Here is a 72,089-nt window from a genome sequence, read left to right as displayed (position 1 = left end):
CCCAAGGGTCCAGGAGCGGTTTGATCTCCCCTATCTTCTTCGCCGTGACCCTGCTGACTGGCGCACTGACGACGGAAGCCTCGCCTTGTGCAAGTTGATGCCGCTTGATAATGATACATGTGATGTTAAGATGCCATCGCTTGAGGGTAAGGCTTGGGCAGGCGCAAATGGAGATTGGGTTGTTTATATTGGGTACAACTGCGAGTGGGAACTTGTGAATGTGTACACTTGTCACCGGGTTCCACTTCCAAAAATCTCAGACTGCCCAGAGGTTGAGCACACCAGTATTCTACGTACGTTCAAATACGATCATGGTGACTGTCGTCTACGGAAGATAGAAATTTGTCGAGTTCCCAACCGCTCTTGGGATTACACTAACTATGAAGTTGTTGCTATCTTCGACAAGCTTGTTGCCGTCCTTACTTCCACGCCTTGATGGATATTGCTCAAAAATCAATTTCTATACACGGATGAGTACTGTGATGCAATTCAATACGAGGATCTTGTGTTTGCTGCCACCACTCGTGGCACTATTTTTGCATGGAATCCTTATGCTTTCAGTACGTTTGTCTTCCACCGTAACTATAATTGTTTCATCCACATGCATGCGGGTTAGCTAGTTTCCCTTTACTAATTAACCTTCTTGTGTTTCCAAGGTCCTGTGAACATTCCACCACCTATACTTGAAAACTTTTATAACCAAGGGGGAGATGACGATGGTGATAATCACGAGCATGAGGACGAGCAGGACCCATATACTCAGTGGCGCCTGGCAACTTATTCCGATGGATCACCTCTTCTTGTTTGTATACAGGGCACTACTGATGTTACTAAGGAAGCGGGTGTTATCTCACATGGCTGCACTCTCCGGACCTATTCCAACATCTGTTGCAGGGTATTCGGGATGGATACTAGTGTGCTAGCGCCAACACCTTCTCCCTGGTTCAGTATTATTAGTCTTGGAGGAAACTCGCTCTTCCTTGGACAGAACTATCCAATGATGGTGAAAGGCGATCCAGCTGCTATTGACACAACGTTACTACCATTTATGAGAAGCAACTATATCTATACCTTAGACATTGCTATGCTTCCCTACCGTGGCTATCACAATATGCGTCTTGACATAGGCCGCTTCAGCCTAGATGATCAGTCCTGCTTTGGTCTCGAGATTGACAGTAGCTGGCCCTTCCCAGAGAATCACTTCTGGTTCAAAGCAAATTTTTCCAACGCCGATGAGTGGTTGAGCTGAAGTTCATTTCATTGCTTGTTATTTGTTGTGTGATGAAAACTTTAGTATTTATAATGTATCCTCCTTGTCGTTGTGGGTTGATGACCTGTTGTATGTAATGCTAAATGATATGCCTGTGATAAACTTACTAAATTTATGAATGGCTTTCGAGTTGCTTCTCAGAGTGGGTGCTGCGATGAGGCAAATAATATTTTAATACAACAAGTTTTAAACTTGACACCAGCCATCCACCCTCACAAAGAACACTTTTTAACCTAGCACGGACTCTAGGAAATTTGGCCACAGTGTGAGGTGGGCCATATGTTAATGTGTTCACTGTACATAACCACCACCTCGAATCCTTGATATATAGTAGGGTGGCATGGGCCAGAACAAGCATTCACGTCTAGGAGTATGGCACACGCCACCAGCACGACTTCCATCTGACACCATACTTCTGGGAGTCCGTGCTATAGCTATCTCTTCAACCTCCTCGTTTCTCTAACTCAGCCATCACGCGGCGGGCGAGGAGGGGGTTTGCCGATAGTCGGTTTCCTCAACTGCGGTCCCACTTGTAAGGCCAACTCCAACGCACGACCCCAAACGGACGTCCGTTTTGCCCGGATTCTGTCCATTTGGGTAGGGCAATGGGGTCGTGTCCATGCCATTTCTCGGATGCGGTGGCCGTGCGCCCAACGCGCGGACGCATCCCGGCTGTGTACATTTTTCTTTGCAAACACATATCTTTTTTCATCATTGATTTTTGGTACATGGGAATACATCACCAAATTTTGACTAGAAAAGCAAGACCAAAGAAAACAAGAACCGCAAGAATACATTTTAGAAGATATTCAACTTCCATAACTGCCCCTGTAAGTTGATTAGTGCCTTCTCGATGCAAGCATTGTTGATATGCGGAGGCTCGATCTTGTGTGCTTCTTTCTTCTTCGAGTGTAAAGAAGTATACGTTGCTTCCTCGCACCTAGTCTCATGTCTAGCCTCTATTCTATCAACAAGTGCACTAGTCTCATCTCTAGCCTCTATGCTAACTAAAAGTGCTAGAACATCTACTAAATTGCGCTCTATCAATATATTGATGTACTCTTCTTCCCAATACCAAAAGTTGCATCCATTCTACACAATAAAATTTTAAGTTAGCACAACTAGTCAAATCTGAGAGCACAACCGAAGCTAAAGTAGCACATACCCCATCGGTTGAGCACTTGATGAACACCCATCCGGGATGTTCCGGCGTTGTAGACACGCGGCGCAAGACCTTCTTTGGGCAGTCGTCGCACGTAATGAGTGGCAACGGTGCGCCGACGAGCTCTTGAGCCAGCACCGAGCCCGGCTGACCGCCATTCATGTATCTGTCGGCGGACCACCGACGATGTAGATCCGAGTGGCTAGAGGAGGAGTCAGTACTTGCATGCGGCATTGTGGCCTTGTCAGGGCCTTCTGGCTCGGTGCCCGGTCAGTCCATGGCGCAACGCGGCCTCCCACAGCCGGGCGAGCTCAAGCCCGACCGGATCCGCTCCGAATCCGGCCGCCGGGTGCGCAAAACACGTAGTCGTGGTTGGGTAGCTCGGGGGCGTCAAGGGAAAGGGGGCTGGGCGAGCGCGCGTCTAAGCTGCACGCGCTGGAGTTGGCCTAAGTGAAGATGCAAGACATCACGCGTTTCCCTAGCGGCGTGGCGGACCAACCGTGTGGGGTGCAAAGTGGCTTCGCTCGTGTGGGGGACGGAGGCCATTTGTTGTCTGATGAAAACTTTAGTATTTACTAGAATGTTTTGTTGGAACTAATCTATAAACCAACATGTATCCTCGTTGTCGTTGGGTGTTGATGACTTGTTGTATGTAATGAATGGTACATTTGCATATGCATGTCTAAACTCAATTTATGAATGGTTTTTGACTCACTTCTTGGAGTATGAGTACTGTAGTATTATAGCCAGCATCCGGTTATATGAAGTTGCCACATCACATAGAGCCAACCTAATATTGGAGTATGCTAGCACAATAGTAGTTAGTTCTAGTTAGATCAACTAGAGCTAGGTGTCGCACGGAGGCCGAGAAATATGGTGATATAGCGTGACTGCGTGAGGTGGGCTTGTACGTAGTATGATGTAGGCACAGGGCTTGTCGTGTTTCCTACTCCTCCAGTCTAAATGTGGAGAAGATTTGGTTGAGTTCTTCCTCCTTTTGCCGACACGTGGGACATCCAGCATCCAGGTCGTGTCATGCAAGAAAATGGAGTGCTAGTTGAAGCCACGTGATGTGCATCTTGGGTTAAACTATAAATAGAATCTTACTCTTGAGTAACTCAAAAAGTGGCCACCGAAGATCTTTATTGGATTTTTTTCATCATCAGCACATCAAGGTGAAAGATGTGCAGGTTCAGTGGGTCCTCTTGCGTTTTCAATGACATGTGAGACCGCATGTGAGCAAACAGACGATGGGCTCCGTGCGTCTGCTGGCTGGCTGAGAAGAGAGAGAGATAGGAGGGCTGAGCACAGACTCCAGGAAATTTGTTCTACGTAACCAGCACCTCGATATAGGCTCGATATAGTGGGGTGGCATGGGCCATAACTAGTGTTGGGGAAACGACACCTATGGGATCACTGGAATCCCTTCTATGGTTGGGGGCGCGGGGTTGTGAGAAGAGAAGGTTTAGGAGCTAGCACAAAGATTGTCGTGGAATTGTCACGGCAGATGTCCTCATGCAAGGACTTAGTCGTGGAGCCATCGCAGCTAGGAAGCTTAAAGGGGTTAAATGGGACAAAGGACGCGAAGGTTATACTGGTTCGGCCCCTTACGGTGAAGGTAAAAGCCTACTCCAGTTGAGGTGGAATTACTTCGGGTTTCGATGACCAGGGAGCTAAACCGCTATGCCTGGCTATCGATATGATGTTACTTGTCCTGAACCGCCGCCGGGTCGTCCCTTTATATAGAAAGGTTAACGCCCAGCGGTTCGCAGAGTCCCGGCCGGCTCATAAACTGTGTCCGGCTTGGACTCTTAACTATTCTTGCCTTACACTACAAGTCATGCCACAACGGCGGTTTACCACTACGGGCCTTAAGTCGCCTCTGGGCCTTAGACCCATTACTAAACCGCCATCCTTAACCGGTCCTTGGGCTTCTAAATGAAGAGCTGTCGCAACGTAACCCGGCCCATCTTGGGCGGGTTACACCAGTAGCTATATCCTCAACATTAGGCCCCAGATTGATTTGAACCGGTTCATGTCAATCTTCAATACCTTAAGAAAAAATCTTCCGGCTTCTGTTTGCGCAAAGGTTATAACCCGTCATGACGTCATCTTCTAGATTCTTGGTAACCCGCCGTGACGTCATCCGCCATTAACGCACGTTCTGTCCAACGTATCTCAATGGATCCTTATCTTAATAACTATCCCGAAAACCGAGGCGCCTCTGCAGTTGGATAATCATGTCTTCGGCCTCCTCGTTTCTCGCGCCCACTCATCAGCCGTCCCTTATAAATAGGCTCGACCGGGTCCTCTCTCACTCTTCCCTTTCCATCGTCTACCTCCTCTCAACGCCCCAGAACCCGAGCTCCGCCGCCGCCGCCGCGCCTCTCATCTTCCTCAGCCTCGACCGCTGCATCAACCTGAGCTGGTCCAGAGAACGGCGGCGACTCTCTGCAGTGAACCTGCAACCGTAAGTCTTCTTCTTCTCGAACGTCAGATCCGCATTAGGGTTCCGCGCTTTCTCCGTGTTCTTCGTAGTTCATCTCAGTTCCTTCATAGTTCTTCCACCGCGATTTCTTTTGATTCGAAAAATAGTACAGACCTCCTGCGGTAGTTGTTTCGCACCCATTTTCAACACTAGTAGACCCCTTTTACTTGCAAAAAGACCTCACTGGAGCTTATGAGCTTCTCTATACCAGTTTTTAGGTCTAGGAAATTTTCTTTTCTGGACGACTGTTTGATCCAAAATAATCACTGCAATCTGTGAAACTTGTTTGTGCAACACTTAGCCAAAAATTGCATCTGTTAGCTATGGTGGCTCATATCTCCGGCTTTAAAAAAGGCAATGCTTCATGAATATTCCGGCTCATTCATAATAGATTCAAATAACTTAATTGCTCATGATATCCATAGCGGCTTAAATAATCTGACACAATTAGCCATATATCATTAGGCCCCTTCATAAGCCGCCACCTTAAATACTAAACTGAAACTTTCCTCCGGCTTAAATTTGAACCGGAAATTTTATTTTGCCATAGGCTTCCATCCTTCACAATGCCGCCCAAGGCGCCCATTACATGCAACTGGGTTAGATCTAACGTCGCCGATAGAACCTTAGCTGACTTCGTGAAAACGGGTTACCTGCCCAAGAAAGAGGTCATGTCATATTGTGCTCCTGACCCGTCTGAAGAGAGACCTCAACCCAAGGACGGAGAGGTTGTCATATTTGCTGATCACATGAGCCGGGGCTTTGCTCCTCCCGGCTCAAAATTCTTCAGAGATGTTCTGCACTTTTTCGACCTGCAACCTCAAGACATTGGACCCAATTCCGTGTCAAACATTTGTAACTTCCAAGTGTTCTGTGAGGTGTACCTTGGAGAAGAGCCCAGCTTGCTACTCTTTAGAGAGTTATTCTATCTGAACCGCCAAAATGAATGTGCCAATGGGCCCAGCCTGGAGCTCGGTGGAATCTCAATCCAACGACGGAGAGATTGTCTCTTTCCTTATGCTGAGCCGCCAAGCCACCCGAAAGACTGGAACCAGACATGGTTCTACTACCAAGACACTTCTCCGGCTGATGAGAATCCTCTGCCCGGCTTTCACGCCCTGCGTCTGGAATCAAATCACCCCTTGCCAGATAAACTATCTCAAGCTGAACGTCAGCCACTTACTCCCACCATTAACAAGATCAGAGCTCTTCTGGGGAACAGCCTGAATGGCATTGATCTGGTCCGGGTCTGGATTGCCTGGCGGGTGATTCCTTTAAGCCGCCGCCCCGGCTTAATGTGCGATTATACGGGCCGGAAGGATGATCCTCTTCGGCACAGTCCCAACGACTTACCTGAGGACGTCATTGATGACATGACCAAGTCTCTTCTGAACGAGAGCCTGGCAGATTGTGGGAGAACATGCTTAAGTCCTTTCTGCAAGGCTAACCCGGACCTAGCGGTAAACTATTGACCTGAACACCTCACCTTCCATTTTAACGATTTCGTCTTAACTTCAAAAACCTTTGTTGTATTTTACAGGCTAATGATAAATTCTGGAAGGTCAAGTATGACCATGAAGCTGCCAAGAAAGCCAGAAAGGTTAAGAAAGCCGCCAGGAGAGCCGCTCCCCGTATGAAGGGGAGTAAACCTAGCGCCTCGGACCTGCTTCACCTGGAAGACACCTCCGAGTGAGAGGTAGCCCTTGACTCTTTAAGCTCCTTTCTTAACCATCTTATTGACATGGATTATCAGCAGGAGGACACCGGAGCGAGTCATGAAGCGATTGAAGTGGTAACTATAATTTCCTCCGACTCCGAGCCTTTGCCAAGACAGAAAGTCTGAAGAGTAACCCGGAAAGTAAGATTTTCACATCCTTTAGCTTATCAAGATCCTCAATTTCTTTTGAAGCGACAGATTTATGAGAGTCGGAGGCAGACCCGGACCAGCAAGGATGCAGACCTCTCCTTCGGCTTACCCGAAGCATCAAGGAAGCGCCGGACTGAGGTTATCTCCGACTTATATCCTTTTCATCCTTTGGCGGGCGTCACTCGTCAACCACTCAATTCTTCTGATTCAAACTACCAGGGAACTTCACCTTCCTCCGGCGACTCAATGCAGTCTAGCTTACCGGTTTTCAAAACCGCACCCGGGTAATGATGATCAGCTTATTTTGTGCTTATCTTACTCATGTTTTTGCACTAACCCTTTGACTTTCAGTGTACAAGTAAAGCCCAGCAAGAGGGCGAAGAAAAATAAGCCGGCCGAAGAGCCGGTCCTGACTGAACCTGATGCTTCTGCTCATGAGCCGCCGTCTGCACCAGCTCCTGAAACCGCCACTGCTCCATCTGATGAACAAGTTATGGAAGGTTCTGATAACCCGGAGATCCCCAGCCCGGCTCATCCAGATGATCCGGACGTTGTAATGACCCGGACCGAGTTTGTCGAACCGGGAAGACCCACCGTGTTGGCTAGATGCTCTGCCAAAGAAGAACTTCTGGAACGCCGCAGGGCCAGGCTGGACATCACTGATTATGCTAATCTGAGCATTGGAGATATTGTCTCTGGCTATATTAATCAAGTGCACATCAGCCGAGACCTGGAAATTGATATGGTGAAGCAAATACAGTAAAAGTCTGAGGTATGACTCTCTTGGTTACTCCATAGTTATCCTTACCATGCCAACCCCCAAGTCTATTACTTATGATGAAATATGTTGTAGACTTAATACCGGCTTAGTAATCACTGCAAGAAAACCAGCTTATCTGGTAACACTCGAGGGCCGGTTTAAACAGCATAGTTGAACCGGTCCTTACCTTGTTTTAATCAAGTAGTTGAGCAGCTTTACGCATTAGCCCCCAAGTGCCAAGTACCTTTGCCTGCAAAGTGCTTGGGACTTATTTTTATGAACCGGCACTGTAAATAGAGCTCTTCAGCATACATTAGCCCCCAAGTGCCAAGTGTCTTTGCTTGCAAAGTGCTTGGGACTTAATGTTGCATTATAATCACCCTAACTGTAACCCGGAATTTGTACAGGCCGTCTGTAAGAAATTTGAATCGGAAATCTCTGATCTAAAGAACCGCCTGAAGACTCAGGAAAGTGAAACCCAAAAGGCCAACTCCAAATTTGAATTCAGTGTATCTGCACAAGAGAAACTGAAGAAAAAGTTTGAAGCCGAAAGAAAAGCCTGGGCGGATGAAAAAACTGCTTTGCTCAGCCGGGCCGAACAAGCGGAGGCCACTCTTACTGAAAGAACCGCCGAGCTATCCGGCTTAAAACGCCATGTATCGCAGATGGGCTCCGCAATCTTTGGTAAGTTACTCTGTGACTTTCTAGCTAGTTTACATCGTTCATTTCCCATAAGTATCTCAATTGCCATCAGCTCACCTGACTTTGTAATGCAGGTCCCAGGAGTTCCAATCTCAACCAGAACGTGTTGACCAAACTGAAGGCGGTTTATACCTTGGTAGAGCAACTTTACACCGGGTCACAACGTGCCTTAGCCGTTGTGGCTCTGTCAAACGAAGTTCCCACTCATCTGGCGGATGTACTCAGGCGGCTTGCCGTGCTTCCTCAATGCTTCCAAGAGTTAAGACGTGCTTCTGCAAGAGCCGGAGCCATAGCCGCTCTAAGCCGGGCCAAGGTGTTTCTATCGGAGCTAGACCCGACCGACATCGCCCTTGGGTATCCTAGCTTGAAGGAAGATGGCACTCCCTTTGACCAGAAGGACTTCGCCGCTTGCGTGAAGAGCATACGCCCTGTGGCCACTTTGATTAGTAATGACACAGACCTTACCAAATATCAACCGGGCTATGACGCGGAGAATCAGAGGATCCCAACACCTCGTTATGAAGCAGTCAGCCTGATTCCTCTGACTCGTAAGCATACCTTCGCCCCTGAAGTTGACCCGGCCGGGTTAATTGATGATGAAGCTCAATTTGAAGCCTTGAGTGGCATTGACTGGAAATCATCAACCTTCCAGGACATGGAAACATCCGGAGGAGCGGAGAGGGATGAACCGGAAGCTTCATCCCAACAGCACCTTTGATCTCTTAGGCGGCTCATGGTTATGTCTTTAAAAACAATGCCTCACCTTTTGGACTCGGGGAGTCATGTAATAGAGTAGGATAAGCACTTAATTTTGCCGTGCCATCGTGCACGTGTGTAGCGCTCAATACTGTTTAAGCCGCTCTTTTATATTCTTCCGGGTTATGTTTGATCCTCTCTTTCCTTAAGTTTTAAAGAGCTGTCTTTAATTGTCCTGCATAGAAAACAAATCACAAGTCCCTAGGCGGCTCACCGCATGGAGAGTCATATATCGTACATATAACCCGAAATAGAATCAAACTCATAATAAACCGGTTCTCAATTATATCTTTGAGATAACCATAACAGCATACCTGCGAGCCTTCAAGTATACTTCTGGTTTATGTAACCCGAATAATGAGGTTAAGAACTCAACTCCGGTTCACCAGCACATATAACGCTTATTATGTGCTATCAACGTTATTAATCAAGGTTAAGCCGGTGGAATAAGAACCACCCTTGAACACCTTTGATATGATCAAAAGAACTTGTTTGCAACAAAGAGATCTCAAAAATTTAGAGGCCTCTGATTCGAATACGACCAGAGAACCGTCCCAAAGGGGTCAAGCTAAGATTCGAATGCGATCATATAGCCCCCAGTGGCTTTGGCGTTGCCGATCAAGAGGGTACCGACAGCTATGTTCTCTTTGGTTCGAATACGACCTATGTTTGAACAGGAAGCCCCCAAATGACCTTAAGAGTTGTTTAACGACGCTGATTCGAATACGATCCACGTCGGTTCCCGAAGGGGGTTGAGCTATGATTCAAATATGATCAAGAAACTCCCCAATGAGCTCGGCAATATGCCAATCAAGTGGGTATCGACAGCTATGTTCTCTTTGGTTCGAATACGACCTATGTTTGAACAGGAAGCCCCCAAATGATTATATTTTTAACGGCTAGATTCGAATACGATCATAAGCCGGATCAACCTCCAAGTGACCATGTGATATTACAATGAAAGTAACAATGACACATTTACCTTTGGAGGGGAAAAAAGGACAGAGGTCCTGCTTTATTATTTATCATAATATATACATGGCTATAGAAATATGTACATTATGAGAGCTGGTGGCTCAAGTGTAATAAGGCCGAAGCTGAGCTATATTCCACGGCCGGTGGGTCTCCTCCTCCGACCCTTCCCAAGGTGGGGATAGCTTATGTGCATCTGTTTGATCTTGGATGAGCCGGAGCACCAAGTCACCCTCCTGAAAGGTCCTGGACTTAACCCGACGGCTGTGATAGCGGCACAGGTCTTGTTGGTAAATCGCCGAGCGAGCTGCTGCTACGTCACGTTGTTCGTCCAACAAGTCAAGAGCATCTTGACGCGCCTGCTCATTATCCGCCTCGACATAAGCCGCCACTCGAGGCGAGTCATGACGGATGTCGCTAGGGAGGACCGCCTCAGCTCCGTAAACCATGAAGAAAGGCGTGTAACCCGTAGACCTGTTAGGAGTAGTATTGATGCTCCATAATACAGAAGGTAACTCCTCCACCCAACAACCCGGCGTCCGTTGCGAAGGGACCAAAAGCCGGGGCTTGATGCCCTTCAAGATTTCCTGATTAGCTCTCTCAGCTTGACCATTGGATTGAGGGTGAGCCACTGATGAAACATCAAGCCGAATATGCTCTCGTTGACAAAAATCCGCCATGGCGCCTTTAGATAGATTGGTACCATTGTCAGTTATAATGCTGTGTGGAAAACCAAAGCGAAATATCACCTTTTTCATGAACTGAACCGTCGTGGCTGCGTCACACTTACTAACTGGCTCTGCCTCAACCCACTTTGTGAACTTGTCAACCGCCACCAAGAGGTGGGTCTTCTTATCTTTGGACCTTTTGAAAGGCCCAACCATATCAAGCCCCCAGACTGCAAACGGCCAAGTGATTGGAACCATCCTCAACTCTTGAGCCGGCACATGAGCCCGTTTTGAGAACTTTTGACAACCGTCACATTTACTGACCAAGTCCTCTGCATCAGCATGAGCCGTTAGCCAATAAAAACCATGATGAAAAGCCTTGGCCACAAGGGATTTTGAGCCGGCATGATGGCCACAATCCCCCTCATGAATCTCACGTAAAATTTCGTGACCTTCCTCAGAGGAAACACAACGCTGAAAAGCTCCAGTGACACTGCGATGATGCAGCTCGCCATTGACAATTATCATTGACTTAGACCGCCGGGTTATTTGTCTGGCCAAAGTTTCATCCTCAGGCAATTCTCCCTGGGTCAAGTAAGCCAAGTATGGCACTGCCCAATCTGGCATAACGTGGAGAGCCGCCACCAACTGTGCTTCTGGGTCAGGAACAGCCAAGTCTTCCTCTGTAGGTAACTTGACAGAAGGGTTATGCACAGTATCCAAGAAAGTATTAGGCGGCACCAGCTTTCGCTGAGAGCCTACCCGGCTTAATGCATCAGCCGCCTCATTCTTTCTGCGATCAATGTGCTCTACTTGGTAACCCTGAAAATGTCCAGCAATGGCATCAACTTCGCGGCGATAAGCCGCCATGAGGGGGTCCTTGGAATCCCACTTGCCTGATACTTGTTGGGCCATCAAATCTGAGTCGCCAAAGCACCTTACCCGGCTTAAGCTCATCTCCTTAGCCATCCGAAGACCATGGAGCAAGGCCTCATACTCAGCTGCATTGTTAGTACAGGGAAACATCAACCGTAGTACATAACAAAACTTGTCACCTCGAGGGGAAGCTAACACAACTCTAGCCCCCGAGCCCTCCAATTGCCTGGACCCGTCGAAGTGAATAGTCCAGTATGTATTATCTGGTTTTTCTTCAGGCACCTGCACTCCGTCCAATCGTTGATGAAATCCACCAATGCTTGAGATTTGATAGCAGTGCGTGGCACGTACTTTAGACCATGAGGCCCAAGTTCTATGGCCCACTTAGCAACTCTTCCTGTGGCTTCTCTGTTTTGAATGATATCTCCTAGGGCAGCAGAACTAACCACAGTGATAGGGTGGCCCTGGAAATAATGCTTAAGCTTCTGGCTTGCCATGAACACCCCATAAACGAGCTTCTGCCAATGTGGATACCGTTGCTTGGACTCAATGAGTACTTCGCTGAAGTAGTAAACCGGCCGCTGAACCGGATGTTCCTTACCTGCCTCCTTACGCTCCACCACCACAGCCACACTGACGGCTCGTGTGTTAGCGGCTACATACAAAAGTAAGGGCTCCTTATCGATAGGAGCAGCAAGGACTGGCGGATCAGCTAGCTGTCTTTTCAAATCCTCAAAAGCAGCATTAGCAGCATCATTCCAGACAAAGTCATCTGTTTTCTTCATCATCTGATATAGTGGCATGGCCTTTTTGCCCAACCGGCTTATAAACCGACTCAAAGCAGCGATGCGACCCGCCAGACGCTGGACGTCATTTATGCACGCCGGCTTAGCCAGAGAGGTGATTGCCTTGATCTTCTCCGGGTTAGCTTCAATGCCTCTGTGAGAAACCAGAAAACCCAAGAACTTGCCTGCAGGAACACCAAAAACACACTTGGCCGGATTAAGCATCATCTTGTAGACCCGGAGATTATCAAAGGTCTCTTTCAGATCATCTATCAAGGTTTCCTTCTCTCTGGATTTTACCACAATATCATCCAGATAAGCATGAACGTTGCGCCCAATCTGATTATGGAGACAATTCTGCACGCACCGCTGGTAAGTCGCCTGTGCACTCTTGAGCCCAAAAGGCATGGACACATAACATAAGGCTCCAAAGGGAGTGATGAACGCCATCTTCTCTTGGTCCTTAACTGCCATTTTGATCTGATGGTATCCATAGTAAGCATCCAAAAAACTTAAACGCTCACAACCCGCCGTAGCATCAATAATTTGATCAATACGGGGGAGAGCAAAAGGATCAGCCGGACAAGCCTTGTTTAAATCCGTATAATCCACACACATACGCCAGGTGCCGTTCTTCTTGAGCACGAGCACCGGGTTAGCTAACCATTCTGGATGAAAGACTTCAATGATTAACCCGGCCGCCAAGAGCCGGGCTACTTCCTCACCAATGGCTTTCCGCCTCTCCTCATTAAACCGCCGGAGGAATTGCCTGACTGTCTTAAATTTCGGATCAATATTGAGAGTGTGCTCAGCGAGTTCTCTTGGTACACCCGGCATGTCAGAAGGTTTCCATGCAAAGATGTCCCGGTTCTCACGGATGAACTCGATGAGCGCGCCTTCCTATTTAGGATCCAGATTGGCACTGATGCTGAACTGCTTAGATGAGTCACCTGGAACAAAGTCAACAAGTTTAGTCTCATCGGCCGACTTAAATTTCATTACCGGCTCATGCTCCGTGGTTGGCTTTTTCAAAGACGTCATATCTGTCGGGTCAACATTATCCTTGTAAAACTTCAACTCCTCTGTCTCACAAACAGATTCAGCGTAAGCAGCGTCACCTTCCTCACACTCCAAGGCTATCTTTCGGCTGCCATGAACCATAATGGTCCCATTGTGACGCGGCATCTTGAGCTGCAAATACACGTAACACGGCCGTGCCATGAACTTGGCGTAAGCCGGCCGCCCAAATAAAGCATGGTACGGGCTTCTTATTTTAACCACCTCAAAAGTCAGTTTTTCCGCCCTGTAGTTGTACTCATCTCCAAAGGCTACTTCCAGCTCGATATTACCGACTGGATACGCCGACTAACCGGGCACCACACCATGGAAAACAGTGTTGGACTGGTTGAGGTTTTTATCAGTCAACCCCATACGACAGAAGGTCTCATAATAGAGGATGTTGATGCTACTGCCTCCGTCCATGAGCACTTTAGTGAATTTATACCCCCCGACCTAAGGAGCCACCACCAAGGCCAGGTGACCCGGATTATCAACCCGGGGAGGGTGTTCTTCCCTACTCCATACAATAGGCTGCTCAGACCATCTTAAATAGCGTGGAACCGCCGGCTCAACAGCATTCACAGCCCTCTTATGAAGCTTCTGGTCTCGCTTGCACAGACTGGTAGTAAACACATGATACTGTCCACTATTGAGCTGCTTTGGATTGGTCTGGTATCCCCCTGCTGCTGCTGCTGATTACCCTGGCCAGATTGCTGATTAAAACCTCCTTGATTACCTTGAAAATTCTAAGAATTGGAATTTGAGCCGCCGCCCGGGCCATGAAAGCTGCCGCCGCCTGAGCCGCCGCCCTGCCCATTGTTGCCATTAAAAGCATTGGAATTTTTGAAGGCTTTCATGATTGCGCAATCTTTCCATAGATGAGTGGCCGGCTTCTCCCTAGAGCCATGCCTTGGACAGGGCTCATTCAACAATTGCTCAAGCGTCGGTCCTGACCCGCCGGATCGGGGAGGTGGTCTCCCCTTACATCGGTGGTTGTTACCTTGCGCATTGGTGTTGGCCACAAACTCCATACTGCCATCAGCCTTACGTTTGTTACCTCCCTGGTTCGCCGGGTTATGCTGAGGGCCCTTGCCGTTGCCATTCTTCTTTCCCTTCCCTGTCCTTTCATCATCGGACGCGGGACCCTTGGTACTATCAGAGTCGGCGTACTTGACCAGAGCCGCCATCAGCGTACCCATATCATTGCAATCGCGCTTGAGCCGCCCGAGCTTCTCTTCAGGGGCGCAAAACGACAATTTTGCTCCAACATTAAGACTGCAGAGCTGGCATCCATCTTATCAAACGAATGTATTATATCTTTGACCCGGCGTACCCAATGGGTTGTAGACTCGCCCTCTTGCTACTTGCAGTTAGTCAAGTCCACAATTGACATAGACTGCCTACATGTATCTTTGAAGTTTTGGATGAACCGGGCTTTTAGCTCTGCCCATGACCCGATAGAATTAGGCGGCAGTCCTTTCAACCAAGTGCGGGCAGTCCCATCCAACATCATGGTGAAGTATTTGGCCATTGCCGCTTCGCTGACCTCTAGCAACTCCATAGCCATCTCGTAGCTCTCGATCCATGCTCCGGGTTGTAAATCTGCCGTGTAATTAGGTACCTTCCTAGGTCCTTTGAAATCCTTGGGCAGACGTTCATTACGGAGAGCCGGCACCAGACAAGGGACACCTCCGGTCCTCGTAGGTATGCCTGCCTCGATAGAAGCCGTCGGATAAACCAGGAGGGGCTGGTAAGCTGTCAGCTGAGCCGCCTGCTCCGCCTCTTGTCGTGCTCTGTCTTGGTCTACCGCGTTAAAGGCTCCATTATGTGCCGGGCCGTGGCCAGCTGGCAAGTCACGGCGCCGGACGTTGCTTGAGCCGGTCGCTGAAACCATGTGTCTGCTATAACTTGGGCTCCGGCTTGGACGAGGGGTTGAATGAATCATGTCCCGGCTATATGAATATGCCTCCTGTTGCGCCAGAGCCGTCTGAAGAAGTTCTCTGAACCGGCGGGTTTCGACCGCCGTCGGAGAGTCGCCCTCGACTGGGAGAGCCGCCAGTCACGCCGCTGCAGCGATCATGTTTTCCAACGGGTTGGCATAATGACCCGGTGGTATCGGCACGTATTGAGGCGGGGTAGTGTTCACACGGGGAGGCCCCATCACTTGCGGCTGAACCGGTGTTCCAGCCCCGGGTGCCATGATTTCTGGCGGGTTACTGGGCCCTGCACCAGGCGTGTTGAAGAGGTTTCAAGGATCGTAAACTGGAGGGAGTCGGGATTGAGCCTTCTAATGCCTCCTTCTCATGATCTCATTGGATGCGTTCTGATCCATCGTGAGCCGGAAAGACTGCGCCTGAATCAGCTGCGTCTGGGCATCGAGAGCCGCCCGTTCTGCAGCCATCCTGATCCCTTCCGCTGCTAGATCTTCCTTGGCTCGTGCTATATCCAGCTTTAACTGTGCCACCTCCGCATCATGTTGAGCTTGATCCGCCGGGACGACTGTGGCGGTTAGCAAGGCAGTCATCTTATCCGTAAGATCCATCAGCACCTGAGCCGGCGAGTGCGCAGGGCCTCCTGCCCCAGCGGCGGAGTTTTACACAGGTTGCGTGCCGGCCATGAAGATTCCAACCCGGCTTGGCGGCTCAAAAGGGTCCGGAATACTGTCGCCCTCGGAACACCCCCCGAGCCTGCCGTCTTGAAGTTGATACAATGAGTCCGTCTCACCCATGGATGATTCATCAGAGCAGATGGTCGTCTCATCGCTAGATCTAGATCCTTTAGAGAGTCCTCCATGGATGCATCCCACGAAAGCACGTTTCAAGGCGGGCGGAGTCCAGGCGGGTCTCGCATGCTGAGCCGTCTCGATGAGGTCGGTGCCGATGTCCGGCTCAGGGCCCGGCTCACCGATCTTGCCAATGAACACGTGGATTCCGCCGAAGGGGACCCGGTACCCGTACTCGATTGAGCCGGCGTCGGGGCCCCAGCCTGCGTCGTTGATGTAGAGCTTGCCGCGACGACTCTTGGTCATCCGGCCCACGGCGTATCCCTTGAGCCCTTTGAAGCTGCCCTTCAAGAACTCAAATCCACCGTGCGCTGGCCCCACGGTGGGCGCCAACTGTCGTGGAATTGTCATGGCAGATGTCCTCATGCAAGGACTTAGTCATGGAGCCATCGCAGCTAGGAAGCTTAAAGGGGTTAAACAGGACAAAGGACGCGAAGGTTATACTGGTTCGGCCCCTTACGGTGAAGGTAAAAGCCTACTCCAGTTGAGGTGGAATTACTTGGGGTTTTGATGACCAGGGAGCTAAACCGCTATGCCTGGCTATTAATCTGATGTTACTTGTCCTGAACCGCCGCTGGGTCGTCCCTTTATATAGAAAGGTTAACGCCCAGCGGTTCTCAGAGTCCCGGCCGGCTCATAAACTGTATCCGGCTTGGACTCTTAACTATTCTTGCCTTACACTACAAGTCATGCCACAACGGCGGTTTACCACTGCAGGCCTTAAGTCACCTCTGGGCCTTAGACCCATTACTAAACCGCCATCCTTAACCTGTCCTTGGGCTTCTGAATGAAGAGCTATCGCAACGTAACCCGGCCCATCTTGGGCGGGTTACACCAGTAGCTATATCCTCAACAAAGATCGTTTACCCAGGTTCGGGCCGCGAGCATGCGTAATACCCTAGTCCTGCTTTGGTGTGTATTTTAGAGTGTTCTTGAGCTCTCGAACTAGCTACGGTGGCTGCGTAGTTCCAAAGAGCCGAATCCTTCTCCTGGTCGCCTCGGGCCTCCTTTTGTAGTATAAAGGGGCTGCCACAGTGGCACACAGGAGGTGGAAAGGTATACAGTGCGCGAGCTTATCGCCCGGCATGACGGGACAAAGCGCATTAAATGCGCTACTTAGGTGTCCATTAGCTTTATCGGGGACGGGAACGAGGCCCGTCCCGTCCGTCGCCGCTCCGCCTCGCTTCGACACGCGCCCAGGCCAGCGATGTGTGTAGCGCCACGTAGGCAGGCAGGCTGCTGAGGTGGCGCGGTGGCAGGGCCTTCACGAAGATCTGCATGCCACCACGCAGGTGCTTGCTGAGTCGGTGTAGAGGCCGCTCGTCGCCACGCAGGTGCCCGCCCAGCTGGTTGAGCTAACAGCTGCTTGGGGACGGCGGTGGAGTCTTGGCAGGCACGGGCCTGGCTGTGGCCCTGCTGATGCCCTCAACAAGGGTCTTGCCGGGGGGCCCGGCAAGGGTCTTGCCGTGGTGCTGCGGTCATCCCCGGCAAGGCGCTTGCCGGGGGTCTTGTGGATTTCCTTGGCTAGAATCTCGCCGAGGGTCGTCGTCTTCTGGTTCTCATCTGATCTCATGTATTCATGATCTTGACAAAGATCCGCATGCCACCACAGAGGTGCCTCCCGAGCCCTGGTTCCAATGTAGTTGTTGACGGCGTTTGGAACCCTTGGGCTCAAGGGTGGCTCGCTCTGCTGATGTTGGGCAAGTTGCTCCGGCAAAGCTCTTGCCGGGGCAGCAGAGGACGTCCCGGCAAGGGTCTTGCCGGGGGGTCCACCTTGCCCCTTTGCTCGTTGTGTTTCTGGTCTTGGCGTTGCCTCGGTTGTCTTGTGCTTCGGTTTCCCTCCGGCTTCCCTCCTCTGCTTTATTAAGTGTGGCCGCGGGCGCGGCACTGACTGCCCGTGCACAAGTAAAGGGGTCGAAAGGAGAGCCCCTACTTTTGTACACCGATAGGAGCCCCCGGGCCTGGGCCACACATAAGCGTGACGCGTTGTTGGGCTAGGCCCAGAACGGTGCACGGGCAGGTGGGGCGGATTTTACCGCAGTAACTTTTCGATCGCTGCGCTTCCCCACGACCCGCGTTGAACGCGCGACATGGGGGGTCATGCGTGGGGAGGTTCCCGCATGCATGTGTCACGTCGTGGTAAAGAGGCGGCTCGCGCCTTCCCCAAAAAAGTGGGAGGCGCAGAGGCGGGGATCATTTACTCGGGCAGACTTGGGTCGTGGCCTTCAAGGCGTCCGTGCCCCACGATCACGGGGTGGGGAACAGTCGCCTCACCCATCCCCTCAATTCTGCTTGCTCGCCATGTGTCCCCCATGCAGGTGGCAGGCGGTGGAGGCGGGAAACCGGGTCGTCGCTGATTGGGGCAGCGGGTCGGTCTTGATTCCCTGCGCCCTCGATGGCCGGATTGGCCGAGCGGGGCGGCCGAGCCCCGACCCCGCCCCTTTATAAGAAGGGGGGATGGCATCCCACATCCTTTCATCATCCATCCCCATTCACTTCGGCTCCTTTCTTCCGTCTGCCATGGCGAGAGGAGGTGCCGGCCCTTCAACGGTGGCGGCGAGGGTCGCTGCTCGACAGCGCGTCCCTCCTTCCCAAGAACCTGTGGCGGCGGAGCCGGCCACGAGAGAAAAGGGGAGGGGCGAGGCCGAGGTCGCCGTGGCGCTCGGGGAAGAGGGGGATGGGGCGGCGCTCCGGCCTCGCCCCCGCCATCGATGCCTCCCCCGATGGAGGGCCACGTCGGGGACCAGCCCCGCGAGTTCTTCATCGGGCTGTGCCGGCCACCGCGTCGCCGCCTCCGTCTTCCTACCCCATTTGCTCGGGAGATGGAGCTCGATCCACCCCAAACCCTCAGGTTGCACATGAGGGGCTGCGGGAACGGCGGCACACGGGTCGACGTTGACTTCCCCGCCCCTCACGTCATGTACCTCCATTGCGGATGGAAAACGTTTGCTCGCGTCCACAGCCTGACGGCGGGGCTTGTCCTTTACTTCGAGTTAATGGAGAACGGCCTGCTCTCTGTCAAGGTCTTTGGAGATCTCGAAACTCGCCTGAAGTGTTGCGTGGAGAGCTCCTTCGACGATGAAGATTCCTCCTCGAGCGGGAGTGACGAGGAGGACAACGACAGCGATGATGAGGGCGTCGAGCGGCGGGACGCCGACCCCGACTCCGACTGACCGCGTCGCCCCTCCCTCGGCCACGCGCCCTGCTGATGGCCTTCCTCGTCAAGCTCTCCATCGGTGTGTTCCCCATCGCCTCCTTGGGCGGCTGGCGTAGGAGGGCCGAAGAAGGCGAAGAAGGCGGGCGGCGGCCATCAAGTCGGAGTACGCGGGCACCGACGCCTTCGTCGCGTATTGTCGGGCCACTGCCTCATCTTCAGCTCCTCTCCCGACACCGGGATGCTCTCTTGGTGCCTTCTGCTTCTCGCACCTCCCCTAGGCGCTCCTTTCGCCCTCCTGTTACCTTGTTCCATCATCTGAGGAGAGGGACAAGAAAGGGATTACAAGCATCTTATCTTTTTTTAGTTTGTAAGCCTGCGGGCACTTGTTAGATTTAAAACTTGTAATCCCCTTGCTCATGTTTTTCATCTCGTATGAGCTGTACGTGTATGGGACGTTTTTAAAGAAAAAGGGTGTTTGCCGGGTTTCTTTATGCATGAGCGAGGCCCATGCCAAGGGATGAGTCCTTGTTATTTTTAAGACAAACATTGTCGCCCGGCAACAGGCCTTGCCGCCCCCCACTTCAGTCGACCATTCTCACGCTCTTGGCGGAGGCAGGGCGAAGTAGAGTTAGGCCCTTCATTCATTTTCTTGCCACCGCGACTACGACCAAGTTCCGATCTAGGGGATAGCTCTTGGGTATAGGAAAAAGGGAGCACGGTGGTTTAAGAATATAAACGAGGTTTCACATGTCCCAGTTCCATACGGAAATGCATAACAGGGGATGAAAGACTTATCTGAATCCGCAGCCCTCGGCAACCTTGGCTTGCCGTGGTTGGATCCTTGTGTCTTCAGCCCCCGGCAGTCTTGGCTTGTCGGGGCCGGAGCGCCGATTCGTTCTCTTTCTTCCAAGTGGCTCAGCAAAAGTGTCCACGTGCCCTGCGAACCAAAGAAGACAGAAAGACGCACACTCGACCTCTAGGCTAGGCGTTACTCGCCGCTAAGCACTATCAACCCTAACCGAGGGAGAGACTTAACCTAGCATGCATGCTATAACTTAGGGTGCCAGCGCTTCATTTATTTATGCTCAGGGTCTTCGCCTGGCTTTGTACAGAGGGTTACATGCCTTGCCGGCAAAGCTTGTACAAAAGGTGGCTTGCCGGGAGGCCCGGCAACCGCGCCTTATGGGTAAAACTTGCGAAGATGTTCGATGTTCCAGGAGTTGCTCACTGGGATAGCATCTTCGGTCTCCAGGCGGACTGCGCCGGGCCTGGTGACTCGTATTACCCAATAAGGGCCTTCCCACTTCAGCGTCAACTTGTTGGAATTCTTGGCCGATTGAACGCGCCGAATAACAAGGTCGCCTTCCTCAAAACTTCGGGCATGAACCCTGCGGCTATGGTAGCGGCGCAAGGCTGGCTGGTAGCGTGCTGCTCTCACAGCCGTCCGAAGACGATCTTCCTCAAGGAGCGTTGCGTCATCTTGCCACAATTGCTCTTGCTCGAGCTCGTCGTAAACGAGCACTCGAGGTGACCTGTATATGAGTTCCATGGGGAGAACTGCTTCTGCCCCATATACCAGGGCAAAGGGTGTCTGGCCGGTGGCTCGATTTGGCGTCGCCCTGATCGACCAAAGAACCGCCGGCAACTCATCAATCCAGCGCCTTCCGCTCTTGTGCAGCTTGTCAAAAGTCTTTGTCCTCAGGCCTCGCAACACTTCAGCATTTGCCCTCTCCGCCTGGCCGTTACTCCGTGGGTGTGCCACGGAAGTGAAACAGACCTTGCTGCTGAGGTCTTGGATGTATTGCATGAAGGTGTGGCTTGTGAACTGCGTGCCGTTGTCGGTGATGACTCTGTTTGGCACACCAAAACGGCACACTAGCCCCATGAAGAACTTGACGGCTGACTGTGCTGTCACCTTCCTCACTGCTTCCACCTCCGGCCACTTTGTGAACTCGTCGATCACAACGTACAAGTACTCAAAGCCCCCGACGGCGCGGGGGAAAGGGCCCAGGATGTCGAGCCCCCAGACCGAGAATGGCCAGGAAAGAGGAATTGTTTGAAGGGCTTGAGTTGGTTGATGAAGCTTCTTCGAATGGAACTGGCACGCTTCACACTTGGTTACTAGTGTCATTGCTTCCCGGAGGGCAGTGGGCCAGAAGAAACCCTGCCGGAACGCCTTGCCGGCAAGGGCCCTCGACCCTATGTGGGAGCCACATATGCCTCCGTGTATCTCCGCCAACAACTCCAGTCCTTCCTCCCGGGGAATGCACTTCAATTTCACACCGTTCAGTCTCTTCCTGTACAGGACATCATCGACGAACTGATACATAGCAGACCAGTGGGCTACTTTCTCCATGTCATTCTCCGCTCGGGGAATGTGCTCCGCTTGTATACCGTCAAAGCGCTCCTCCAGCTTCCTCACCTCATCTACGTAGGCCTCCATCAATGGGCTTTGATAATCTTTGTTGACTTGTCTGACGACAAGCTGCAAATCACCCCTGATGATGAGCTTCTTAACCCCGAGGTTTGCCGCGATCCTGAGACCGGCAAGCAACCCCTCGTACTCAGCAGTGTTGTTGGTGGACATCTCCCTGGGAAAGTGCATCTGGATTACATACTTGAGACGCTCTCCGGTGGGTGCGACGAACAGCACACCAGCACCGGCGCCTTGCAGCGAGAAAGCCCCGTCAAAGTACATGATCCAGTTGTGACTTGCTTCCTTGTCGGGGAGAGTGGTCTCCTGGATTTCCTCGTCAGGCGTTGAGGTCCATTCTGCAATGAACTCCGCCAAGACTCTGCTCTGGATTGTCGAAGTACTTTCATACTTCAAACCAAAGCTTGATAACTCCAAGGCCCACTCCACAATCCTTCCGGTTGCGCCTGGGTTGTGCAGTATCCTTTCCAACGGGAGGCGGGTGACGACGGTGATTTCGTGTGCTTGGAAGTAGTGACGCAGCTTCCTCGAGGCCATAAGGAGGCCGAAGAGTAATTTCTGCACACCAGAGTACCTTGACCTAGCCCCCTGTAGGAGGGAGCTGACAAAGTAAACTGGGTGCTGCATCATCTTCTTCTTCTGCACCACTTCATTTGATTGCATGGGCCCTGTCCCGATGGCGTCAGACTCTGCCAGGGGCCTTGCCTTGCTGGCATCGGGCCCTGCCGGGGAATCTCTGGCTTGCCATCCGCCAGTCCCGCCGTCGCCACTGCCTCTTCGTCGACCTCCCTCTGCGCCACTAGTGCGGCGCTGACCACTTGATTCGTCGTCGCCAGATATAGCAGCAATCACTCTTGTGGTTTAGGCGCCACCAGTACTGGTGTAGAAGAAAGGTATTTATTCAGATCCAGCAGTGCTGCCTCAGCCTCCGGGGTCCACTCCATTGGGCCCGCCTTTTTCAAAATCTTGGAGATGAATCGACTCATGGCGGCAACGCAGCCAGTGAGCCGACGCACATCCTTGATCCGCTTGGGCGCCTCAATCTGCTCGATAGCCTTGATCTTGTCTGGGTTTGCCTCGATCCCACGCTGCGACACAAAGAACCCGAGAAGTTTGCCGGACGGAACGCCGAAGACACACTATGTCACCCAAGTTCGGGCCGCGAGGATGCGTAATACCCTAGTCCTGCTTTGGTGTGTATTTCAGAGTGTTCTTGAGCTCTCGAACTAGCTACGGTGGCTGCGTAGTTCCAAAGAGCCGAATCCTTCTCCTGGTCGCCTCGGGCCTCCTTTCATAGTAGAAAGGGGCTGCCAAAGTGGCACATAGGAGGTGGAAGGGTATACAGTGTGCGAGCTTATCGCCCGGCATGACGGGACAAAGCGCATTAAATGCGCTACTTAGGTGTCCATTAGCTTTATCGGGGACGGGAATGAGGCTCGTCCCGTCCGTCGCCACTCCGCCTCGCTTCGACACGCACCCAGGCCAGCAATGTGTGTAGCGCCACGTAGGCAGGCAGGCTGCTGAGGTGGCGCGGTGGCAGGGCCTTCACGAAGATCTGCATGCCACCACGCAGGTGCTTGCTGAGTCGGTGTAGAGGCCGCCCGTCGCCACGCAGGTGCCCGCCCAGCTGGTTGAGCTAACAGCTGCTTGGAGACGGCGGTGGAGTCTTGGCAGGCGCGGGCCTGGCTGTGGCCCTGCTGATGCCCTCGGCAAGGGTCTTGCCGGGGGGCCGGGCAAGGGTCTTGCCATGGTGTTGCGGTCGTCCCCGGCAAGGCGCTTGCCGGGGGTCTTGTCGATTTCCTCGGCTAGAATCCCGCCGAGGGTCGTCGTCTTCTGGTTCTCATCTGATCTCATGTATTCATGATCTTGACAAAGATCTACATGCCACCACAGAGGTGCCTCCCGAGCCCTGGTTCCAATGTAGTTGTTGACGGTGTTTGGAACCCTTGGGCTCAAGGGTGGCTCGCTCTGCTGGTGTTGGGCAAGTTGCTCCGGCAAAGCTCTTGCCCGGGCCGCAGAGGTCGTCCCGGCAAGGGTCTTGCCGGGGGGTCCACCTCGCCCCTTTGCTCTTTGTGTTTCTGGTCTTGGCGTTGCCTCGGTTGTCTTGTGCTTCGGTTTCCCTCCAGCTTCCCTCCTCTGCTTTATTAAGTGTGGCCGCAGGCGCGGCTCTGACTGCCCGTGCACAAGTAAAGGGGTCGAAAGGAGAGCCCCTACTTTTATACACCGACAACTAACATTCACGTCTAGCAGTACGGCACACGCCACCCACACGAGTCCCATCTGACACCAATTTTCTTGGAGTCCATGCTACAGCCATCTCTTCTCCGTCATGTTTTCTCAGCCATCGCGCGGTGGGCGGGGTGGGGTTTGCCGCCGATAGTCGGTTTGCTCAATTGCGGTCCCACTTGTAAGTGAAAATGCAACACAGCACGCATTCCCCCTTGAGCAGCGTGCCGGACCAACCGTGTGGGGGTGCAACGCGAACATGGCAGGCTTTTCCTATTGAACTTGTAACTTGTAAAATGTGGTTGTGCTCCATGGCGCGACCGATAGATAGAAATAACGATTTTCCCTAGAGTAATGAGAAGTTTGGTTCTGGCGCGGTTCATGCATGGAGTGCGTACGAAAATTATGAAATTGATGCGAAAGGTAAGATAATTACTAGTAGTGCGTACCATATACTACTACATGCATTTGACGGAAAGATAAAGATACATACGGATCCATCAACGACATCCTCACGCCCTAGTGCGCCGGGTCACCAACCGACGTGTGAGGAGCAGCGGCGTTGGCGGCGAGCTCAACATGCTTCTGAACAATGCCGTCCAAGGTTGCCGTGCGGTCCAAGAAGGCCAGCAACCTATCATCCTCCTCTTGCACGTAGTAGTCCTTGCAGATGATTTGTGCGTAGACGTGGGTGATTATGTCGATGGTGTCTTGCTGCACCAGGCGCTGCGCAGCTAGCACGACCTCGAGGTGGACATTCTCCTGCGCAACGGCGGGCAGTCGCAAGGCCACCAGTGCGTCGAACAGGCTGTCACCATAGAGGCCATTGAGGGTGGTGGGCATCGCAGAGCCTGGGCGCGTGGGCTGGAGGCGTACGTCAAGGTCGTCCGCGAGCTTCTTGACGACGGTGACCTTGTCGAGGAAGCCGACGAGGACCTCGTCGAACAAGGAGACGAAGTTGTTGTCCAAGCGGCCTCTCGCCTTGGCGGCTTCAAGCACGACCTGGAGACGTTCCTCGGCGTCGGGCCGTAGGCCGGAGGCGTGGACCATCTGGCACAGCCGGCTGATGCTCGCGCTCATCGCCTCCATGGGTCTAGCTTCTAGTCAACTGAGCTTGCGATTGGAGTGATGACTCTTGCCCTTGGTTAGGGTGCGTAGGTGCGTAGGATTTCATAGATTGGACTGGTGGGGAGCCTTTATATGAGAAGTGCAGACTGCGTTGCATTCACGTGTGTGTTGGCCATCTACTCCTTGGCCCTCTACTGCACCTGCCTTTGGTTGTATGACAGGTGGGCCAGCCACCTGTTGGGCCCACCTGTCATCCAACAAAGGCAGGTGCAGTAAGTCAAAGAAGTTGCATCCCTGTGGGACTAAGCTCTGGTGCCTTAACTGCGCCTCCCTTTGGTTGTATGACAGGTGGGCTAGCCACCTGTTGGGCCCACGTGTCATACACCCAAAGGCAGGTGCAGTAAGTCAATGAAGCTGCGTCCCCCTCTGTGCCGGTGTAGTATAGTCATCTCACCGGACCTCTAGTTGGGGCCAAACGAGAGAACTTTGATGTTTACTAGTTTATTGTTCCCCTTTGCATTTTGCGCCAAGTTTTGACCTTTGATTTAACTAATAGAATGTTAATGCATGTAACCAAAAATGTTGTGCTAAGTACTCCCTCTGTCTAGGTGTGTAAGTCACCTTACGAAAGCCAAATAATCCCAAAACACTTAGGCACGGTACATTAACTCCCTCCTCATTTCTTATTTCGTGACATATCATCCAATGAGAGATGTAAGCCGTGCATGCTTTCAATGACTTGAGACTACCAAACATGACATGCGGTGGTTAGTTCATTGCATGTAATGCTATTAATTAGCAAAAAGACATTAAGTTCTCTCGCTTTCCCCTTCGTCTTGGTCACGGTGCACAACCTAAGAGCATGGTTAATAGTATAGCCAACTGCTGGCTATATGATGTTGCCATGTCATATAGAGCCATCACTTGTAGCCACTCATACAATAAGGTTAGCTATAAGGCTGGCTCTAAGAGTACTACTTTTTCTCATCTTCTCTCTCTCTTTCTTCATATTTATTGTATCGGCCTAGGAATCCGCATATAGCTAGGCTCTTGCATGAGAGCCCAATCCTCTTTTTCACTTGCTCTAAGATGACTTATACACTAGACGGAGGGAGTAGTCTCAAGTCATTGGATGCATACGCACCCCACGTCTCGTATTGGGTGATTTCTTTTTCTGTGGCAAAAAACAGGGAACGAGGTGGGTAGTTAATGCACCGCGCCTAAAAGTTTGGGATTACTATTTGGTTTTCATAACGTGACTAATGCATTAGTATGGAGGGAGTACAATAGTAGTCTTTGCTTGCAATTTTTTGTTGGTAGCTTACCAAGCTGAGCGCTCGGTGAGTACAATAGTAGTCTGATTGATGAGACTTCAGATTTGAGCCATCTACCGAAAGGAATAAAACAGTACACCATGTATTTATTTACAGAGGGAGTAGTACATTTTTTGTGACATGCATTACTAGATATTGCTAGTCAAATACTAAATCCAGATGGATGTGGTAGTACTACTAAATCCAGACGGTGGTGCTAGTACTAGTAGTAGTACTACCAATGTAGTAGTATTGTACTACCCGTTGGTCAAATTATTATGTGCGGCTCCTCACAGTGAAGTAACAAGACCCTGTGCCGGAGATTACACCTGAGTGTAGGCACCGTGTTCGGCATACCATAGTCAGCCTCACCGTCTGCAGTCACTATCATCATGGTTGTAGAGCTAGCCTGCTTACAACTAGCCGTGTTTGACATAATTTCCCGTGCGTAGATGCCAAACACAACTAGTCAAAAACAAATTCAACTTCTGCGGAGACTTTGTCATTTACGCTTAGACGCTTGCGGTGATTAGCACACCATTCATTGTTACGCCAGAGAATGTCAAACATCATTACTTTGAGCACACTTGCCTCCAGAACAAAGAACCTGGCCAATTTAATCTCAGATGTGCTGCCTCGGTAGTCGATCAAATCAATTTCTGTAAGATGGAGATCAAGGCATTCGATGAGATTGTTATACTGCAGCACATTTTTCACTTTCGGGTCTTTTTTATCTGCAAAAGAAGAGAACATATTAGAGCAGCTGGCTGTATAAGATTGACGTGTCATCAAGAGGTACCAATATCATTCACTCATATGATAGAGTTGGCTGGCTAGTGATATTTTTTCACTCTCTCTCTCTCCTCCCATTTACCTAGGAGGACGTGAAGAGCTTGGGAATTTGTTGCCTTCCACTATGTGGCCGATCCCATATTTCTCAAAAGTATGCCACATAATACGCATCGATGTCAAATCAAAAGATTTTGGCACCGCTCTAGCGATGTGAGAGAGTTGGCATCCCTGTGCACACAGACCCACATGTATAAAAAAATCAATTAAACCAACTACACCAGCCTCTCACTCTCCCAAACAAGTGTTTTTTTATTGCCTCAGTCCTCTCCCTCTCCCACGCAAGTGTTTTTTTGTTGCGTGAGTTAATTTGGCAGCGGAGCAAAGTAGGTGATCCAGATTGTGGCACCAGGTGAGCAATGGAGGGGCATCGATGTCAAATTCATCACAAGTGAATTTGGCACGTGTTTTGGCCTGCATAGTGGAGGGCTGTTGTAGCCCACTTTTGTACTACCTCGTATGTAGTGTAAAATTTTGACCATAGATTTACCTAAGAAAATGCCAATGCATGTCACCAAAAATTATACCATTTGAAATTATGTTCAAATACGAATCCAACGTAATAATTTTTAGTGACATGCATTAACATTTTGTCAGTTAAATCTATGGTCAAATTTTGATACTACAAAATAGGAAGAGTAAACCAGGACGGAGGTAGTACTTGCTCTTAGGGTAAGAATAGAGTTACTATTCTAAGTTACTTGCCACTATGACTAGCCTAGGCTACTATAGTATTACAACAAAAAAGTGATGGAGGTGATCACGTGAGAAAAAATACTAAAAACATTTCTTTCAGTGCAGTGCGTAGATGCAGTTTTGAACACTACACTTGTCATCGTAATTTGGGAAAATTACGAAAAAATTGAGCTAGGTTGTGATTACCGTTTACTAATAGGAATAAAGTTTCACCTCGATGAGTAGCTTCTCCGTGCACGGAAAGCATGTAAGGAATCCAACAACTTGATCCATTGGGGCCGATAGATTTTATTGCCAAGATCTTCACTGTGCGCATAGACTGGGTCAAGCTTGTGGGAATCATTTTCTGGATGACAGTCGTAAATACATCAAGAAGAAATTTAAAAATGTGAATTTCAAGAAGACGGAGAAGAAGATGAGTGTTGTACCTGAACGATTACAGATCCAATAAAGAGTTCCGAGAATTTGGCAGACGAGTACACCAATGCTGTCAATTTCAGCACGTCAATGACCCTGATTTTTGTTGGACCTTCTAGATCAGATACAAGCAATCTCTCAAGGAAAGGCGCATTCTCAATGACTATAATGTGGAACAGCTGGAGTGATCTCTTCCCAATTGATGTCTTGTTGCGGGGCCAGCAAGACACACAAATCCATCGGAGATTCGTCGAGGCGATGTGGAGGCTAATGAACCTGTGGATCTGCTCAAGACGAAGGTACTCGAGCGCAGTACAGCTGCAGAGCGGGTCCTCCATAGCATTCTCGAGATGCCAACGTCGAAGAGGTCGAGCAGCTTGAGTTGAGGGAGAAGAAGGGCGGGCGCGGCATTAATCTGGGGAAGATAGCAGGAGCTAAAGCTGGCGCGGCGCAGCGTTGGCGTGAGGCGGAGCGCGGACGGCGGCATGACAACCCAAAAGTATAGGGGATCGCAACAGTTTTTGAGGGTAGAGTATTCAACCCAAATTTATAGATTCGACACAAGGGGAGCCAAAGAATATTTGAAGGTATTAGCCTCTGAGTTGTCAATTCAACCACACCTGGAGATTAATTATCTGCAGCAAGTAATCAGTAGCAAAGAAGTTTGATAGTTTTGATAGTAGTGATAGCAGCAACGGTAACAGTAATAGTGATAGCAGTAATTTTGTAGCAAGTGTAACAGTTATGATAGCAGTAGTAACTTAGCAGAAACAATATAAGATAAATTCGTAGGCATTGGATCTGTGACTTGTTGGATGATATTCATCATGTGACAGTTATAACCTAGGGCAATACGGCACTAGCTGCAGTTCATCGATATAATGTAGGCATGTATTCCGTAAATAGTCATACGTGCTTTATTAAAAGAACTTGCATGACATCTTTTGTCCTACCCTCCCGTGGCAGCGGGGTCCATATTGGAAACTAAGGGATATTAAGGCCTCCTTTTAATAGAGAACTGGAACAAAGCATTAACACATAGTGAATACATGAACTCCTCAAACTACGGTAAGCACCGGAAGAAGTCCCGGTTATTGTCACTCCGGGGTTACCGGATCATAACACGTAGTAGGTGACTATAACTTGCAAGACCAGATCTAAAACATGCATATAATGATCAATTCATAAACGGTTCAGATCTGAGTTCATGGCACCCGGGCCCAAAGTGACAAGCATTAAGCATAGAAAAGTCATAGCGACATCAATCTAAGAACATAGTGGATACTAGGGATCAAGCCCTAACAAAACTAACTCGATTACATGATGAATCTCATCCAACTCCTCACCGACCAGCGAGCCTACGAAAGAATTACTCACTCCCGGTGGGGAGCATCATGGAATTGGCGATGGAAATGGGTTGGTGATGACGAAGAACGAAGATCCCCCTCTCCGGAGCCCTAAACGGACTCTAGATCTGCCCTCCCGAGGAAGAACAGGGCTTGGCGGCGGCTCCGTCTCATGGAACGCGATAATTCTTTCTCTCTAATTTTTTTCTAGAAATATGTGATTTTATAGTATCAGGGGGATCATCTGTGGGGCCACCAGGTGGGTACAACCCACCTGGGCGCGCCAGGAGAGGGGGCGCGCCCTGGTGGGTTGTGCCCACCTAGCGGCCCCTCTCTGGTGGGTCTTGTCTCCAGAAATTCTCATTTATTCCATAAAAATTCCTCGCAAAGTTTCGTTTCATTCCGAGAACTTCTATTTCTGCACAAAAACAACACCATGGTAGTTCTGCTGAAAAAAGCGTCAGTCCGGTGTTAGTTTCATTCAAATCATGCAAATTAGAGTCCAAAACAAGAGGAAAAGCGTGAGAAAAGTAGATACGTTGGAGACGTATCAACTCCCACAAGCTTAAACCTTTGCTTGTCCTCAAGCAATTCAGTTGATAAACTGAAAGTGAGAAAGAAAAACTTTTACGAACTCTTTTGCTCTTGTTTGCATAAATAGGCTTAAACAGCACCCAGGTTTTCAGCCAGCATTATAACTAACCATGTCGACAATAACACTTAAAGATTATAGTAACTCATATCAATGACATAATCAGCTAGCGAGCAATAATAAGATATCTCAAACGACAACATGTTGTGAAAACAACCACGATATAATATGACAATAGTGGTATCTCGCTAGCCCTTTCTGAGACCGCAAAACATAAATGCAGAGCACCTCCAAAGTTCAAGCAGCGACTAAACATTGTAATTCATGGTAGAAAAGATCCAGTCATGATGCACCCAACATTAGCTATACACAATGCATAAATCATGACAGCTGTGCTCTCTCAGTTTCTAGCGCTTGTTTTAGAAGGTGATGACACAACATAAAAGTAAATAGAAAGTCCCTTCGCAGAGGGAAGCCGTGATTTGTAGAGGTGCCAGAGCTCAACTTTTTAAAACAGTGGTAAATGATATTTTGAGACATGCACCCTTCTTATTCACTTCACGACCATCGGTTATCAACATCTTCCATGCTAAGCACGCTAGTGGCGGTTCCCAAGAGATAAAAGTAAAGGTTTTGACTCCATTGGGAGTTTTTGTTTGATTATTTAAGAGATGAACTCTTTTTCATTTTTGCAGTTTGGGACTGGGCATCCCTATTACCGCCCATTTTCTCGTGCGATGGCGAGTGAATAAACACTCGACCTGGGAATAACCCGCTTAGCATGGAAGATATCGACCACCTCCTGTTGTTCCATGAACGATCCAGGCACACAAAAAGGATAATTTTTAGAAGTTTTTAGAGGTGGTACATGCAAATTTTCTTAGGAAGGCAGGGTAATACCGTATATAGGTAGGTATGGTGGACTCATCTGGAATAACTTTGGGTTCAAGGTTTTTGATGTACAAGCAGAATCCCCACTTAGTACAGGCGAAGGCTAGCAATTAGATTGGGAAGCGGCCAACTAGAGAGCAACAACGATCATAACCATGCATTATGCATAAGTAACATTGGACACTAGCATGAGTAGGATATGAACACCATGAACATAAATATCATAGAGGCTATGATGGTTTTGATTGAACTACATGCATAAACATGTGCCAAGTGAAGCCACTCGAACATTCAGAGGAGGATACCATATCATCATACTACATCACAATCATTTTAATGCTATGTTGATATCCAAGATAAATCATTATCCACTCCCAGCTACTTATGCATGGCATGAGAAACTATAATCTCTAATTGTCATTGCAAATATGTTTAATCATAATGGGCTGAATCATGCATACTAGGTTAAACATATTTACACAAACATAACAAGTCGAGTTCATACCAGTTTCTCTTTGCCACAGCCAGTTCATCGAATATCGTCATTATTGCCTTTCACTTGCACGACCGAATGATATGAAAATAATAATAGTGCAAGAGTGCCATGGACTAAGCTGGAATCTGCAAACATTTTATTCAACAGGAGAAGACAAGGTAAAATGGGCTCTTTATTAGTTCAACAATTATTCATATGAGAGCCACTCAACATTTTCATCGTGGTCTTCTCCTTGGTGCAACTCGAGTAAAAAGAAAAGAAATTCAGAGAAACACACTGAAATATTATTGGAGTTTTTGCTTTTATTGAACATACAAATAAAAGGGAAAAACAAAGCGAGAAAAACTATTTACACGGGAAAGCTCCTAACAAGCAAAAGAAGAACAAGGAAATCTTTTTGGGTTTTGTTTTTAACACTACTACTAAGCATGCATAGAAAGTAAATTACTAGAACTTTTTTTTTTTGGTTTTTCTAAAGTTTTTCGAACACACAAGAAGAAAGCAATAAAATAAATCTAAGCATGGATAATACAATGAAAAAATGTGAACACCGACAAATAAAATGATATAAGTGAACATGAATATAATGTCGGTGAGAACATGTACTCCCCCAAGCTTAGGATTTTGGCCTAGCTTGGCAATCGATCAGTAGCCTGGATGGTAGTAGGGATCCTGAGGAGCAGGCATCCACTCATCCCACTGCTGAGGCTCCTCATGTGCTGCCTCCGCTGCAGCCTGAGCGTCCCGGTAGGCGATGATGTCCGCAGGCATAATCCGGTATCCGCCCCTGGCAGCAGAATCAAACAAAGCAGGTGCAGGCAATGGAATAACATCATGAGTTTTAACGCTAAAGACCAGGTTATAAGGAATAGCGATGTTAGGACGATCATGTGCAAGAAAGTGATGGTGTTCCATGGCTGCACGGTCTAGGTAGACCTTAATCAGAGGGTAATCATGAGGGCGTATCTCAACATTGAAGCGAGCCGCCAAACGAGTAGAAAAAATCCCACCATGTATTTCCCCCTGGGATTTATTAAGATGCAGGCGACGAGCCACAATAGCTCCCAAGCTATAAGTGTTATCACCCTCCAGTGCCCGGTGTAAAACAGCAAAGTCTGCTGCGCTGAGCGCACCTACTTTCTTTCTAGCAAGCAGACACTTAGCAACAAATAAAGCAAAATAATGTGCAGCAGGAAAGTGTAAGCTAACAGACGTGGTGGCTGACACCCCTCTCTCATCCTCCACTGTCAGAGTGCGATAGAAGTCCTCAAACCCAGCCGTCCTAGGCTCAGCCAAGCTCCCTTTAGAAGGGATCATGCATATGTCACAAAACTTTGTAAGCGGTATCTGATGGTTTTCAGCATATAAATCGAAGCTCACTTCAGGAGGATTATTTCTAGGAAAGAAAGTAAAGCTCTGAACAAAGATGTTTGTGAGGATTTGGTGCTGGTCACACTCATCTGCGATGAAGTCAATGAGACCGACATTGGCAATATATTGTGTGAACTCCTGAAGAATTCCAGCCTCTTCCAGGAATGGGTGTGCGGCCATTCGGACGGCCGTACCTCCGCCAACCTCCAAGGATGGTGATCACTATCAGATGACTCCCTAATAACACCCTTGGTGTTCTTCTTAGAGCCAGCTCCTGAAGATATTCATGTCCGCGTACAATTTTCCTATGAACAAAAATCTGAATTTTTAGTCCACAAAATTTTCTCAACAAAACTTCACAAAATTGATAGCAACTACTCATAGGGATACATAGAGGCCATAGCAAGCATTCAAACTACTTAGAACACTAAGAATTCAACATGCAAGATCATCTACAGTAGCACCAAGAGTAGCTAATTATTCAAAATATAAACCACTAAAACAAAAACTAATTGGACAAACGGTGGAGTCACATACCAAGCAACAATCCCCCGAAACAGTTTCGGAAATGGAGCTTCGAGCAAAGATATCGAAATCTGCGGGTTTGAGGGCAAGAACACAGGAGAGAGAGCAATGGAGATTTTTTTTCTGGAGGTAAGTGATGATGTGGGAAAAAGAGATAAGTGAGGGGGGCCCACGTGGGGACCACAACCCACCAGGGCGCGCCTGGGGGTGCTGGCGCGCCGAGGTGGGTTGTGCCCACCTGGTGCACCTCCCTCTGGTATTATTTGCACCAAAAATTCAGAAATATTCGGAAAAAAATCGTATAAAATTTTCAAGGCATTCTGAGCACTTTTATTTTTGGGTCATTTTTTTATTGCAAAGGAAATTCAAAAAACGGACAAAACATGGCATTTTATTTTATTTAACTAATAAAACAGAGAATAAAAAGTAAGGACAGAAGGTAGTGCTTACTAAATTCATCAACTTCATACCGCTCAAAAATGATTCGTTAATAAGGTTGATCGGGTCTTATTAACAACCACTTTCGATTAGCATTAAACCGAAGAACTTCCGTAAATCACTAAGTTACCTCAATGGGGATATGAATGTCCCCAACAATAAGCATTTCATATTTCTTTTTGACAGTAGGTAGAGGTATTTGAAAACTTCCAATAGTGATTGTTGGAGATTTTTCAATAACATTAATACTATTCACTTGGAATTATTTCTTCGGAAAGTGCACCGTATGCTCATTACCATTGATATGAAAAGTGACCTTGCTTTTTTTACAATCAATAACAGCCTCTGCGGTGTTCAAGAAGGGTCTACCAAGGATAATCGACATGTTGTCGTCCTCAGGCATCTCAAGTATAACAAAGTTAGTTAAAATAGTAACATTAGCAACAACAACGGGCACATCCTCACAGATACCGATAGGTATGGCAATTGACTTGTCAGCCCTTTGCAAAGATATTTCAGTAGGTGTGAGTTTATTCAAGTCAAGTCTTTTGTATAAAGAGAAAGGCATAACACTAACACCAGCTCCTAAATCACACAAAGCAGTTTTCACATAATTCTTTTTGATGGAGCAAGGTATAGTTGGTATTCCCGGATCTCCAAGTTTTTTAGGTACTCCATCTTTGAAAGTATAATTAGCAAGCATAGTGGAGATTTCAACTTCCAGTATTTTTCTCTTATTAGTGATGATGTCTTTCATATACTTTGCATAAGGAGGCATTTTCAAGATATCAGTCAAGCGAGTACGCAAAAAGACTGGCCTCAGCATTTCAGCAAAGCGTTCAAATTCTTCATCATCATTCCTTTTAGTTGACTTGGGTGGAAAAGGCATAGGTTTTTTAACCCACGGTTCTCTTTCTTTACCGTGTTTTCTAGCAATGAAGTCTCTTTTATCATACCTTTTATTCTTAGGTTGTGGGTTATCAAGATCAATAGGTGGTTCTATCTCAAGATCATTATCTGGTTCTTTTTCATTATTTGGTTGGCTATCTTCATGAACATCAGCATTATCTTTTTCATTATCACTAGGTGGATGTTCATTACCAGATTGAGTTTCAGCATCTGAGATAGAAGTTTCATTTTCAATATCAGGAGGTTTTTCTATTTCAGGTTCACTAGAAGCATGCAAAGTCCTATCATTTTTCTTCTTCTTTTTCTTTTTAGAAGGACTAGGTGCACTAATGTCATTTCTTTGTGAGTCTTGTTCAATTCCTTTTTGGTGTCCCTTAGGATAAAGTGGTTCCTGAGTCATTTTACCTCCTCTAGTTGCAACTCTAACAGCAAAGTCATGCATATTATGATTCATTTCATCAAGTAATTCTCTTTGTGATTTAGCAACTTGTTCTAACTGAGTTTGAACCATAGAAGCATGTTTTCCAACACCTCTAACATCATTTGAAATTATAAATAACAAGTCACTCAAGCGAGCAATCATATCAGAATTATATTTCAACTGTTTCATAACATTTGCATTGAAGTGATCTTGTTTTCTAATGTAGTTTTCAAACTCATAAAGGCATTGACTAGGATGCATATTGTGAGGATTGTCATTTTCATTGAACTTCATTAAAGAATTTACCTCTACCACCTTAGGTAGTGGTGATGTATTAAGCCCATGTATTTCTTCAACAGGAGGTAAATTTTTAACATCCTCAGCTTTAATACCTTTTTTCCTTCATAGATTTCTTTGCCTCTTGCATATCTTCAGGACTGAGATATAATATACCCCTCTTCTTCGGAGTGGGTTTAGCCGGTGGTTCAGGAAGAGTCCAATCATCATAATTTTTCAATATATTTATTCAATAATTCTTCAGCATGAGCAATAGTTCGCTCCCTGAAAACACAACCAACACAACTATCTAGGAAGTCCCTAGAAGCATCGGTTAGTCCATTATAGAAGATATCAAGTATTTCATTTTTCTTAAGAGGATGATCAGGCAAAGCATTAAGTAACTGGCAAAGCCTCCCCCAAGCTTGTGGGAGACTCTCTTCTTTAGTTTGCACAAAGTTAAATATTTCCTGTAAGGCAGCTTGTTTCTTATGAGCAGGAAAATATTTTTCAGGGAGTAATAAATCATATCCTGGGGATTACGCACACAACCAGGAGTAAGAGTATTGTACCAAGATTTAGCATCACCCTTTAATGGGAAAGGAAATAATTGAGAATAAAGTTATAGCGAGTTTTCTCATCATGAGTAAAAAGGGTGGCTATATCATTCAACTTAGTAAGATGTGCCACAACAGTTTCAGTTTCATAACCATGGAAAGGATCAGATTCAACCAAAGTAATTAACTCTGGGTCGACAGAGAATTCATAATCCTTGTCATCAATAAAGATAGGTGAAGTAGCAAACTTAGGATCACATTTCATTCTAGCATTTAGAGATTTTTCTTTATACTTGCATAGTACTTTCTCTAGATCATCTCTATCCTTACAAGCAAGAATATCTCTAGTTGTTTGCTCATTCATAACATAACCTTCCGGTACCTTAGGCAATTCATATCTAGGAAGGCTAGTACTAGCAGGTGTTTCAGGAGTTTCAGTTTCAAGCTCATCATCAGATTCAACAACATCATGTTGTATTACTCTAGCAATTTGTTCATCAAGAAATTCACCAAGTGGCACATCATCATTATCAAGCAAGGTACTAACATCATCATAAATATTATCCATAGTAGAAGTAGCATCATCAATAACTCGCGACATATTAGAATTGATAGCATGCGGTGGTGTTGCAAGTTTAGTCATAACAGAAGGTGAATCTAAAGCAGAACTGGAAGGCAGTTCCTTACCTCCCCTCGTCTTTGAGGGATAAATCTTAGTCTTTGGATCCTTTAGATTCTTCATAGTGATAATATGATAATAATCCCAAGTGACTCAACAAATATTGCTATGCTCCCTGGCAACGGCGCCAGAAAAAGGTCTTGATAACCCACAAGTATAGGGGATCGCAACAGTTTTCGAGGGTAGAGTATTCAACCCAAATTTATAGATTCGACACAAGGGGAGCCAAAGAATATTTGAAGGTATTAGCAGCTGAGTTGTCAATTCAACCACACCTGGAGATTAATTATCTGCAGCAAGTAATCAGTAGCAAAGTAGTTTGATAGTTTTGATAGTAGTGATAGCAGCAACGGTAACAGTAACAGTGATAGCAGTAATTTTGTAGCGAGTGTAACAGTGATGATAGCAGTAGTAACTTAGCAGAAACAATATAAGATAAATTCGTAGGCATTGGATCTGTGACTTGTTGGATGATATTCATCATGTGACAGTTATAACCTAGGGCAATACGGCACTAGCTGCAGTTCATCGATATAATGTAGGCATGTATTCCGTAAATAGTCATACGTGCTTTATTAAAAGAACTTGCATGACATCTTTTGTCCTACCCTCCCGTGGCAGCGGGGTCCATATTGGAAACTAAGGGATATTAAGGCCTCCTTTTAATAGAGAACTGGAACAAAGCATTAACACATAGTGAATACATGAACTCCTCAAACTACGGTAAGCACCGGAAGAAGCCCCGGTTATTGTCACTCCGGGGTTACCGGATCATAACACGTAGTAGGTGACTATAACTTGCAAGACCGGATCTAAAACATGCATATAATGATCAATTCATAAACGGTTCAGATCTGAGTTCATGGCACCCGGGCCCAAAGTGACAAGCATTAAGCATAGAAAAGTCATAGCGACATCAATCTAAGAACATAGTGGATACTAGGGATCAAGCCCTAACAAAACTAACTCGATTACATGATGAATCTCATCCAACTCCTCACCGACCAGCGAGCCTACGAAAGAATTACTCACTCCCGGTGGGGAGCATCATGGAATTGGCGATGGAAATGGGTTGGTGATGACGAAGAACGAAGATCCCCCTCTCCGGAGCCCTAAACGGACTCTAGATCTGCCCTCCCGAGGAAGAACAGGGCTTGGCGGCGGCTCCGTCTCATGGAACGCGATAATTCTTTCTCTCTAATTTTTTTCTAGAAATATGTGATTTTATAGTATCAGGGGGATCGTTTTTTGGGCCACCAGGTGGGTACAACCCACCTGGGCGCGCCAAGAGAGGGGGGAGTGCCCTGGTGGGTTGTGACCACCCAGGGGGCCTTCTCTGGTGGGTCTTGGCTCCAGAAATTCTCATTTACTCCATAAAAATTCCTCGCAAAGTTTCGTTTCATTCCGAGAACTTTTATTTCTGCACAAAAACAACACCATGGTAGTTCTGCTGAAAACAGTGTCAGTCCGGGGTTAGTTTCATTCAAATCATGCAAATTAGAGTCCAAAACAAGAGGAAAAGCGTGAGAAAAAGTAGATACGTTGGAGACATATCACGGCAGAGAGCGTCATCGTCCAGCTTCAAAGCTGAGCTCCTCGAGCTGATCTAGGGCGGGGGATAAGAACCACTCGTCGAACTTGGCTTGGGCCTTGCAGTTGGTACTGAACATGCGGATGTCAAGGCGTCTGGCTGGCCCAGGGTGCGATGAAAGGATCTTGGAGACCGCGGCCATGGGTTTGCAATCCCCGTCGTAGAGGCAACTGTTGACGGTGAGGTTGAAGGGGACGCGGCGCCAGAGGGGGCGCCACCGCCGAGAGAGCAGGGTGGTCCGCATTGCAGATTTGGTGGGGAGGAGGCCGATGATGACGAGCAGCATGTCGTCAGGGAGGCTGCTGATGAAGTCCAAGCTCGCCGGATGCGGTTTTGGCTCGAGCTGCCTCCGCTTGTTGGCTGCCTCGCCGTCCATCTCAGTCGGCGGCGATGCCAGTGTACAAGTGTGCTGGTGTGTGTTGGGTGCTGGGTGTGCGCGAGTGTGTCCTTCTGTGCATGCTGTCGTGCAGTGGTGAAGTGTGCGCGAGTGCGTCCTTCATGCGGAAGAAGTGTGCCCTCAATTTACTAGCGTGCGGGGTGCTACCTCAAGTGGTTTCAACTTTTACTTCACCGCGTGTCAGATGGGCTTCTAGTTTACTTATTTTCACCCACTGCCACATGGGCCAGCACACGAAGATAGAGAACACGAGCTGACAAGGCTGCATGTGGACTGGTTGACCGGTCAACTAAACAATATATGGAGCTATACGCTGACACAGTGACCTTATAATCCGTCGGTATAGAGAGTTCGAGCGAAAGGGGAGGCCCGTGAGAGATAGCAGAGAGAGAAAGAGCTACTCCCTCGGTTCGATAATGTAGTGCCTACATTTTTTAAAGTCAAACTTTTGAAACTTTGACCAAGTTTATAAAGAAATTACTTATATCTACAATACCAAAGATAAATGATAGTATGAAGTAAGTACATGTTGTGATGAATCTAATGATTGTTCCAGATGTAAATGTTTTTCTCCACATATACATGGTCAAACTTTTCTGAGGTTTGACTTTTCAAAACATCCATATGCTTATGGACGTAAGAGAGTACCTAACTAGAGAGAGAGAGAAATAGAAAGAGTGACTGGAAAAAGTGTGTGTGCGTGTGTGAAGGAGACATGGACAACACATGATAAAAGTACAGAAAAAGTGTGTGTGTCTTATGCAAACATATCACACATGCATCTTCGACGGCGGAAGCAAGGTGAGGAGATAGTGTGTGGTTGTTTGCAACCGAGAGAGAAAGACCCCTAGCACGTGGCCAAGAGGGGTCTGACAAACAAGGGAGAGAGGTCGAGAGAGACGTACGGAGAAAATGCAGACATGGGGAGGAGAGAGTGTATGTTTGTCATAGAGAGATCCCCTGGAGATCGTGATGGGACTACATGGGTGGGAGATTGAGTGACAAGGTGTGTGCGCGATAGAAGATACCCCGAGAGATATCAAGATAGACGTATGGATGGAAGGAGACAATACATGTGTTCCTGATGGCTAGTGAGAGATAGTCATACTTAGGGGGTGCATGCGCCTATGATGGAGTGAGGGATTATGGTACTTGGGGGAGTGCGTGCCACATAGAGAGAGAACAAGGGCGGAGAGTGTTAGATGGGTCTATGTAGCGCGAGGAGACATGTGTATGTGTGAACCAGGAAGATATAAAGTCTGAGAGAGATAGGGGAGCCCCGATAAGGCTGAGTGGTGTGCGTCAGATAGCTGAGAGGGGGAAAGAGATATTCCATCCACTCGATAATGCAGTGCATATAAATTTTTTAGAAGTTGAACTTTGGAAACTTTGACCAGGTTTACGCAAATATTATTTATATCTACAATATCAAAGATACATCATACGAAACTACATCTCATGATGAATCCAATGGTATATGTTTGCCGTTCTAGATGTAAATGTTTTTCTCCACGTACATGGTCAAACTTTGTGATGTTTGACTTTTCAATAAATCTATATGATATGGACCGAAGAGAGTGCCTACGTCGAGAGAGATCAAGTGTGTGTGAAGGAGAATGAGTGAGTGTGCAAAAAGAGTATGTGTGTGAAAGAGAAAGGGACAACAAACGATAAATTAGAGAGAGTGTGTGTGTTCGTTTCTTATGCAAACATATCACGCATGCATCTCCGAGATAGAAAAGCGAGGTGAGGAGATACACGAAGATAGCTAGTGCGTGATTGTTTGCAACAAATAGAGGCACCCCTATAGCACATGTCCAATAGAGGTCTGGCCAACAAGGAACAAAGGTCGAGAGGGACGCATGGAGAAGATGGACGCATGGGGAGGGAGAGAGGGTGTGTTTGTGATAGAGAGATCCCCTCGAGATCATGAGGGGACTATATGGGTGGGAGATCAAGGGATTTGGTGCGTGTGCGATACAAAGATGCCCTGAGAGAAATCGAGATAGACCATGCACATGTTTGTGATGGAGACTAAGAATTAGCTAGCCATATACATATAGGGGGGACTGCGTGTGCCTACAATTGAGTGAGAGACCATCATACTTGGCTAGGCATGAGATTCTGTGTGTGTGCTTGTGAGATGGAGAGAGAACGAGGGAGAGAGATAGAGCTTTAGATGGGTCTATCGAGTGCGGGTGAGATATGCATGTGTATGTGTGACCCAAGGAGATGGAGAGTTTGAGAGAGAGAGAGAGAGGGAAGAGCTCCGAGACGACAGAGTGGTGCGTGAGAGAGTTACAGGCAACGAGCCAGGGAATTTGTGTGTGTATGATGAGTGCACCCAAGATATTTAGCTTGGACTAGAGAATCATACATAGTGTGCGAGAGAGACCTATACATGGAGTATATATGCATGCGAACTAGAAATACCCCCCCACACACACACACAAAGAGAGAGAGAGAGAGGGAGAGGTACCAACAAGGTTTGTGTGTCGGATGCGTGCGATAGAATTGAAGATTGTCGGCGAGAGACAGAGCAGGAGTCCGGGAGAGGGGGAGGTCGCGTTTTATGCATCAAAGACCGATATAAACCATGTTTCGATATAAACTTGCATTCAAATGTTTAAATTGGAGAACATGTTGTCTGAAATCCACACATGAACAGAGATATGCGTATCAAACAAGTTCATTAATTTGACTTTAACATGTTCATGGAGTACTATAATATTGTACAACATGCTACTCGATTGAGGTGTTCAATTTTGGATTTAGTTCACTATTTTGACCTGGTGAACGAGCTATTTCATTGAATAAAGATATTTCATTTTGGGTTTGATTCCCGTTTTTGAGTGAGTCAACTATTTGTCATATAGTAAATCGTTAGCAACGAGCATGTAAAAACACATTACTCCCGAGCATCATCTCTCCATCTAAAAAAGAAGTGGCAAGCTACTATTTCAAAATTTGATTCGAATCGACTTGGTAAGGTAGACGTGGATGCTCGTTCTCCCAAAATTTGAACGAACCATTAAACACCCTCTGCTCGGTGGAATTCGCCCGAGCAAATAAATGGGAGACGTGAAATTACCGGCCTATGTGGGACACACATCAATTGGCCCACTGTACATCGAGGGTAGGTTCATAACTTCATCCAAGCGCGCCTTCTCCTTGGCCGAATGACATGTGCCGAATAATTCATAAACCATGGGCGGCAAAACACCCTCTCCTCGCCCGAAATCGCTCGCGCAGACTATTTCAAAACACGCCCTCCTCGCCCGAAATAGCTCGCGTCCACTATTTCAAAACACGCCCTCCTCGCCCGAAATCGCTCGCGCCCACTATTTCAAAACACGCCCTCCTCGCCCGAAACCGCTCGCGGCCACTATTTGGGAGAAGCAAAGTTACTCTACTATCCCCGACCCTCAGTACATAGACCCAAGCCGAGAAGCCTAAAGGCAGGGGTAGAACTGTAACTCCCCCCCCCCCACACACACACACATTTTAGACAAATGCGTCCGTAAGACATGGTTCCCCCTCCCACTTCCCCATTCATACCTCGTGGGCGCCAAATCACCTTCTCCCTTGAAGCTCCCTTCTCCCCAGCCGCGAAACCTCAGCCCCTCCTCCATGGCGCCCCCACCGCACCAAATTCACAGTTGCCCTCCTCCCTAATGCCGGAGACGATGTCCATTTGTCGTCGTGCACTGGGTCGTGTGCCTCTTACTCCATGCTGCCAGAGCTGCCTCGACAATAGTGGCGTGAACCGTACCGAAGCCGATTCACCCCCGCCGTTGTTCACGGTGCTAGAGCGGCTCCAACTTCGGATCCATCCAGAGCCCCGGCACTGCTTCCCCGTAGCCGTCGACCGTCGCGACATCTCTACTTCCCTGCCGCCGGTAGCCACCGCAACCGTGCTGGCCTCACCGACTCGGCAGCTGGAGCTGCCTACTTCACCGGGCCGCCAGATAGGTCGCACCCTCATCTCAAATCACTTTATTTAGGCGTCAGTTGTCTAAATTTTTATTCTAGGCCAATCGATTCCCAATGGGAAGCAGCACCCCTCGAGGCGGCGGAGCTCCTAGGCTGCCGGTTGGCTGGTGTCTAACGTAATGGTGCGGGGGCGCAAGTTCACCGCGGAAGCAGCGCTTAGATGGCTATCTTAGAGTTGCTTGGGTTGAAGGTACTGCTGCTGTCGGATCTGGATGACGGCGAGTCTTTGTGGATTGGCCAGGGGCGACGCAACCACGGCAGTGTGGTGGGGCGGGGAGCTGGGTTTTGGTCGGAGCTCTCGCGGCCACGGACGGCGAAGGAAGGCTACTCTGCCGGTGGTTGCTGGCTCTTCGGGGAAGATTACAAACAGTGTCAGCCGGGAGGCACAAGACGGCCATCAAGCCATCCGGCGTAGATCGGACAGTACCAAAATAAAATAAAATCGTGTGACCCCAATTTAGTCTTCAGTCAACAGACGTGTGACCACTCTCGTACCTTGCTGTTGATCTCTTAGGGTATTTCTTCAGATCAGAGAGATGTGTTGTTCTTAACATTATGCGTTTTCTACATCTTCGGCCACACCGTCTTCTGACTCACCGCAGCTGTTCCAACAAGGGAAGCATACACCAGAAGGGAGCTATAGTCCCCACTCAACAGTTCCCTGCATCGAATGCGCGTGCCCGACATGGACAGCCACAACAACTGCAAGGCCATCGACAAGTCAGCACATGATGCTCACTCCTATGGATGGCGGCCAGATAGGTTGTACCCTCATCTTACTTGTGTGCAACATTTATGGCTTTGTTATTCATCTAAGCATGGAAAATAGATTATCACATTTCACTGTATATTCATGTTGATCTCTTACGGGTCATGTTCAGGAGTTTACGTTGTTCCATAGTTCAGCTAAGAGACTTGTTCTTTAGGTAACGTTGTTCCATAGTTATCATCCATCAGTCAGTGCTATCCCACAGGCTGGTGATTATAGTATTATACCACTTCTAGTATTACCTATGTTGTTCATTAATACTTTTGTGTGCCATCTAGTTAATCTCGAGTACAAACGATACATATTCTGTAGCTTTCATCTGTGTTCTCCCTTTAATTTTTTATACATGTTGCTGCTAGTTAACCCCAGTCCTACTATTTATGTCGTCTCCTACAGGAACTCATTACATAAATTTAACTACTAGTTGTCTTCCATGCATGTCGGACACAATTGCACCCACTGATTTATCCATAAGAACCTCACGGAGCAATGTAACGGCCAACAAACTTGACGTCAATGATACCCAATATGACGGAACATGTAAAGGCAGTTCTTCACAAGACTTGCAAAAACATGATGAATCCTATTCACCCCAAAGGGTCCTTGCTCTAACTTGGCCCGTGATATGGGTATAGCATGCATATAATGTCCTGGAGTGCATCTACTCTGTTGCAATGCCTTGTGCTTAGTCTGCTGATCATGCATGTAAATATGGCATGCCCTCCTGTTTTCAGTACCTATTCCATTCATGATAACATGTTTTCAGATTCAAGTACTCTCATTCTACTCTATTGCAATGTCATCTGCTTAGTTTGGACATCATGCTTCTGAATATCTTATGCATTGTTATTCATCAGTATGTACCTCATCTGTCTACCATACCATGTTCTTTTTTACATTGAAGTGTTGTTCTAGTGGTCTCTTGCAATGCCATCTTAGTTTCCCAATCATACACGCATATGTTGCCTTAGTGTTTTTCTGTATGTATTCCGCTAGCATACAGTTTTACATTCAAGTAGTGTTTTTACACTGTTGTCATGTCGTATCCCTAGCTCTTACATCATACTCCCTCCGTCCGGATTACATGTCGCATAAATGGATAAAAATGGATGTATCTAGAACTAAAATATGCCTAGACCCATCCATTTATTTTCGGATGGAGGGAATACATGTCAATATGTCATGCCTTTCTATTCTTCAGTACCTATTCCATCTCTGTTGTAGCATGTTTTATAATTGAAGCACCATTCTTCTATATAAGGCATGCAACGGGAAGACGGCTATGTTAGAATCTCAAGAGTTACAAACCAGATCTTTGCAAAAGATCCAAACGCCAGGAGATAATAAACCAACTCCAGTTTTCATAGATACTGCTCCAGCACAGAGAAACCCAACTCCCACTGATAATAAGCAGATTCCAGTGGCCAAAGAACTAGTCCGCTCCAGTCCAACAAAAATATGTCAACTCCATTCTAAGAAGCGTGTGCGTATCCTTGCATCATGAAATTTTATAGCATTCTGATCATATTTTCTATATGTTTGTTACCCATCTCTCTTTTAGAAAATAAGGTTAAACGATAGAAGACTTCCTCCATTGGGATCGTATTCGAGGAAAGTATCTTGCGGGAATTCTCTGTGCTCCAATGCTGATGTAAGTACCTGTTGTATATCACTATATTTTTACATTAGCATGTATTTTGTTAATCGGCGTGAATCCAACTTTTATCTGATCTAAATTTAGTTGTAGCAAAATGTTAAAGGCGACAATGTTGATTTTTAAGGAAAACTGCATGGTAGTTTTGCATACTGAGCTGCATGACTGTACTATCTCATATCATGCACATTACTGAATTGTAGTGCTGCTCTGGTTTCCCATTCATTCATTGTGTCAATGTTGCTTTCATATTACCTTACCTGGCTGATGATAGCTGTGCCATATTGTGTTAATTTGGTGTAGGCTGGTGTGGTCTGGTTGCCCAAACGTCCGTTGTGTCAATGTTGCTTTCCTATTATCTGACCTGGCCAATGATAGCAATGATAGTGTGTTAATTTGGTGCAGGCTGCTGAAGATAAGAAGACAAACTCTGAAAACAGCAAGGCAACCCCATTGTTTCTTTCCAATAAATCTAGGCCAGGTAATATGGCAATAATTCTTGATTAATCTGTTTGGCTCCCCTCCTAATTTATGTTATGATGCAGTGGTCGAGAAACTCTCCACTATCAATAATACAAGCCTGCCAAAATCGCCATCTGAATCTATTCAGTTTCCTCTGTCTCGAATGCAACGGAAAAATGTATGTTTGTGAACCAATTAATGGCTGAAGCATTGATGGAAATGGTGGAGGAATCAGAGGTGCACATTCATGCGCAACAACAACTGATCAATGTTTTCAGAGATAGTGTAGCAAAGCAGCAAGAACTTGCCCATATGCTTATGGGCGTCATCCGCACTGAGGTTGCAGATTGTGACATTGTAGATCGTTAGGTTCTGTTCATTTATTTGCATTGGCATCAATCTTTGATTGCCCAGTGGATGTAATTTCCTGTAATATATGCTGGATGTGCAACGTTTTTCCCTGTATGCCGTACCTTTGCTTGATCGGTTTTGGTCCTGTGCATAATTGCTCGTCGTAATGGGCTCATATTATCTAATTGGGCCTAAAGACTTGTACGAACTTTAGTGGACCCGTTAAGTTAATGGGCCGTTACCAGGCCGAAAGTTAATGGTCGGCATTGTTACCTCCCGGGTCGTTAACAGGCCAACATCGAAGCAGGCAACAGGTGGGCCCATTTGATTTCACGGGCCGTTAACAGGCCGATACTAAGGTCAGGCTACATATGGTCCAACTATAGTGTGGGCCTTTAGCAGGCCGAAAGAGACAACAGGCTCGTACTGGACCATGAAGAGCATGGGCCGCTAAGAGGCCGAAAGTTAGGTCGTACTATAAATGGCCCAACTGTGTTGTGGGCCTTTAGCAGGCCGAAAGAGAAACCGGGCTGGTATTGGACCATGAAGAGCATGGGCTGTTAAAAGGCCAAAACTCAGGTCCGACTGCAAATGGCCCAACTCATTTATGGGCCGTCAACAGGCTGAAAGACACAACGGGCCAAAAATTGGCCCAACACTTAAATGGGTCGCTAAAAGGCCGAAAGATGTACATCCTGAAAATTGGCCCATCCCTTGAATGGGTCGTTAACAGGCCGAACCACACCGGGCCGATATTGAGCCCAAATATATAGCGGGCTATTAACGGGCTCGAACTGACGATGGGCTGCAATGGTGTCAAATCGTTAATGGGCCGTTGACGGGCTGAATTGGCACATCTCGTATGGGTCATGGGCTTAAATGGACCTGACACAAGTAGGCCTTATATTGGCCGGCCTGCTAATTCTTACTGGGCCGGCCTTTTTCACCGGAATGGGCCCCTATTGGGCTGTGCCACATGTCGACCTATCATAGGTGCCTCGTGTCCAATGAGTGGATGACATCTGTCCCAATGTTGAGCCAACACGTGTTTCCTCCGGCCAATGAGAATTTTACACGTGGAAAATCCCCATTGGTCCGGGTTGTTAACGGGTTATCGGATCCAAACCAGAAACCGATAGCTTAACGGCGACCCGTTACGGTGGATGCCACGTGACGGTCACCCTTGACGAAAGCACTTCTGTGACGCGTGATTTATCGTCATGGAAGTGGACACTTCCGTGATGATAATTTTGGTAATGTCATGGAACACTTCTATGACAGCATAGGTATGACTATCTTGATTCTGTCATAAAATCATCATGGATGTACATGCATGACAGAAAACGTGACCTACTGTGACAAACACGTATCATCACGGAAGTGTATTTTTTTGTAGTGATTATTGTGCAGTTGCAGGAATCATTCTAATATTTAGGTTTCTTACAATTTGGTCTTGCACATGTAGGTCCTACTGTCAGAGGCTTAGACCCACTATTCGACCCATTTTGCATATGGGGAAATGAGATGTCCATGAATATCAGTCAAGTCAAGAAACTCAGAAAGATTGTTAGGATTAAGAAACTTGCGACGAATAACAGCAAGATCTTTGTTTGCACAATGAAGAAGACATCAGTCAACTATAAGATGGTACTAACTCTTTTACCTTGTTTTTACCCCTTGCGCCATTTCAAAATTTATAACAGCGATTTATGCATATCTTTGTTTTCAGTACTTTTCAAAGCAGTTCACCGATGATTACCTCTCAAACCACCTGCATGGTCAAGAGGCGAGGAAGGTATTCATTCAACACCCATGGTACAATATTGAAGTCTTGCTGAAGAGGACAAAGGTTGGGCAGGCAATTATCCATAGCCACTGGCCTAAAGTTGCAAGGACATTCAACATTAGTGAAGGCTCAATATTTGCCTTCCGCTTCTGCAGTTTCCCAGATGAGATTCATCTGTCTATTTACCGTGTATGATGCTACTTTCCAAAGGTTTTTGATGTTGCATGTGAAACTTGGTGCTGTTGTGTAATGGCGTAAGTGAGTGCCGAAGCTATCTGATGTATTCGATTATGAAATCCTGGTTGCTGTTATATGGATATGAAATATCTTGTGTGTTTTATAAGAAATATCAATTTGATTAGTACATGGATTATCAATAATAGGCTAATTACCCTGCTTATTGGGGTTTTCTATTGCAGACGGTTACTCAGACAGCACCGTGGGCGATGAACTCAAACAACCCGCAAGGTTTCTAGAAAGTAGGCGTGTTCGATCAACTAACAATCACACACGGCTTCCGGCACAGAACTGTTTGCGTTAGGCCACCTTGCACCAATGTTTTCACACAAAAAACTGTGTGTGATATACATACGAACGGAAATGGTTTTCTGGGATTCACCGTGTGGGATGTACATACGAACGGAAACAATTGGGTTTTGATGCCCCGCCAGATCGCACACGAGCTCATTTTGCCCCAGCTTGTGAGCCAGGAGGGCCTATCGCCGATGGTTTCTGGGTCGTGTGGGAAGGACCCCCCTATCGCCCACATTTAGTTGGTGACGGTTCCAAACACCGTCGCGGAAAGGGGTTAAAAACCATTTGTATAGCACGTCGCTGTACCAGTGGTAGGATATAAATCACCATGAACATAAATATAGTGGGCTATGTTGTTTTTGATTCAACTACATGAGTGAACATGTGCCAAGTCAAGCCACTTGAATCATTCAAAGGAGGATACCATCCTATCATACTACATCATAACCATTTTAAAATGCATGTTGGCACACAAGACAAACCATTTTCACCTCCTAGCTAATTAAGCATGCCATGAGTAACTATAATCTCTAATTGTCATTGTAAACATGTTTCATTCATAATGGGCTTAATCAGGAACGATGATCTAATCATATTTACAAAAACAAAATAGGTCGAGTTCATACCAGCTTTTCTTCATCTCAATCATTTCATCATATATCGTCATTATTGCCTTTCACTTGCACGACCGAACGGTGTGAACAATAATAAGAGTGCACGTGCATTGGACTAAGCTGAAATCTGCAAACATTTATTCAAAGGAGAAGATAAGGTAATATGGGCTCTCTGTTAGATGAACAATAATGCATATGAGAGCCACTCAACATTTTCATCGTGGTCTTCTCCTTACGGCCCAAAGGAAAGGAAAATAATTTCAAAGAAACACACTGAAATATTTTTGGAGTTTTTGTTTTTCTGAAGAAAGTAAAACGAAAATGAGAAAAACTATTTACACGGGAAAGCTCCCAACAAGCAAAAGAAGAACAAGAAATCTTTTTGGGTTTTCTTTTAATACTACAACTAAATAAACTAGAAAGAAAAACTAAAAAGAAGTAAGAACTAATATTTTGTATTTTCTAAAAAAATCAAACACACAAGAAAGCAAGAAAAATAAACTAACATGGATAATACAATGAAAAAGGATGAACACCGACAACTGAATGAGTGTGTGAACATGAATGTAATGTCGGTGAGAAATGTGTACTCCCCCAAGCTTAGGCTTTTGGCCTAAGTTGGTCTATGGCCACAGCTCGAAATAACCCTCTCCTCGATACTGCGGAGGGTCCTGAGGGTTCCACTGGTTGGCGAGCTCCTGTGGCTCCCACTGATAAACAGGCTCCTGATACGAATCAGGAACTGGTACTGGCTCAGGTGCTAGAGGTTGTAACAGCCTCCAGTACGTGTAAATGTCCTCGGGCATAATGGTGTACCTGCCTGAATGAATATCAAACAAAGAAGGTGCAAGCAAGGTAATAATCTCACAAGTACCCTAACTAATACTAGGTTGTAGAGGAACCGCTTGTCATCATCTTTGGCAATAAAATCATGTGCTATCATACTAGCATAGTTTAAATATTTAGTGGGTAACAAGTTCTCCTCCTTCTCATCATGCTTAATGGGTATCTCAAAATGTTTAGCAAGGCGGGAGGCATAGACACCTCCAAAAATAGTACCCTTTGAATGGTTTGTGTTTAACCGCTGAGCAACAATAGCGCCCAAACTAATGGTTCTATCAGCATATAAAGCATGGCGCAAAATGGCAAGGTCAGGGGCACTGAGGCCTCCACTCTCCCCATGACCAGTCATACATCTCCCGGCAAATAATGCATAGTAACATAAAACAGGAAAATGTAAAGTAGCCACTCTCGCTTTTGACACTCGTCTCTCTTCCCCCATAGTAGTTTCAGAAAGGAAATCCTGCACGTCTCTAGGGTGTGGCTCACTGAGACTACCCTCCTAAGGTATTTTGCAAACGTTGCAGAAATCATATAGTGTCATATCTTTAGCCTCATCATACAAGTGAAAAACTACCATGGGAGGATCCTTCCTAGAATGAAAGTGAAAATTTTGCATGAAGATATTAGTGAGGAAGAGGTATTGATCACACTTATCTCGGAGGAAAGGAATGAGGCCTGCATTCTCCTCCAAATAATAAAAATCATCATAAATTCCTGCCTCCCTCAAGAATGTGTCGCTTGGCCATTCACACGGCCGAACCTCCGCAGGGCGAGGAAGGTTGTACTTGGGCTTCTTCTTCTTCTCCTCATTTTCATTTCCTTTTGAATTCCGGCTCGAAGAACCCCTTAACCACCTCCTCATGGTTTCTCTTTCCTCTGAAAATTTCTGAAATTTTTATTGACTCAAAATAAAAGTGAACCAAACTCAACAAAACTAATAGCAACTACTCCCGCAAGTGTCTAGAGGCTATATCATGCAACAAAACTACTTTGGACCATATAAATTTGACATGCAATCTCAAGAACAAGGTCACCACAACAGCAAAAAATTGCAATAAATAAATCACTATAGCAAAAACTAATTGGACCAACGGAGGAGTCACATATCGATGAACAATCCCCCGAACTAGTTTCAGAAATGGAGTTCCGAGCAAGGAGATCGAAAATGGCAGTAAAATGAGCAAGAACACGGGTTTGAGCACTGGTGTGATTTTTTCTAGAGGAAGACAAAGTGGGTGGGTGGCTGGAATAAGTGAGGGGCCCTACATGGGACCCACAAGCCTTCTAGGTGCGCCCAGGGGGTGGGCGCACCCTGTGGGCTTGTGGCCCACTGGTGCACCCCCGTGAGGTCTGTTTAATGCCAAAAATTCTTAAATATTGCATAAAATCATACTAAATTTTTAGGGCATTTGGAGGACTTATATTTTCTGGTCATTTTTTTATTGCCCGGATAATTCAAAAACAGTAAAATGATAGTATTTCTACTTTATTTATTCTAAATAACAGAAAGTAAAAAGTGGGTACAGAAAGTTGTGTTTACTAAATTCATCCATCTCATGCCCGTCAAAAAGGAATCCATTAACAAGGTTGATCAAGTCCTTTTAACAAACTTCTTCCAAATGACATGAAACCGGAGAATCTTCGTAAGACACGAGGTTACCTCAAATAGGATATGCATGCCCCCAACAATAAGAATAACATATTTCTTTTTGACAAGAGGAATAGGGAAGTCAAAACCTCCAATAGTAATTGTTGAAATTTTTCCAATAGAATTGATACTATTCACTTGAGGTTGTTTCTTCGGAAAGTGTACCGTATGCTCATTACTGTTAACATGAAAAGTGGTAGTGCCCTTGTTGCAATGAATAACAGCCCCTGCAGTATTCAAAAAGGATCTATCAAGGATGATCGACATACTATCGTCCTCAGGTATATCAAGAATAACAAAGTCCGTTAAGATAGCAACATTTGCAACTACGACAGGCACATCCTCACAAATACCGATGGGAATAGCAGTTGATTTATCAGCCATTTGCAAAGAGATTTCAGTGGGTGTCAACTTATTCAATTCAGGTCTACGATATAAAGAGAAAGGCATAACACTAACATCGGCTCCCAAATTACATAAAGCAGTTTTAACATAGTTTCTTTTAATGGAGCATGGTATAGTTGGTATTGCTGGATCTCCTAGTTTCTTTGGTATTCCACCATTAAATGTACAATTAGCACGCATGGTGCAAATTTCATCTTCCAGTATCTTTCTCTTATTTGTAACAATATCTTTCATATACTTAGCATAAGGAGACATTTTCAGAACATCAGTCAACGCATACGCAAAAAGACGGGTCTAAGCATTTCAACAAAGCATTCAAAGTCTTCATCATCCTTTTTCTTGGATGGTTTAGGAGGAAAGGTCATGGGTTTCTGAGCCCATGGTTCTCTTTCTTTACCATGTTTCCTAGCAATGAAGTCACTCTTATCATATCTTTTATTCTTAGGTTGTGGGTTATCAAGATAAACAACAGGTTCTATCTCCACGTCATTATCATTACTAGGTTGAGCATCAATATGAACATCATCATTATCATTATTACTAGGTTCATGTTCATTACCAGATTGTGTCTCAGCATCAGAGATAGAAATATCATTCGGATTCTCAGGTGAGTCTATAACAGGTTCACTAGGAGCATGCAAAATCCTATCATTTTTCTTTTTCTTCTTATTATTAGAAGGATTAGGTGCATCGGTATCAATTCTCTGAGAGTCTTAATCAACTCTCCTAGGATGGCCCTAAGGATACAAAGGTTCCTGAGTCATTTTACTACCTCTAGTCACAACCCTAATAGCATTATCATTCATCTTACTATTCATTTCATTAAGCAAATCATTTTGTGCCTTAAGAACTTGTTCTACTTGAGTATTTACCATGGAAGCATGTTTACTAACAACCTTGAGATCATTAACAGTTCTAAACATATAGTCACACAAGCGTTCAAGCATATAAGCATTTCTTTTCAATTGACTACTAACATATGCATTGAAAATTTATTGTTTAACAATAAAGTTATCAAATTCATCCAAGCATTGACTAGCAGACTTATTATGAGGAATGTCACCTTCATCAAATCTATAAAGAGAATTTACCTCTACTACCTGTGTCGGGTTACCAAGACCATTGATTTTCTTCAATAGGTGGTAAATTCTTAACATCTTCAGCTTTAATACCTTTTTCTTTCATAGATTTCTTTGCTTCTTTCATATCTTCAGGACTAAGAAATAGAATACCCCTCTTCTTCAGAGCTGGTTTAGGCGGTGGTTCAGGAAGAGTCCAATCATTATCATTACTCAATATATTATCCAATAGTACTTTAGCTTGTTCAACAGTTCGTTCCCTGAAAACACAACTAGCACAACTATCTAGGTGGTCCCTAGAAGCATCGGTTGGTCCATTATAAAAGATAACAAGTATTTCATTTTTCTTGAGAGGATGATCAGGCAAAGCATTAAGTAATTGGAGAAGCCTCCCCCAAGCTTGTGGGAGACTCTCTTCTTCAATTTGCACAAAGTTAAATATTTCCTGTAAAGCAGCTTGTTTCTTATGAGCGGGGAAATATTATTTCAGAGAAGTAGTAAATCATATCCTGGGGACTACGCACACAACCAGGAGCAAGAGAATTAAACATAACTTAGCATCACCCTTTAATGAGAAAGGAAACAACTTAAGAAGATTTTTTCCTCACGAGCAAATAGGGTGGCTATATCATTCAATTTAGTAAGATGTGCCACAACAGTTTCAGGCTCATAACCATGGAAAGGATAAGATTCAATCAAAGTAATTAACTCAGGATCGACAGAGAATTCATAATCCTTATCAGTAACAAAGATAGGTGAAGTAGCAAACTTAGGATCATATTGCATTCTAGCATTCAAAGATTTTTCTTTCAACTTGACTAGTAATTTCTTAAGATCCTCTCTATCCTTACAAGCGAGAAAGTCCCTAGCTACCTATCCATCCATAACATAACCTTCAGGTTTAACAGGCAATTCATATCTAGGAGTGCTAGGTCTAATGGGTGTTTCAAAGTTTTCAGTTTCAATAGTTTCATCAGTTTCAGAAATATCATCAGTTCAGCATTCTCAATATCTTTAGCTCTAGCAAGTTGTTCATCAAGAAATTCACCTAGTGGCACAGTTTTATCAAGCAAAGTAGTAGGATCATCATAAGCATCATGCATAGCAGAAGTAGCATCATAAATTACTTGCGACATATCAGAATTAATAGCAAGTGTAGGTGTCACAAGCTTACTCAAAAGAGAAGATGAATCAAGTGCAGAGTGTGATGGCAGTTCCTTACCTCCCCTCGTAGTAGAGGGAAAAATCTTGGTTTTGGTATCTTTCTGATTCTTCATAGTTATAAATAGATATAAATCCAAAGTGACTCAGGAAATAGAGCAATGCTCCCCGGCAACGGCGCCAGAAAAAGGTCTCGATAACCCATAAGTATAGGGGATCGCAACAGTTTTCGAGGGTAGAGTATTCAACCTAGATTTATTGATTCGACATAAGGGGAGCCAAAGAATATTCGTGAGTATTAGCAGTTGAGTTGTCAATTCAACCACACCTGAAAGACTTAATATCTGTAGCAAAGTATTTAGTAGCAAAGTAGTATGGAAGTAACGTTAACGATGGCAAAAGTAACATTAGCAGTTTTGTAGTGATTGTAACAGCAGCAATGGCAAAGTAACTTAGCAAAGATCAATATGTTAAAAGCTCGTAGGCATTGGATCGGTAATGATAATTGTGTTGGATAATATTCATCATGTAGCAGTCATAACCTAGGGTGACACAGAACTAGCTCCAATTCATCAGCATAATGTAGGCATGTATTCCATATATAGTCATACGTGCTTATGGAAAAGAACTTGGATGACATCTTTTGTCCTACCCTCCTGTGACAGCGGGGTCCTAATGGAAACTAAGGGATATTAAGGCATCCTTTTAATAGAGAACCAGACCAAAGCATTAGCACTTAGTGAATACATGAACTCCTCAAACTACGATAATCACCGGAAAGAATCCCAATTATTGTCACCTTGGGCTATGCAGATCATAACACGTAATAGGTGTCTACAACTTGCAAGATAGGATCAAGAACTCACATATATTCATGAAAACATAATAGGTTCAGATCTGAAATCATGGCACTCGGGCCCTAGTGACAAGCATTAAGCATAGCAAAGTCATAGCAACATCAATCTTAGAACATAGTGGATACTAGGGATCAAACCCTAACAAAACTAACTCGATTACATGATAAATCTCATCCAACCCATCAATGTCCAGCAAGCCTACGATTGAGTTACTCACTCCCGGCGGTGAGCATCATGAAATTGGTGATGGAGGAAGGTTGGTGATGATGATGGCGATGAATCCCCCTCTCCAGAGCCCCGAACGGACTCCAGATCAGCCCTCCCGATGAAGAACAGGAGGCGACGGCGGTTCCGTATCGTAAAACGCGATGAATCCTTCTCCTCGATTTTTTTCTCCGTGGATAGGTACTTATAGAGTTGGAGTTAGGGTCGGAGGAGGTCCAAGAGGCCCACAAGCCTGCAGGGCACGCCCCAGGGGGGTGGGCGTGCCCCAGGGCTTGTGGCCTCTGGGTGGCCCCCCTCTGGTAACTTCTTGTGCCAGTATTTTTTATTTATGGCACAAAAATTCTTCGTAAATTTTTTGGTCAATCCGGGAACTTTGATTTCTGCACAAAAATAATACCATCGCAATTCTGCTGAAAACAGCGTCAGTCCGGGTTAGTTCCATTCAAATCATGCAAATTAGAGTCCAAAACAAGGGCAGAAGAGTTTGGAAAAGTAGATACGATGAAGATGTATCACTCCACGGTCGCTACTGGGACAGCGACTCAGGAGGGGGGCTCTATGTGTCTGGACCTGAAACAGTTTCTGTGTAACCCTATGACTTTTTTAGTGAGTAAGTATTTATAAGAGATCGTACACGGAGTATTAGTGTTGGCTACAATAATCCTAGACCTACGAACCTGCTACGAACTCCTACCTAAATTTCCAACCTATTCTCCCCCCCCCAATTTCGGGCGGTGAGCCCATTTCCCTCGAAGAAAATTTAGGTACGTCTAGCATTACTCGTGTTGGGTATGTGTACATAATTCCAATATTGTCCCGGTTTACCGCTCGAGATCACTCTTGGTTTGCACAGTTTCGACTTACTAGAACAATGCCCGTGCGTTGCAACGGATATAAATATTCTACTACCTTGGCTTGTGATTTACCTGTCAATAATAATATGATTGTGTAAATAAATGTTAATCAAATTCTGACCGTGAATTACCTTATATTTTGATTATAAGTTTGGTAAGTAAATTAAAGTGAATTGATTCAGAAAGTAACTTGGTGCGCTCAAGCGCAAGCTAATGGAAGGCAATGTATGGTGGCCTGGGACAGGGTGTGCTCGCCCAAGTGGGCGGGTGGCTTGGGCATTCCGAACCTAAGATGGCTCAACTTGGTTATGCAAGCCCGATGGCCCTGGCTCCAGCGTGTGGATGGCTCAAGGCCTTGGGCAGAGTTTGATATCGCGGTGCCGAATGAATCAAGACTGTTATTCCAAGCTGCGACAAGGACACTAGTAGGCAACGGAAATAACACGCGGTTCTGGGAGGACAGATGGATACAGGGCGCACGAGTGGAGGTATCGCACCGAACCTGTACGCGAAGGTGCTGTACCCGCTCAGCGCGGACAGTTAGCCAAGGCCTACAAATGCGCTTGGGCAGCCGACGTTGGACCGGAGCATAATGAGATCATACTACAGGAGTACATGGCCCTTTGGGAGCTCCTTACCGAGGTTCAGCTCCATCCGGAGGAGGTGGATGTCACAACTTGGTCTTGGGAGGCAAATGGATGTTTCTCGACAAGGTCACCTCATGCGGCGAGGTTTTGGGGCAGGGAGGTTGTTCCCACAGCAGCATTCACTTGGAAGTCCAAGGCACCGTTGCGTTGCCGCTTCTTCGCTTGAACGGCTTTGCAGAACAGATGCTGGACCTCGGGCAGGCTTGCGCGCCGTGGACTGGATCACCAGGAAGCATGCCCGTTCTATGATCAAGAGGAGGAGACCATCAATCATTTACTCATCAGATGTGTGTTCGCAAGGGAAATCTGGACATGTATATGCCTAGCAATGAATCGGCCGGAGTGGATACCGAGCACGGACATGGTGCTCCAAGAATGGTGCATTAACAAGGTGAACACGACAGTGGGGGCAAGGGACATCCGGGCCTTGTTGCTCCTCGGAATGTGGGAGTTATGAAAGCATCGAAATGCCATCGTCTTCGATGGTGCTACGCCTTCGCGCTCGCATATAATAAGTAGGGTAGAACCTGGAAGAGAGCGAACCTCTTGAAGGGGGACGTCCAGGCAATCTTCTTGGCGGTAGAAAGGTAGGCGAGTGGGAGGAGATAGCCTTCGAGAACAAGTGACTCGTGGTGTTGGGGTTATGTAATATGTAACTACCAACATGAAGGGGCTCTTTACCCCATCCTCTTCTTTAATATATATATATATATATATATATATATATATATATATATATATATATATATAGTACGCACACTCGTGCATATTCGAGAAAAAAAAGTTAATTGATTATCATATACATCAAAGGTTGGACGAAGGGGAGGTGGGAAGAAAGGTGAAATGGGAACTTTATGGAGTGAGGGCTTTTGGCGGGCGACCTGCATGGAGGTGGATATTTAAAAAAATCAATAATTACATTTTGGAGTTTCAAAAAATTCTGAAAAAAATTCTACACATTCATATGGATGTATTCTACATGTGTGTAAAATCTCACAACGAAATACATAATGGTGAGAGCTACACAAAAAAGAGAAAATCGTGCATTTCTAATAGTGAACAGTGTTTGTACTGTTCATCAGTTTGAATACCGTGATTTGTCTTTTTTGTGTAGCTCTCGTCATAATGTATTTCATCTTCCAAATTTACACACACGTAGAATACATCCATGTTAACATGTATGATTTTTTTTCAGAATTTTTTGGAACTTTAAAATATGTTTTCCGATTTTTTTCAAAATACCCACCTCCATGGAGGTCGACCGCCGTTGGCATTTTCCGGAATTTTATGTTCTGTTTAACTAGTAGAGATAGAGATCTCCATCTCATCATAATTTGTCTTGGTTAGCAACTAGTACATATGCCCGTGCGTTGCGACGGGCAAAGAAGATCGCAACTCAGGCAAATTTTTAGTACTACACACCAATATTAAATTAGTATCCTTCTATAAGCTGTTGGCAATGGAGCAGCATCAACTCAGGCAAATTCGTAGGCAGACCAAGCCGTTCGCATTGTTTTAGCTGGTGGAGAAATTGATAGCTGAATTGCATCACCTACAATTACATAATTGCCTCACTTATAATATCAATACACTGCCTGTATAACAGAAATCTGCTCGACTCAGCTAGCTATAACACATACAGGTGTTATGTCAGGTTTAACCAAACACTGAATTGCTAGAATAAGTTAGTGAAATATGCTCCTCTCACCTACTGGTTTGAGAAATGGCAACATCATCAACTTAGAAAAGATAACAACAATAGACCATCGATTGGGTGGAACATGGATCAACTACGCATGGGAAAAACAAACCGGCTCCAGGTGACCTAATTAGCATGGATCCAATAACTGACCATCAAAGAAATAAATTCAGAAAATAATACTGATATAATGAATGGCGAAAATGATGAGGATGATCCTAAATTTGTGACAAACAAACGTGATCCAAGATGAAAAATTAGATGAAGCCCCTCGTAATTGCAAACAGAAGGCACCAAACAAAGACGAGGAGCTACTCCATGTGCGCTCAAGGAACAGCAGCGATGGTGCAGCAGAGACAAAGCCGCTAGATAAGCACGCTTACCAAGCCCAGCATGTCGGACACATGTGCCACATCCGCCATGGATCACTTTCCAAGCCGTCGGCGCTACCGACCCTCCAGCGTAGGATTCGGAAGAGAGGTTGCAGACATATTTGAAGCAATGAACTGTAAGCTGCCAGCGAACCTGAAAGCTGAATAAAACTGTTGCTTATTGATGATTTGGTGCGGCATACAAGAGTATATAAGAGGGTACAAACCGACTTGGGGTAGGGGTACAAAACTGACTTGGACTAGAAGTCGTATACCATAATGACTACTCTAACATCCCCCCGCAGTATCAACGACAGGCTCGACGACGTTGAGAATGAAACAGATATCTTGAAACAGCTTAGTAGGCAGTGCCTTGGTGAAAATGTCAGCAAACTGAGCCGTAGAGGGAACATGAAGCACCCGAACCTGACCAAGAGCAACCTTTTCACGAACAAAATGAATATCAATCTCAATATGCTTTGTGCGTCGGTGTTGAACTAGATTGCTGGTCATGTAGACTGCTGATATGTTGTCACAGTAGACAATAGTGGCCTGCTCAATAGGCCTGTGTAGCTCGGAGAGTAACTGCCGAATCCAGATTGTATCTGCAACGGCATGTGCCACAGCGCGATACTCAGCCTCGGCCGACGAACGTGAGACTGTAACCTGTCTTTTCGAAGACCAAGAAATCAAATTGTTACCAAGAAAAACACAAAAACCGGAAGTGGACCTTCGAGTGTCAGGACAACCAGCCCAGTCTGCATCAGAGTATGCGGTAAGCGAGTTTGGAGAAGAATTATTGAGGTGGAGACCATGATTGAGAGTTCCTTTTAAATACCGAAGAATGCGTTTAACATGATTATAGTGAGGAACCCGGGGATCATGCATATAGAGACATGCTTGTTGAACAGCAAAAGAGATTTCAGGACGAGTAATGGTGAGATATTGGAGAGCACCTGTTAGGCTACGATAGAGAGTAGGATCGGAAAAGGGTTCACCGGTAGCCGAAAGTTTAAAACTAGTATCGACAGGAGTGCGAGATGATTGACAGTCAAGCATACCAGCACGATTAAGAAGATCAAGAATATACTGGCGTTGGGAAAGAAAAAGGCTGGAGGAATCTCGAACAACAGCAATGCCTAAGAAATGATGAAGGAGTCCTAGGTCAGTCATAGAAAATTCAGATCTAAGAAGAGAGACAATATGATCTAAGAACTTTTGAGAGGAGGCGGTAAGAATGATATCATCTACATAGAGAAGTAAATAGGCAGTGTCAGAAGTTTGATGATACACAAAAAGAGAGGTGTCGGAGAGAGATGGAGTGAAGCCTATTGTTTGAATGAAGGAGGAGAAGCGTTGAAACCAAGCTCGTGGGGCCTGTTTAAGACCGTAGAGAGATTTCTGAAGAAGACATACATGAGTTGGAAAGGATGGATTTTCAAAACCCAGAGGTTGCTGGCAGTAGACAGTTTCTTGAAGGGAACCATGGAGGAAAGCATTTTTCACATCAAGTTGGTGAATGGGCCATGAAGAGGAGACAGCAACACTAAGAACGGTGCGAATGGTGCTAGGTTTAACAACAGGAGAGAAGGTTTCTTCGTAATCAATTCCTTGTTGCTGAGAAAAGCCACGACAAACCCACCTGGCTTTATATCGTGAGAGGCTCCCATCGGAGTGGAACTTTTGGCGAAAAATCCATTTGCCAGAAACAATATTTGTATTGGGAGGACGAGGAACAAGTTGCCAGGTGTTGTTTTGAAGTAAAGCATTATATTCTTCTTGCATGGCAGCGGCCCAATTGGGATCAAGTAGAGCAGTTTTGTAATTCTTTGGAAGAGAAGTGAGAGATACGGAGGTATGAAGGTTTAGGCGGTCTTGGGGTTGATGAAATCCTGATTTGGCCCTAGTACGCATGCGATGATCATTAATCGGGGCTGCTGTAGGAATAGCACGAGGGGGTAAGGTGGGTACTGGTGAGTCCGGCGCAGCGGAAGAGTCGGACGAAGGAGTAGGGCTGGGTGGTGGAGTGGGAGCAGGGCTGGGTGGTGGAGTGGGAGGAGGGGCCGGGGGTGTTGGGGAGGGAGCAGGGGTCGGGGGTGTTGGGGACGTCTCGGGTGGGGTGAGTGTATGGTTGGGATTGGCTATGGTGGGTGTTAATGGTGGTGGTGATAAGTTGTGTTCGGCAGGTAGGGGAGTATATAGTTGGAAAGGACGGGGAGAGGGGGTGTTTGCGGAGCTAGGGGTGTTGGATGGTGTAGTAGTGCGTTGTGAGAAAGGAAAAATGTGCTCAGCAAACGTGACATGACGAGAGACATGAACGTGTCCGGTGTGAAGGTCGAGACAGCGATAGCCTTTGTGCTCGTCAGAGAAGCCGAGAAAAGCACATGGGATAGAGCGTGGTGACAATTTATTTGCAGAAGTGGCGTAGGCATTGGGAAAACAGAGACAGCCGAAAACACGAACCGCGGAGTAGTCGGGGTGGGAAAGAAAGAGGGAATAATAGGGAGTAGTGTTGGGTTTAGTTTTAGAAGGTCGAATATTTAGAAGGAAGGTGGCCATGTGTAGGGCTTCAGCCCAAAACTTGGGAGGCATAGATGATTGAATGAGGAGAGTGCGAACTATATCATTGAGGGTGCGAAGAGAGCGTTCTGCTTTACCATTTTGAGGGGAGGTGTAGGGACATGAGAACCTAAGCAGGATGCCATGTTGTAAGAAGAAAGTACGATTTTTAATGTTATCAAACTCGCGACCATTGTCACATTGGATAAAGCGAATTGGGAGGAAGAAGTGAACAGACACATAGCGTTGAAAATTAAGGAAAAGAGAATGGACCTCGGATTTGTTGCGTAGAGGAAAAGTCCAGACAAAGTGGGTGAAATCATCTAGGATAACAAGGTAGTATTTAAAACCCGAAACACTTGCAATGGGAGAGGTCCATAAATCACAATGTATTAATTCAAAGGGATAAGTGCTACAAGAACTAGAGGAACTAAAGGGAAGACGCACATGTTTGCCTAATTGACAAGACTCGCAAAACACAGAATTATGAGAGTCCCTATTACATGGTATGGTAAATTCACTAAGCATAGAAGCTAAGACGGCGGGGTTGGGATGGCCCAAGCGACGATGCCAGAGATCGACGGAGGCCAGCATGGATGTTGGAGGGGTGGCGGCAGGAACTCCATTAAGAGAATAAAGATCACCGGAGCTATTGAAGCGAGCGATCTCGGCCTTGGTCAGGTAATCCTTCACAGATAGACCAAAAGGGTCAAATTCAGCCGAAACTAGATTGTCGCAAGTAAATTGGCGAACAGAGATAAGATTTTTAATGAGGGCGGGTGCAACTAGAACATCGCGAAGTAAAAGAGGTTTGGTGGAAGAGGGAAGTTGAGCCTGACCAACACAATATATAGGAATAGATGATCCATCTCCAAGGATAATGGAAGGGAAAGGAGATTTAGTGCAAGAAGATAACCAATTACTAGATGCAGACATATGACTAGAGGCCCCTGAATCAAAGATCCAATCCGTACCTGAGTTTCCTTGTGCAGCAAAGTTATTCATGGCCTGGAGAAAGGCAGCTTGATCCCAGCTCGGCGTCGCAGGTGAGGGTGGCGTCGGAAGCAGTGCCGGCGGATACGATGGTGAAGGCAGTAGGGCCGGCTGGGGAGTGTAGTAGGCATTGGCCGGCTGTGGTGGGGGTGGCGTCGGGAGCAGGGCCGGCTGAGGTGTGTAGTAGGCGCCGCCGTCGGTGCTGTAATGACCATAAGGAGCATACGTCGGGGCGGCGTGATAGGCATTGGCCGGCTGTCGGGGGTTGAGAACCCCGGGAGCACCAGTAGGCGGCCGAAGGCCGGGTTGCCAGGCACCTGAGTATGCCGGCGGAGCACCGAGGGTGGACGGAGCGGACCAGGGCATGGGCCATGCTTGAACAAGCCCCGTCCAAGGATCATGAGGAGGCCGCCATGCAACCGCAGATGGAGCACTGGTGGGTGGTGCAGGACTCGGTGCTGGTGATGTCGTAGGCGGAACCGAACGAGTCGGCGGCGGCCTGTAGATAGGGTTTTTGCCGCGGTAGTTCGGACTAGGACGCCAGCCTGGGGGCGGTTCAACAGATGACGATGCGGACGGCCCGGCGGCAGGAGCCGGCCTGGAAGGCGGCGCTGGTGTAGACGACAGAGGAGGACGAGCCGCAGCATGAAAGACCTTGGGGCGAGAGTCCTTGCGAGCTTGTGTTTCCGCCGCGAGTTGTAGCAAGGAACGTACTTCAGCGAAGGTAGGAGGGGGCCGTATCATCGGTATGAACGAGGCTTGCTTGTCAAAGTCTTCGCTGAGGCCGACGACGACGATATTGATTAGCTGTGAGTCGCTAACTGTATCGCCGAGTTCGCGGAGCTCATCGCCAATGGTCTTAACGCGCTGGCAGAACAGGTTCACCGGGGCGTCTCCTTGCACCATATTGCGAAGCTCGGTGTGGAGAGCGTTTTTCCGAGCGTCGGTGTTGCTTTGGAAGAGCTGACGGAGGGAGTGCCAGATGTTGGCAGCGGTGGCGCCGTCGTGATCGAGCATGTTGAAGATCTCGGTGGTGATGCGGGTGTAGAACCACTGGACGATCGCGAGATCGTCTTTCAACCATTGCGGATCGTCGGGGCGGGGAAGACAGTTGGCGGCGACATGCGAGCGCAGGTTGCAGCGGTCGAGGTGGAGATCGAAGAGATGTCTCCAATGGTAGTAGTTGTGGGCGGCGAGATCAAGAACTATGGGGATGTAGGGGCTGACGTCGGAGATTGTGTCAGCAAAAGATATTGGTGCGGCGAGGATGGGTGCAGGGTAGTTTTGTGGAGCTATGGTGAGGGTCGAGAGAGAAGCGGCCGCGGCGTTGGCAGCCTTGGCGATGAGTGCGGCCCGGCGCTCGAAGTAGCCAGGCGGCGGCGGTGGCGTTGGCGGAGCCATACCCTAAACCTAGGACCTGTATCTGATACCATGAAAGCTGAATAAAACTGTTGCTTATTGATGATTTGGTGCGGCATACAAGAGTATATAAGAGGGTACAAACCGACTTGGGGTAGGGGTACAAAACTGACTTGGACTAGAAGTCGTATACCATAATGACTACTCTAACAGAACCAAAAATTGTCGGACGCCGGCTTGTTTTCCATCCAAGTCTGATGAGGCGACATTGGGCAGTCTTCCGGTGAAGTAGGCGTAGGCGACATTGAACAGATTCTGTCGGACGGCGTCTTGTTTTCTAGTGAAGTCAGTGGAGGTGACATTGAGTGAATTTCCGGCAAAGTCGACTGGGGCGAGATACTTATAGATGACATTGAATAGATTCTGTCGGATAGCGTCTTGTTTTCTGGCGAAGTCGGTGGAGGCAACATTGGGCGAATATCCGGCAAAGTCGACGGGGCGAGATAGTTGCAGGCTTGCGAATTTGCGATGCAATTTAGCTCGATTTCTAGTCTAGCCTTTCTTTTTATTTCGGAAATTCTTTGCGGAATCCGGATCGGAGCATCAATGGCTCCGTATTGAAGTAGTTCTCCTATGCGGATCCGATCCAAAACGGACACGGCGCTGGATGAAGGCAGCGGCGGCGGTGTCGTACGCCGTGCGTTCTCTCCTGGAACGAGCGATCCTTACCGCAATATGGGCCGGTAACTAAAATAGACATATGGGCCGGCCGGCATAGTTTCCTTCCCTTCATGTATGTCCTTGTTGCTTAGAGCATCTCCAGCCGCGGCCCCAACAGGCCCTTTCCAAACTTTTTGCCGCGTCGGCGCCCAAAAATCGGCCCAGTCACGCTCCCAGGAACCCGTTTTTCGCCGGCTTGGGCCGAAATCGGCGCCGGCGGCCCCAGGCCGAACCCGGCGCACTGGGGGCGCTCGGGGGCGCCGGGGCGGGGGGTTTTGGCGCGAACCCTAGGATACGAACCAGGGTTGCTAGAAAACAGGCGCAGAGCAGCTAGCCAACTCACCCAACTGGACTTTCACATCTAAATGAAAAAACTTAACGTAATTGATCGTTATTCTCTCCAAGCCTGGGCCGAGCTGGGCCGAACGGGCTTATAATCGTGGTTTGTTGCCAACTAATTAGTCCTACCTCGCCCCTTTCAATTAAATTTCACCAATTTATATAGGTATATGGGTTGTATGATAATCAACAAGGAATCTCGGTGTTGTGGCTGTACGATACAAGAAAATAGAGGCGAAAGGAAAGAGAGAGGGACAGAAAAACAAGGAAAGATTCCAAGAAGGAAGGAATAAGGAGGATATAATTACAAATTGCATGAGAAATAAAGAAGGAAAGAAAAGAAACATGACAGAAAAATAATAAAGGAAAGAGAGTCTCTAAATTAAAAAAAGAAAGAAAAGAAAAGAAACATGTCAATGTTTCGTGCCGTAGAATACGGGAGAGCTGAAGCACAACAATGCTTTTTTGTTTGGTTCATCTCGATGCTAGAGAGGATCGACGAGGTGATCTACATGACTTCAATGACAGTGGCCTGACTACCGCTACAGTTTGATCATGGAGAGCTCCATATGACCGACTGGCATTGTGCCAAAGTAGGATGAAAAGCACATCTTCATGTGATTGACCACGTTCGTCATGAATAAGGGAAGTGGCAAAAAAATTAAATGGCTAGCTAGGAGCATGCAGCGATTTTTTTTTCTCCCGTTGCAACGCACGGGCATATTTCCTAGTTCCTTTTAATAGTAGGTATAGAAATACGGAATCGATAACTCCCGAACGACCCGTACTTTTGAATCTCGTCCCGAACGTGTCCTAAACCGTCAGATGAGCCGCACTGATCTTGATGCAGAGCACAATGCCACGTCATTTTCTTTGAGCGTTCGGGACGACCGACCAGACCACCGAACGCATCGGCTTATCCACTCGCCCACCCAGCCAACGCTCACTTTTTCCCCTTTCTTCACATCACAAGCGGCGGAGACGAGCTCCTGTGGGGTGGCTGCCCTGCAAGTGTCACCGGAGACCGCGGCGGGAGGAGCTCGCGCGGTGGACGCCTCGGCGGCGCGGGGATGAGCTCGCGCGGTGGACGCCTCGTCGGCGGGGAGGAGCTCGCGCGATGGAGGCCTCGGTGGTGTGCGGATGAGGTCGTGCCCGCGGCGGAGGAGCTCGAGACCGCGGCGGGAGGAGCTCGCGCGGTGGACGCCCCCGGCGGAGAAGTTCTTGCGTGGCCGCGGCCGGGAGGAGCTTGTACGGTGGATGCCCCAGCGGCGCGGGGAGCTCGTCCCCGCGGCGGAGGAGCTCGTGTGTGGCCTCGGCGGGGCGGAGGAGCACGACAGGTCCCTGGCGGCGGGTTGAATCCCTACGCGTGCTCCTCACTGGCGTGAGCCCATGCCGCCGTGATTTCTGGTCCGCGCGACCGGCTGGAGGTGCGGTCGTGGGCGGGGGCCGAGCGCGGCCTGCTCGCTTGCGCCGTCGCGGCGGGCGTCGAGGCCGTCCCCCTCCGCGAGACCTTCGCCGACGCTGACCATCCGGCCTCCGACCCGCTCCAGGGTACCCCTTCCTCCACAAGCTCGTCCCTGAACCGGTCAAGGTGCCGCCATGGGCAGACGCCGAGCGCGGCTGCTCGCCCACGCCGACGTGGCCGGCGTCGGGTCTGCCTCTATTCGCGTGGTCGTCGCCACTGTGGCCAGCACCAGGCGCAGTGCTCGAATGTGAACGAGGCCAGTGACGAGGACGTGACCGAGGTGCTGCTCGCCGCCACGACCAGCACCAGGCGCGCGCTCCGGGGGTGAACTACAAGGCCTTCAGCCGCACCATCGAGCCGCACAACTTCATTTACATGCAGGTAGCATCCCGTATCTGCAGGCTGCCAAGGTGTTCTGATCCTGTACCTGCATGTAGCATCCTGCTCACCCCTTCTGTTCATTTTTTCAGTTCATCAACCTTCAAAATTGCCATGTCTTTGTCCGAGTATAGACACATCACAATTTCATAATTACACTCTCACTTTTGTTTCTTGAGTAACCGTACTAGTAAACGCATGGCGATTGAAAAGTATATTTGCCATGGCAACCAAAATCATGTGAACTTTTGTTAAGTTTTATAGATGATGTTGCCATGGCAACTAAAGCATATGTTTGCCATGACGGCAACCTATTCATCGTGTGTTTTTTCATATGTAATAATTTTTCCATGGTTAAGTTTTATAAGTTCTATAGTTTATGGGTCATGCAATTTTTTTTGTATACGGATACATATAATGGCACCTTTTTCTTATACAAAGCATGACAAGTATAATGAGAACAACATGGCAATATTTTCACATGCATCTGCCATGGCGAATTGTGTTTCATATTTTTTGTGTTTACTTTATATACATGACAATTTTTCTGTCGCCATGACAAATATGTTGCCATGCCGATTCAATTTTTGTTGCCATGACATTTTAAATCATGTTTTTTCGTTGCCATGGTAATAAAACAATATATATTGCCATGGGTAGCTCCATGGCATTTGGGAGTCGGGACTGTTCATATGTATTTGCCATGGCAAATTTTAATACTTCCTCATTAAAAATGTTCTTTGCCATGGCAAGTGTTGTTTTTTGGTGCCAATATTATTTTTTGCCATGGCAATTTTACCTTTTTAACATAGAAAATTTACCTACATTGCCACGTCAACATAGTGCCTTTAAATGCAAAAGAAAAAGATGGCACAATTGTCTTTTAATTTGGCCATGGCAATTTTTCCTATATTGACATGGCAAATTTAATTATAACGGCATGGCAAAAAAATTAAACTCTTTTTTCTGTGAGATTTTTTAAAAGTTGCCATATTGCTTGCAAATTTTGCCATGGCAATTTTTAACCTTTGCATGCATGTCAATATAATCTCTAATGGCATTTTTTTCCATGCCAAATTAACTTTTATGGGACTATGGCAATTTACTCTAATTTTCTAGCAAGAGTTTTGTATTCACGATATGGCAAAAATCTAAAAACACTTTTTGCCATGGCAAAATCTGCAAGTAATATGGCAACTTTTAGTAAACCTTATCTAAAAAATGTGCGTGAAATTGCCATGGCCAAAAAAATTATATAAAAGAAACAAACTTGCCATGCGCCGTAAAGTGAATTTGCCGTGGCAAATTCACCAAATAACATGGCAAATTTTATCTAAAAATTTGTGCATGATTTTGCCATGGCAAAAGTATTTATCTAAAAGAAAGAAATTTACCATGGCAAAATTTTAATGACTTTTTCCTTCATTAAAAAAAATTGTTTTTTGCCATGGCAAGTGTTGTTTTTAGTGACAATTTTACTTACTTTTTTCATGGCAATTTTTTCTTCTTGACATGGCAAATTTACCTATGTTACCATGGCAATATAGTACCTTTAAATGGCAAAAAAAATGGAAAAACATTCTTTTAATTTGCCATGGCAATTTTTACTATATTGACATGGCAAATTTAATTATAATGCCATGTCAATTTCTTTTTAACCTCCTTTTTCTGTGAGATTTTTACTTTTTCTTCCGTGGCAAATTTTACCTTTTTCACATGGCAAAATTACCTACATTGCCACTGCAATCTTTAGCTTTTGCATACATGTCAATATAATCGCTAGTGGCAATTTTTTTCATGCCAAATTAACTTTTATGGGACGATGCCAATTTACTCTAATTTCCTTGCATTTTTTTGCTTTACATATGATCCATGGATTTTTTTTACTTTTTCATCATTCATGGAACCACGGTAAATTACTTTTAAGAAACATGGCAATTTCTCCCCAAACAATATATGGTACACTTTTTGTGTGTGTGTTTACATTTTTTTGCCACTACGTAAAGATTCAAATTTGCCATTACTTCTTTTTTGCGCTATTTGAAAACATAAACTTGAACATGGCAACTTTTTTCATATTGGCAAAATCCCATGGCAATTTTGTCGTGCAAAAGACCAATGCTTATTTGTCACAGCAAAAAAGGGCTTTTTTCGATGTGTGCACTTTTGGGCTTTTCTTCTCTTTTTTATTTCTATACATAAAAAGGGCCCGTAGGCGACAGGAAGGAGAGTTCGGGCTGGGAGGCCATGGAGGCGACGGGAAGGAGTGTTCGGGCCGGGAGGCCTCTCCCCCCGAACGAAATCGTTCGTCTGAGGAAACCTATCGTGCCGAACCTCTCGTTCGGTCTGGGAGGTCCCCAGACCGAACGTTCGGTGGTTATCAACGTCCTAGAAATATGGAAACCACATGGTACACGGTCGTCGTATAGTAACAATACTGTTCATCTACACCGGCAGTAATCATAGAAAAGGCATGTTCGGCAAGCCAAGGTAAACGACGGTCGTATATACATGGGAAACGTTGGCTTCCGGCGGACCGGCGGAAGCGTTGCGTCGGTCACGCGTGCATCGCTGGATCCGTCGTGATCATACGCACCGGATTAGCGCCACGTCATGCTGCTGCGGGCTCCACGCGGACCGCTTCGGTGCTGCCTTATCTCCACCACACAGCGTGTCCACTCATTTGTTTTCATTCTTCTCGTTGAGGTCGCCGCTTCTCCTATCCCTCTTCTTTTTTCTCAGATCCACCAGATGTTGCGCTCCTCCTCACAGCGGGGCGGGGGCAGCAGCCACAACACCAGCGCCACCACCACTGCATGAAGCTCCTTCTCCTTTTCTTTCCCCGTGTTGTTACCCTGCAGCCATGTCCGACCAGTTCGACGACGAGATGCGCCCCCGCGGACGCCGACCCGCGTTGCTGCAACTATGGCATGGCTGAGCTGGTACCGGTGGGTTGCGGTGCTGGAACCAGCGGCCATGGCTGCTGCATCAAATTGAGAAGATTGGGGCGCCGTCGCGGCCATGTTTTTTTTGCTACATCAAATTTTTGCTGAAACCTGTGTTTGATTTTTGCTAGAACCACTTCTATTTCTGTCGGAACCTTCTTTTGATTTTGCTGCAAATTTAGAGGAGGGTGGCGCCGTCTCCTTCATGATTTTTCGCCACATCAATTTTTGCTGGAACCTCTGTTGATTTTTTCTGGAACTAGCATCTGAATTTGCTGCATAGACTATGATGATTTTTGTTGATGAATTTTGTTTTGCTGGATGCGATGTTAATTTTTGCTGGAACCGGCTTCTTTTTTGCTGCATCCATCTATTGGACTTTTGTTTGCTGGAGCACGGTGGTGCAAGCCGACGACGGCGGCAAGCCGGAGACGGTGATTTTGCTGGAAGCGGCATAATGTTTTGCTGGAATTGGCTAATTTTTTTGCTTCAACAACTACTGGACTTCTTATTGCTGAATTTTGTTGTGCTGGATCCAGCGTTAAATTTTGCTGGAACCGACTTCTATTTTTGCTTCAACCATTTACTGAAAATTTTGTTTGATGTAGCACGGTGATACAAGTCGACGGCAGCGAGCTGGACATGGTGACCAACGGCGAAGGAGTTGCCATTCAACTTGTTTTGTCCCGTCGGCCGATGTGTACAATTGCTGCATTTGGCTGAGCTGGAACCGGCTAGCGGGTGGAGCTGCATCCGAAAAAGTTGCAACGGGAGATGGGACGGTGACCGCCGACGAGTTACAGCGAGCTCAGGCGGTGTCTCCACTACGACCGCTGGGGAGGAGGTAGCGCTGCACGGGGAGAGCTACTCGTGCAATCTCCACCCGCTGTACCCTGGAGGCGGAGTCGCATGGGAGCAGAGGCGCGGGATTTTTTTTTCTGGGAAGCGTTGACTAGGACGAAGAAGGCAAATCGAGGTGAGAGAGGCCAGATCGGACGACTTCTGGAGGCCAGATCGGACGGCTGGCGCTCGACCGGCCCAACAGATGGGCCGGCGCGCCGGCGCAGATCACTGCCCTATATACATTCCGCTGCTGCGCGCAAGTTTCAGCAGCAAAAAGGAACTACACCGGTGGCAACGCCTCATCCGACGACTGCGGCGCCTCTTCCGGCTCCGAGGCTTTCGCTGTCACCGTCGGCGGCGCCGAGATCACGCACCGGCACATTGGGCACGTCCTGTGCGAGTCCAGCCACATGTCTATGCACTCCACGTGGAACAAGTGCCTGCACGCTGGCAGCTGCCGCACCATCTCGCCGCCGTGGATGTCCTCCAGGCAGACCGGACACATCACGCAGCTTAGGGCCGCCAGCTCGCCGTCGCTGTCGCCTGCCTCCAGCGGGCACACGTACGCGAACGCCGGCGGCGCGTCCGCCACGTGCGCGCGCGAGCACCGGCCGGGTGCTCGCGGCCGCCCGGCTGACCTAGCCGTGAGAGCAAGCACGGGACTCACCGGCCTCCCCGTCCGGCGGCGAACCCATGATGTCCTGGGCGTGAAGCAGCCGAGGATGACCAGCAGCGACGCGACCGCGGCCGCGAAGGCGCCGGCCATCCAGGCGCCAACGGTGACGCCGAGCACGCAGAAGAGGAGGATGGCCACGCAGGCGACGGCGATGCCGTAGAAGGCGCGGTACCTGGCGACGTCGTCGTTTCCGTCGGCGTCGGCGTCGGCGTCGCTGTAGCGGGAGCTCGCCGAGAGCCTCGGGTAAAGGTTGAGCATGATGAGCCGAGTTGAGTGCAGAGAACAGGGTGTGTAATGAGTTGTACGTGCTTGCTGCAAGACGATTAAACTTTGATGAGGAAGGAGTTGAGGATGCAGTGCTGCCACCAACGTTTTCGCGGCAATTTATAGTGTTCGGTCGGCTTAAGGAATGCGCAAGGTTTTGGCGTGTCGCTGCTGCTGCTGCAGCAGTTTGATTACCTTTTTTAAGTAGAAACCAATGGACTTCTAGTGTTCGTATTATTTACTGGCTGGTACAATTCTTGGTTACTGGCTGGCTCGCGCACGGCAGGATAGAAAATTACGGTGTTGCATTGACGTCTCGACTCCGTGGTGTCCAGAGGACTGGCGTACGGCAACTACGGAATTGGCACGGCCCAATTCCTTATCCGTGTTGCCATGTATATCTACATTCTCTTTTGGGATAATTGATTTTATGCCCCTAGTTGAGTCACACTCGGCAGGTTTACCCCTAGTTTTCGAAAACATTTGTTCTTGCCCAAACCACTTTGCTCCTCTTATGCTTTTGCCCTTTGACTGTTTGACCATCACTTTAAAAACTTCATAAAAAATTCATACTAACTAAGAAAAATTCAAATAAGATATCAAAATGTTTAGAAAAGCACTACCTATATGTGCATGTCATTTGCATTCATGAAAAAAGTGTTGGTCAGTCCCATCTTAGTTTTTAGCTCATATGATCTTAGCATGAAAAGTAAAATCTAAAAAAATTCTAAAAATTCTAAAGAAAAATGGTGGCAAATTTTGACCAATGTTTTGAGTGCTTGCCAAGTTTCATAAGGGAA

The sequence above is a fragment of the Triticum aestivum genome, chromosome 7D (assembly GCF_018294505.1).
Source record: "Triticum aestivum cultivar Chinese Spring chromosome 7D, IWGSC CS RefSeq v2.1, whole genome shotgun sequence".
In the NCBI taxonomy this organism is placed as follows: domain Eukaryota; kingdom Viridiplantae; phylum Streptophyta; class Magnoliopsida; order Poales; family Poaceae; genus Triticum; species Triticum aestivum.
Note: the sequence above shows the minus strand (reverse complement) of the source record.